The 67,500-nt window shown below is 44.8% G+C and overlaps 1 protein-coding gene across 1 annotated transcript; it reads right to left on the reverse strand.

Annotated features, from left to right (window-relative positions):
- Positions 1 to 8,684: 8,684 nt before the first annotated feature.
- LOC121861768 lies at positions 8,685 to 54,706 on the reverse strand. The gene is made up of 3 exons (XM_042359655.1): positions 53,050 to 54,706; positions 13,583 to 13,806; positions 8,685 to 8,761 (listed from the first exon to the last, which is right to left on the reverse strand). Exons 1-3 carry the CDS (start codon positions 53,732 to 53,734, stop codon positions 8,705 to 8,707), a joined length of 966 nt encoding a protein of 321 aa, XP_042215589.1. The 5' UTR covers positions 53,735 to 54,706; the 3' UTR covers positions 8,685 to 8,704.
- Between the last annotated feature and the right edge of the window lie 12,794 nt (positions 54,707 to 67,500).

The raw sequence follows: 67,500 nt of genomic DNA on the forward strand, positions 1-67,500 counted from the left end.
GGGGTTACGTACAAAGCTTGAACTAACAGAATACACTGGCCCCTCAATCTTGTTGCTGGGTGAAGGATGGAAGAAAGGAGACGACGAGGACGTAGGGTGAGGTAAGGGCTAGGAAGGAGGTAAGGGGCGGGAGTGACTGTTGGAGGAGTGAAAGGTGACAGGTGAGGCTAAAGATGAAAGCAAAAGATGCAGGGCTGGAAATTGTGAGAAAGCCAAGGGAATGATGAAATGAGGGGTGAAATAATGATGAGAATTCAAGGTACGATGAGGACTGAGACGTGAGAGACAGAAAAACTGAGATGGATGAGGGCCAGGTGAGGAACCCAGTGGGGTGAGGTGAGAAGGGCTAGGGATGGATGTGTGTGGTTGGTGAGGTTGAAGGAAGTGAGTGCAAAGTGAAACAAAATAACATTCTGTATTTCTCAAAGATGCTTGAGACTTATTTTTACCTCGGTCACGACCTTCAAGACTCTTCAGGTTTCTGGGTAATACACACACACACACACACACACATATATATATATATATATATATATATATATATATATATATATATATATATATATATATATATATATATATATCTATACCACAGATACATAGGTGTATATGTTTCACACATATAACACACATATGCTGGTATATGTGTATATGTCAAATATATATGACTTCACACATATGCCAACCAAATACATGCCAGACACATAAATGTCACATACACATGGCCTGTATATGACGCACACACATATATGCTGAGACATATATGACACACACATATATATGCCACAGACATAAGGCGACACACACATATATATGCCAAGACATATATGACACACATATATACACAGATATATATGACACACACACATATATACCTGGTATAATACTCACAGGAGAAGGAGTTTAAGGTCAATGATAATATAAATATTTTATTTCGAAATTATTCTAGCGACCTCCGCTGAATAAAGCACACCAACAACAGACATTTTCGGACTCGTAACAACAGTCTGTACGGACAGGTTATGTGTTATGTATTCTACTGCAAACTTCTGATCTCTCGTGGTGTGTTGAGATTCTTCTCTTGGAGCACAGTTTCTTTTTAATGTGTGACACGCTATTTGCATATGTGCAAAAAATTTCAATATGAAACACACGAAGCCTTCAATGTGTACACGGGTGTCTCGTGGTGTACATGAATATTTTATGACAGGGCTAATAAAGACCAAAATCAGTATCTGTGCACATTTTCGCGCGAAACAATGTGACACTACGACGATGATGCAAAAATGCCATAGAGTATATCGCTTGCTAGCGAATTTTTCCTTGCTTATTCATCGTACGTTGTTATTATATACACAGAAAGTCAGAAGAAAATAGGATTAATCTGGCGAACAATGTGTATGCGGTTCGGGGTGCTGGTGGTTACGTTGCGTACAAAGGTGTAGTGATCATTTAGAAAATCAATGTGGGATTCGACTAGTAAAGGTAGGATACTTTTATGCCGTGTGTACAGACAATCAAAAAGTATTCTACACGTTAGACAATATATGACACAACGAACGTAAGATTTGGATGGAACTTACCGACACAACAAAACTCCATCTGTAAAGATACTTGATTGTGTGTAAGGAATATCGAAGCTATGACATACACGAAATGCACATGGACCCCGGGATGCACATATCTTTCGTTAGTACACTTAAATTCTGGGATGGCACAGCTGACGGTGATGGGGCCACTCAAAAATCTAATTGGCGGTATACCCAGTTCTCTTGATGTACCGTACACGGCAATCTGCTACATCACGCAATAATATCACTCCCCATGGTGTACACTTTAATGCATGTACACGGAGGTTCACCAAAACGTCTACACGGCATTATCTAAAATATATATAAATGTCAACACTATGTACACTTAGTAACTCACACTCACACGGGGAGACTTCTTATGTACAAGGCACTTTTGACGTGTACATGAGTTTTATATTTTTTTGTTTATGTACAATTTATTTTTTCATCAGGTGCAATAACACATTGTAGATGAACTGTTCAGGTATGTACAGGTGTCTGCGCTGCACCGTCTCGGGCGGCTTTTTCTCACCTTTATTTCGGACGCATACATTAAGATTCTGGACTTGGCGTTAAGATTGCAGTCTCGCATTCGTACCCGGTTCTAATTTTTGGCAAAAAAAATTCGACGCTTGGCGTTGACTCGCTTCATGACCAAGATCTTAGAGGACAAACATGTAAAAAATGCCACCTTAGAGACGAGAGCTGCTTTACAAAAGAAAAATTGACGTTGCGTTGACTGAAGGTTCGCGGTGACTGAAGGTTCGCGGTGACTGGAAGGTTCTCGTGACTGAAGGTTCTCGCGGTGACCGAAGGCTCGCACTAATGAAGCTTCACAGTGAAACGCAATTCGAAAACTTCAAGCCAAGAATTTGAATTTGCGTTAGACTACGTTTAGTTCCAAAAATGCCAACGCTAAATTAAACGTACACAATAGTTACAAAAGTCAAAGCCAAAAATGCTAGACAACAGTTCTATCGACTATATGTCAAGGTAGACAGCAGATTGAACGTCAATATCCTTAACGTACCAAACACCATTGGCAGTTTAAGGCGCGACATCGTTCAAGAGAAGGGGGAACTCCGTCATTCGCAAAGTCCGTTTTCTCTTTCCTCAGGTTCCACTGCCCCTGCGAGGCTAGCTGTGGCTAAGCCACCCCAACACAGCACACTCCAGGAGCGGCCAAGCTGCTCCAACACAGCACTCTGCCACAACAAGAGCACCAGCAGTGCTCAGGAGTGGCAGAGGATGGACCAACACACCTCCTCTTGACTAGAGATTCGCCACAGCATAAGACTTCTTGCTCAAGTTAGTCTGCAGTATTGCTGCTGAGTCTCACCTAAGAAAATAGAGAGTTTTATATTAGAAATAATATAAAGGATTATATATTAAATGCTGGAAGGAGATTTAAATGAATATTATTCAAGATAAACATTATAGAGTACCTAGCATGAACAGTTTCCATACAAGTATCTAGATGATAAAGCATTATACTCTTCAGGTTCTCTCTACATCATATGCTGGCAGGAGAGTGCTTTTTATATGAATATGTGACAAGATTATACAAAATAGTAGTATTAAAAAAGAAGAGTCTTGTAATAGTTGTGAATAATTGTGATATAAGCAATTATAGCAATGAAAGTTAAAAAATAAAGTGTTAAAATGGCAAATTATGACAGATCTTTGTTTATTTTCTCTAATGCTGTAATAAAAAAATGATGCATATTATACGGAGGGGTAGGGATAGGGGGGAAGACTTGTATATACTGGAGTAGAGTGGCAGGGGGCAGGGGGGAAACTTGTATTATACTGGGTAGAGTGGCAGGGGGCAGGGGCAAAGACTTGGTATTATACTGCAGAGGCAGGGGTAGAAAGGGGAAAAACTGTAATATACGGTAAAAGGGCAGGGGGCAGGGGTAGGGTCAAAGAGAAACTTTTAAAAAGAGGAGTGGCAGGGCAGTAGGGTAGAGGGAAGACTTGCATTATACTGACAGAGAAGCAGAGAGTAGGGGCAGAGAGCAAACTTGTATTATACTGCAAAGTGGCAGGGGGCAGGGGTAGGGGAAGACTTGTACTATACTGACAGAGTGGCAGGGGGTAGGGCAGGGGGTAAAAATTGTATTATACTGCAGAGGAAGGGCAGGGGTAGGGGGAAGACTTGGTAACATACTGGGTAGAGTGGGGGCAGGGTAGGGGAAAGACTTGTAATATACCTGATAGAGTGGCGGGGGGGTAGGGGTAGGGCAAAACATGTATTATACTGCAGAGGCAGGGGGGTAGGGTAGGGGCAGGGTAAACTTGTATTATACTGCAGAGGGCAGGGGGAGGGGTAGGGGGAAGATTTGTATTATACTGGGTAGAGGGCAGGGGCAGGGGTAGGGGAAGACTTGTATTATACTGGGATAGAGTGCAGGGGCAGGGGTAGGGTAGAGGAAGACTTGTTTATACTCGACAGGAGGCAGGGGGAGGGTAGGGGTAAAGACTTGTTTTATACTGATAGAGTGGCAGGGGTAGTAGGGGTAAAACTATATTATACTGGGTAGAGTGGCAGGGGGTAGGGGTAGGGGGGAAGACTTGTACTATACTGACAGAGTGGCAGGGGGTAGGGGTAGGGGTAAAACGTATTTATACTGCAGAGGACAGGGGGCAGGGGTAGGGGGGAAGACTTGCATTATACTGTAGAGTGGCAAGGGGCAGGGGGTAGGGGAAGACTTGATTATACTGATAGAGGACAGGGGTAGGGGTAGGGGAAGACTTGTATTATACTGGGTAGAGTGACAGGGGCAGGGGTAGGGGAGGAAACTTATTATACTGCAGAGGCAGGGGGCAGGGTAGGGAAGACTTGCATTATACCTGGGTGAGAGTGACAGGGGCAGGGGTAGGGCAGGGGTAAAACTTGTATTATACCGAGGAGTGCAGGGGCAGGGCAGGGGTAGATGGAAGACTAGTTTTATACTGACAGAGTGGCAGGGGGTAGGGGAGGAAGACTGTATACTGATAGACTGGCAGGGGTAGGGGTAGGGGCAGAGGAAGACTTGATTATACTGACAGAGTGGCAGGGGTAGGGGTAAAAACTTGCATAGACTGGGTAGAGTAGAAGGGGCAGGGTAGGGGTAGGGGTAGGGTAGGGGTAGAGGAGGGCAGGGTAGGGGTAGGGCAGGGGTAGGGTAGGGTGGGGCAGGGCAGGGCAGTGGGGCAGGGTAGGGGTAGGGTAGAGGAGGGGCAGTAGGGGTAGGGCAGGTAGGGGTAGGTAGGGCAGGTAGGGCAGGGGTAGGGGTAGGGTAGAGGCAGGGTAGGTAGGGGCAGGGCAGGGGTAGGAGGGAGGGGCAGGTAGGGGCAGGGGTAGGGGTAGGGGTAGAGGAGGGCAGGGTAGGGTAGGGTAGAGGAGGGGCAGGTAGGGCAGGGCAGGGGTAGGGGTAGGGGTAGAGGAGGGCAGGCAGGGGTAGGGGCAGGCAGGGGTAGGGGTAGGGCAGGCAGGCAGGCAGGGTAGGGGTAGGAGGAGGGCAGGGGTAGGGTAGGGCAGGGGCAGGGTAGGGGTAGAGGAGGGCAGGGGGGGTAGGTAGGGGTAGGGGTGGGAGGAGGGGTAGGTAGGGCAGGGCAGGGGTAGGGGTAGAGGAGGGCAGGGTAGGGGTAGGCAGGGTAGGGTAGGGGCAGGGTAGGGGCAGGGTAGGGCAGGTAGGTAGGGAGGCAGGGGTAGGGTAGGGCAGGGTAGGTAGGGTAGGCAGGGCAGGGCAGGGCAGGGCAGGGTAGGTAGGGCAGAGGATGGGCAGGGTAGGGTAGGGCAGGGGTAGGCAGAGGAGGGCAGGGGGGTAGGGCAGGCAGGGTAGGGGTAGGGTAGAGGAGGGGTAGGAGGGCAGGGGTAGGGGCAGGGGTAGGGGTAGGGGGTAGAGGGAGGGGCAGGGGTGGGGTAGGGGTAGGGGTAGGGCAGGAGGAGGTAGGGGTAGGGTAGGGCAGGGGGTAGGGGAGGGGCAGGCAGGGTAGAGGAGGCAGGGCAGGGTAGAGGAGGGCAGGCAGGGCAGGGCAGGGGTAGGGGTAGGGGTAGAGGAGGGCAGGGGTAGAGGAGGCAGGGGTAGGGTAGGGCAGGGTAGGGTAGGGTAGGGCAGGCAGGGGTAGGGTAGAGGGAGGGCAGGGGTAGGGTAGAGGAGGCAGGTAGGGCAGGGGTAGGGTAGGGTAGGCAGAGGAGGGCAGGGGTAGGTAGGGTAGGGGCAGGGTAGAGGAGGGTAGGGTAGGGTAGGGCAGGGTAGGGGTGCAGGCAGGGGCAGGGCAGGGCAGGTAGGGTAGGTGGAGAGGAGGGCAGGCAGGGGTAGGGGCAGGGGCAGGGGTAGGGTAGAGGAGGGCAGGGTAGGGGTAGGAGGAGGGCAGGTAGGGGCAGGGTAGGGGTAGGGCAGGGTAGGCAGGGTAGGGCAGGGCAGGGTAGGGGTGAGGAGGCAGGGTGGGGTAGGGTGGGTAGGGTGGGGTAGGGCAGGGGCAGGGGGTAGGGGTAGAGGAGGGCAGGGTAGGGGCAGGGCAGGGGTAGGGTAGAGGAGGGCAGGTAGGGGTAGAGGAGGGGCAGGTGTAGGGGTAGGAGGAGGGCAGGGTGGGGTAGGGCAGTGGGTAGGGCAGGGAGGGCAGGTAGGGCAGGGCAGGGCAGGGCAGGGTAGGGGTAGAGAGGGCAGGGTAGGGTGGGTAGGTGGGGTAGGGCAGGGCAGGGGTAGGGTAGAGGAGGGGCAGGCAGGGGTAGGGCAGGTAGGGTAGGGTAGAGGAGGCAGGGTAGGGCAGGGGTAGGGTAGGGGTGCAGGAGGAGGGTGGGTAGGGTAGGGTAGAGGAGTGGCAGGTGGGTAGGGCAGGGCAGGGTGGGTAGGGAAGAGGAGGGCAGGGTAGGGCAGGGCAGGGTAGGGTAGGCAAGAGGTAGGGGCAGGGCAGGGGTGGGTAGGGGTAGGGCAGAGGAGGGCAGGGTGGGGTAGGGCAGGGGCAGGGGCAGGGGTAGGGCAGGGGCAGGGCAGGCAGGGCAGGGGTAGGCAGGGGAAGGGTAGGGCAGGGGTAGGGAGGAGGGCAGGGGCAGGGGCAGGGTAGGGGTAGGGCAGGGGTAGGCAGGGTAGGGGCAGGGTAGGGTAGGGCAGAGGAGGGCAGGGTAGGGTAGGGCAGGGGCAGGTAGGGCAGAGGAGGGGGGTGGGGGTGAGAGGAGGGCAGGGGTGGGGTAGGGGTAGGGGCAGGGCAGAGGAGGGGCAGGTAGGGCAGGGCAGGTTGGGTAGAGAGGAGCAGGGTGGGGTAGGGGTAGGCAGGGGTAGGGGCAGGCAGTAGGGGCACAGGGCAGGTAGGTAGGGCAGGCAGGGGTAGGGTAGAGGGAGGAGGGGCAGGGTAGGGCAGGGCAGGGCAGGAGTAGAGTAGAGCAGGGTAGGGTAGGGTAGGGTAGGTAGGGGTAGGGGTAGGTTAGGAGGGAGGGCAGGGTAGGGGCAGGGCAGGGCAGGGAGAGGAGGGCAGGGTAGGGTAGGTAGGGCAGGGGTAGGGGTAGATCAGGGGCAGGGCAGGGTAGGGGCAGGGTAGGGTAGGGCAGAGGGAGGGCAGGTAGGGCAGGCAGGGTAGGGTAGAGGAGGGCAGGCCTGGGTAGGGGCAGGTAGGGTAAGGGGTAGAGGAGGGCAGGGAAGGGCAGGGCAGTGGGTAGGGAAGTAGAGGCACACCCTCATTCTTTAAGTCTGCCGCTGACAACAGAGTACACAAACACACACCCAAATAATCATAAAAACGGCAGGTAGCGCAGCAACACTGCTTAACAAGCATCAGCAACAGCGTTAACGGGAAGACCACCACCAGCAGCAACAACGGTTGACAACAGAGAACAACAATGCCAGAAGTGTTAACAAAGAATTATAATCAAGGTTATATAAATGACAGAGCAGCAAAAAGTTACAGTTAGCACAGTGCAAAAGGTTTGTTAACAGGAAGAAACACCTCTGTTGTAAGACACCAGCGACAAAACAGCAGGACCAAAGTGTATATACTGTATGTAAAGTGAGAGCAGCGGCGGTAGTCACGGGAGAAGAGAGTCCGCACAAGAGACAAGAGAATAACTTACTGCTGGGGGAGGTAGAATGAAAAGCCGCATCCCCAAAGTAGAAAAGTAGTGGTAGTAGTAGTGGCACAACAGCCACCAGCAGATGGAGGAGGGCGGCGGGGAGTGAGTGAAGAGCCACAACAACACCACCACACCACCACATGAGAGTCGAACCGGGGGTTCTCACCTCCCGTGTCGACTACGTGTCAACCGCCAGCAGGCATACGTAGTAAGGGGAGGGGGCCGAGGCAGTATTAAAAATAGTAGGTGAATAAATTAGTTGGAGCATAACTGGGTGCTGTTATGATTGTTATTTTAGATGATTAATTAACACAAGCATGTTGCCACTTACTGATAACGTAAGCCACTGTTAATATCATAGAGCTAACCTTAACCTTTTCCACGTAAAGAAATATTATTTGTTAATTTTAGAATTTGTGCCGAGGCAAATACGTCCTGCTAGGTTAATTTGAGTTTAAGCGTCATCTCCTAAAAACAAAAACATACTTAATTAATTTGTTAATTTTGACGTCTCTTCCACTCCTTGCCAGACGAGGCAATGGGTGAATGTTAATGTAACTCCTTGTTGTTGTCTTTGTCTTCAGGGTTGGGGGGCGCTACGTGCCAACCACCACTCAAGTGCACCAGCAACACCGAGCGGTTACGAGGAAGCACAGCAAGACAGTGGGGGATTATAAACAAATCAGAGAAACATAACAAAAAAGCAGCAGGAAAAATATATAATAAAACAAACTAAAAGCAAGCAGACAAACACCTTCACACACACACACACACACACACACACACACACACACACACACACACACACACACACACACCCAGAAAAAATCAAATGACTACACAACCTCGACGTTATTGGTTAACATATCAAAAACAGTAACATGATATATGTTAAAATTAAACCATTGGATTATGCCCGTAAATAAAACAAAAATATATATATATACTTATTAATATGCCAGTAAACACATATAAATATAGAGTTATTATACATATATGTACTGTATATAGTTATTCAACAGTTAATACATATTATTATTATAAAGGTTCAAACTTCGCCAGCACTCAAGAGGGTGCGGGGTCAAGGTGGGTTGGGAGGGAGAGTTGCTTTAGGCCCGGGATCCTTGGTGTACGTCGGCTAGGAAAACAAACAACGAATGAAATTTATAGAATAACGTAGACATAGAAACAAATAACTAGAAATAATTATATAAAAAATAAGATAGAAGTGAAAGAAGAAAGAAAGATCGAAATATATAACAACAAGGAAAGTTAAATATTAAATGGTGATATGGAAATAAATAAAATATCATAGAAAATAAAATACAGATTCAATAAAAAACATATCTAACGAAATGAAAATATAAATACTAATAAATAAAAATAATAATACTAAGGAAAAAATACATAACGACAGAAAATACAAAAATAAAGCGAAACATTGAAAAGAAATCAACACTGACTCACTATCGTCCTGGGATTAATATATACAAGCCATATCAATATTTATATATCTCTGTACTGTATAGGAAAAAACCCCATATATACGAGTAATTTATTTAATTACTGGCTTAATAAAAAAAGTTACACTAAATTAAACTTAATTTTTTCTGTAACTTGAATTCGAATTGAATTGAAACAGTTTATTTAGCCTCAGAAAAACACAGATACAGAGTGGATAATAATAAATACATTTAAACATGGCTGAGCCATGGAGAACCTGAGCTGCACCTGGATATATACTATACATTTATCTCAAGGAAGTATTATGTAACATTTAGTATCATCTGGAATAGGGCATAATAACATGGTGGTAATAAGAAATATGTTACCACTATATCACTTCAATATTTATTTATTTTATTATTTATTATTTAGCATTTTTATTTATTTTTTTATTTTTATTATTATTGTGCTTATTTATTTATACATACACACACACACACACACACACACACACACACACACACACACACATATATATACAGCATATATATACAAAAGCACTTAGCACTTTACAGAAACACGTAACACTACTCAAATGTACTAAACTGTATCAAACTGTATTCTAAGCATACTTAACACTACTACATGAGACTCAATGAACAATCTCATCACACTATACTGTACTTCACTGTTAACACTTATCCAAGACACTGAATCGCTCCCCACAGACTACAAAAAACTGTAACTACACTGAACCTAACTGTATTACATCAGTACACTGGAATTGGACTGACAACACCCAATGAAAGCAAGTTGCTGTCGTTTCTATATGAACAGTTGAGGAGAGAGAGAGAGAGAGAGAGAGAGAGAGAGAGAGAGAGAGAGAGAGAGAGAGAGAGAGAGAGTACACACACACACACTCCTGGGTGAAAGATCTCTGGTGGCTCCCAACCTTCTGTCTCCCACACTTCCTTTCATCTCACATTTACCTAAAGGAGGAGGCAGCGAGATAATTAATAACCATTTTGCTACCGATATGACCCTTACCCAGTCTTGACCTCACTCTCCTCCCGGCTTACTTACCTTCCTCCTCCCAGTGTTCAACCACATGAAATCGCCAACAAACCCTCAAATTTAAATCCAAATCCACGACCCCAATTGACCTCCAATCAAAATATACAAGGAGTTGCAGTCGAACTTGCCACCTCTGTTCTATTATTAATGCATCCTCAGACAAAGCAAATGCCCTAAAGAATGGAAACCGCATTTGTCACCCCCATCCCCAAGGTCCCCACCCCAGTCCCCTAACGACCCAGGCCAGCTGCCATTACCCCCATACCCAGTCTACTTTGTGAGGACTTTGTTTTTGAGGCATTTGCCAGAATCTATCAGTCAATTGATCCACAGACAACTTGGCAATATATGATGTCCTCCTCCATCACACTGCTTGGTGAGCTTCCTGGATTTTCTGCACAAACTTGCAGAAATAAGACATCACTGGCCGTTGCCCTGTTGACTTCAGGAAGGCCTTTGACCTTGTGATCACTGCATTACAACAAGGCCATTGCACTAGGCTGCCCACCAACCTGGTCTCACGGCTCACTGATTTCTTGAGTGGACGTCACAGTGAGGTATCAGGCTCGGTCTCCACATTCCCAGGAACCAAGATGGACCACTGTGCTACCTCATCCTGATCAACGATGCTCTATCTGACATTTCTACAGGTGGAAGTATGTGATGACTGCACTGTGGGGTTTCAGGACAACACCGCACCAGACTACTCTAGCTCACAAGGCACCCTGACAGGCTACAGGCATGGACTACGGAGAACAAGGTCACCATCAACCACACCAAAACCGTAGTCATGCACATCAATACTGCCACCACTCCAGTGTGCGCCCCAGCAGTCACAGTGGGTGCCCATCTCCAGCTGGTGCAGTCTGCCAAATTCCTGGGTGTAACTATAGATAAAAAGTTGACTGGAAGGCCCATGTATACAACACAGTCAAGGCAGCCTCGTACCGTCTCTCTACATACACGACAACTTAGGTCACTTGGGACACCCACGCCAGAGCTGAGGACTATCTACAACGCCTTTATTCTCCCCAAACTAACGTATGCGTCACCAGCCTGGTCACCTTCTCACTCAACTCCAACGTCAGCTAGAGAAGGTACAGGAAAAGGCCTGCAGAATCATGCTCGGTGCAGAATACTCAGCTACACCAACGCTCTCTCCACCCTGGAAATGCCATCCTCAGTGACCTCACCACCAAGCACTGGACTACTCCTCCTAAACCACTCCCAGAACCTTCTACTCTCCCTAAACCACCCCAGAACTTACTCCTCCTAAACCACTCCAAGAACCTCCTACCCTCCCTAAACCACTCCCAGAACCTTCTACTCCCCCTAAACCACTCCAAGAACTTCCCACTCCTCCTAAACCACTCCCAGAACCTTCTTACCTCCTCAAACCACTGCAAGAACCTCCTACTCCTCCCTAAACCACCCCCAAAACTTCCCCACCCTCCCTAAACCACTCCAAGAACTTCCTACTCCTCCCTAAACCAACTCCCCAGAACCTTCTACCTCTCCCTAAACCACTACAAGAACTTCCTACTCCTCCCCAAACCACTGCAAGAACTTCCTACCCTCCTAAACCACCTGCAAGAACTTCCTACTCCTCCCTAAACCACTACAAGAACTTCCTACTCCTCCCTAAACCACTACAAGAACTTCCTACCTCCCTAAACCACTGCAAGAACTTCCCTACTCCCCTAAACCACTACAAGAACTTCCTACTCCTCCCTAAACCACTGCAAGAACTTCCTTCTCCCTAAAACCACTCCCAGAACCTTCTACCTCCCAAACCACTCCAAGAACTTCCTACTCCTCCCTAAACCACTCCCAGAAAACCTTCTACTCCTCCCTAAACCACTGCAAGAACCTTACTCCCTAAACCACTCCCAAAACTTCCTACCCTCCCAAACCACTCCAAGAACTTCCTACTCCCTCCCTAAACCACCCCCAGAACCTCTCACCTCTCCCCCTAAACCACTACAAGAACTTCCTACTCTTCCCTAAACCACTCCCCAGAACCTTCTACCTCCCTAAACCACTACAAGAACTTCCCTACTCCTCCCAACCACTCCCAGGACCTTCACCTCCCCTAAACCACTAAAGAACTTCCCTACTCCTTCCTAAACCACTCCCAAACCTACCTCTCCCCTAAACCACCCCAGAACTCCTACTCCTCCCTAAACCACTCCCAGAACCTTCTACCCCTCCCCAACCACTACAAGAACCTTCTACTCCTCCCTAAACCACTCCCCAGAACCTTCTACCCTCCCTAAACCACTAAGAACCCCTACTCCTCCTAAACCCTCCCCAGAACCTTCTACCCTCCTAAACCACTACAAGAACTTCCTACTCCTCCCTAAACCACTGCAAGAACTTCCTACTCCTCCCTAAACCACCCCAGAACCTTTCTACCTCCCTAACCACTACAAGAACTTCCCTACTCCTCCCTAAACCACTCCAAGAACTTCCTACCTCCCTAACCACCCAGAACCTTCTACCTCTCCTTAAACCACTACAAGAACCTTTCACCTCCTCAAACCACTCCCAGGAACCTTCACCTCTCCCTAAACCACTACAAGAAACCTCTCCTACTCCTTCCTAAACCACTCCCCAGAACCCTACCTCCCTAAACCACTCCCAGAACTTCCACTCCTCCCTAAACCACCCCAGAACCTTCTACCCCTCCCTAAACCACTACAAGAACCTTTACCTCCCCTAAACCACTCCCAGAACCTTCTACCCCTCCCTAAACCACTACAAGAACTTACCTCCCTAAACCACTCCCCAGACCTTCCTACTCCTCCCTAAACCACTCCCAGAACCTTCTACTCCTCCCTAAACCACTACAAGAACTTCCTACTCCTCCCTAAACCACTCCCAGAACCTCCTCTACTCCTCCCTAAACCACTACAAGAACTTCCTACTCCTCCCTAAACCACTCCCAGAACCTTCTACCCCTCCCTAAACCACTACAAGAACTTCCTACTCCTCCTAAACCACTCCCAGAACCTTCTACCCTCCCTAAACCACTACAAGAACTTCCTACCTCCTAAACCACTCCCAGACCTTCCTACTCCTCCCTAAACCACTCCCAGAACCTTCTACCCTCCCTAAACCACTACAAGAACTTCCTACTCCTCCCTAAACCACTCCCAGACCTTCCTACCTCCTTGCCACTCCCAGACCTTCCTCTCCTCCCTAGCCACTCCCAGAACCTTCTACCTCTCCCTTAAGCCACTCCCAGAACCTTCTACCTCTCCCTAGCCACCCCAGAACCTTCTACCTCTCCCTAAGCCACTCTCATCGTTCCCCAATTCCCTAATCCCCATATACCCCCCGTAACGCCCCCCTCCCTCTCCTCACACGCTCCCAACGTCCCTCCCCTCACTCACTTCCCTAAATCAAGCTTTTAAAAAACAAACCAGCCGCCACTTACGCCAAGAGGGGTGAGGGAGGTGATTTTCTTCTCATTAAACTGAAGAAGTCTCTCTATCTCCTCGTCAGGGTGGGTAAGGCAGGAGGTGTCGGTGGACGAGGCGTGGGAAGAGGCGACCGAATCCCTGCCGGAAGTCCTGCCCAAGGTGCCACCAACCAGAGGGGAGGGGGACCCACTCTTCTGCCCCAACACACCTTCTTCCACCCCACATGACGTTGGCTCGTCTGAAACACGAAGACACACGTTAGGAGAACATTGGAACGAGAATAATAATAATAATAATAATAATAATCGATACAAAACAGACACCATTTAATCATAAAAAAATAATATATATATATATATATATATATATATATATATATATATATATATATATATATATATATATATATATATATATATATATATATTCCATACTGCTTAAGAACAACATTAATAATACACAATAAAATAATAAAATAATGATATAAAATAACCACAAAAAATAACTTTGATCCAAATTGTTACAAAATACTGAAGAAAAAATCGTTATTCAGGTACAAAAATATTAATATAATACTCGCAAAATGAATATAAAGAAATGATTTTATTTACCTCAATAGATCAATTAAACCTTAACCTAACCTAACCTTTCGTAACCTAACTGAAGTATATTGACATTGACCTAGAGAGAGAGAGAGAGAGAGAGAGAGAGAGAGAGATAAACTAGAGAAAGAAAGAGAATCATGGGGACAGCTGGGAAATTACTAATAATAATAATAATTAATGGTTTATTGAAAGAGCTTGGCAGCCAGAAGGCTGAAAATATACAGTTACATAATTCGGGAATGGGTTTCGAATTACAAATAATATACAAATAAGCGGCGGGGGGGGGGGGGATCGCTAGGTGAACAGGTGAACTCTCAACATAAGAACATAAGAATGGAGGAAACTGCAGCTGGCCTATTGACCCATACTGGGCAGTCCCGTTTACACCCAATCCCTATTGCTCATATAAGCATCCAACCTATGTTTGAAGCTATCCACCGTATTCGAGTTAATGATGATATTTGGTAACTTGTTCCATTCATCCACTACTCTGTTTCCAAACCAGTGTTTACCTATTTCACGCCGAAATCTAAATTTGTCTAATTTAAAACCATTGTTACGAGTTCGCTCCTGGTTGGATAGTTTGAGTACCTTTGTAATGTCCCCTTTGTTTAACCCAGACTTCCATTTATACACCTCTATCATGTCGCCCCTCGCTCTACGTCTCTCGAGGGAGTGCAAATTAAAATGCTTTACCCTGTCTCTGTATTCAAGGTTCCCAATGCCCGGGATTAGTCTTGTCATTCTCCTCTGGATTCTTTCCAAGGATTCTATATCCATTCTGTAATACGGTGACCAGAACTGAACTGCGTAATCCAGGTGAGGTCTCACAAGCGCTAGATATAATTTTAAGATGACCTCGCTAGTCTTGTAACTAACACTCCTTTGTATGAACCCAAGTACTTTATTAGCCTTGTTACGAGCAAAAACACATTGTTTACTTGACTTAAGATTCCTACTTATCATTACTCCTAAATCTCTCTCGCAGTCGGATTTCTCTATGGCATCGTTGTTCATCTAGTAACTGGTTTCCCTGTTTACATCTCCTATACTGAGTACTTTACATTTGTCCACAGTGAATTTCATCTGCCATTTTTCCGACCATTCGAAAAATTTGTTTAGATCTTCCTGTAGTTTTGCGGAGTCCTCGTCAGATTTAATAACACGTCCTATTTTAGTGTCATCAGCAAATTTACTTATGTTGCTGTCTATGCCGATATCTATGTTGTTTCTGTATATAATAAATAATAACGGTCCAAGTACTGAGCCTTGGAGAACTCCACTAGTGACGATGCTCCAATGCGATTTAGTGCCGTTTATGGTCACTCGCTGTTTCCTGTCCTGTAACCACGCCCTAATCCATTTAAGGATGTCACCTTTGATGCCATGCGCTTCTACCTTTCTAATTAGTCTTTCGTGGGCGACTCTGTCGAAGGCTTTGCTAAAGTCGAGATATACCACATCATAATTGTGCCCCTCGTCCACCGATTCGAAAACTGATGAAAAGAATGTCAATAGATTAATCAGACATGAATGTCCGCTTGTGAAGCCATGCTGGGAATCATTGATCAATCGGTGCTTCTCCAGGTGATTTCGAATAGAGTTTGAAATGATTGCTTCCAGTAATTTGCCTACTATTGATGTTAGACTGATTGGGCGGTAATAAGAGGATAGTGATCTATCCCTCTTCTTGAAAATCGGTATTACATTCGCTATCCTCCAGGATTCTGGTACTAGACCTGTTTTTAAGGACATGTTAAACAACTTTGCTAAGGGCATACTAAGCTCTTCCTTACATTCCTTTAATACTCTGGCAAATATCTCATCGGGACCAGGTGACTTATTAGGCTTTAGTTTGTCTATTTGCTTACTAACATCGTTACTAGTCGGTGCCCCGGGTATCTGTTTAAATTTTCGGTGGTGAAAACTATTGAAAAATATTTATTCAAATTATTGCTCATTTCTCTGTCGTTATCAGTGAGCTCGCCGGAGTCTGACCGTATTGGTCCAATCTTTTCTCGTGTTTTAGTTTGATACATTTGGTAGAATCCTTTGGGGTTTGTCTTTGCCTCCCTTGCTATCCTTACCTCATTATTCCTCTTGGCTTTCCTTATCTCGGTTTTAACCCTCCTCGCCAATACCCTATAATAATCCCGGAGGTAAATTTCGCCACGATTTATCCTTCTACCTATAGCCTTCCTTTGGCCAATGATGTTCTTTAAATAATTATTTATCCACTTAGGGTCATTGTTGTCTGATCTGATTTTTTGTATGGTATGTTCTGCCTTTGTGCATTAAGTAACTCATTATTTAAATTGTCGTGGAACTCGGCAATCTCAGATCTCGTTATCAGGTCGGTGTCATCTGTCAGGTTCACGGCCAAGCGCGACACCCCCTCTGTCAGCTGCCTCTTTAAACTGTCAAAGTTTGCCCTTCTGAAATCTGGTACTTCAGTGGAATTTTCCTTATGTCTGCCCTGAAAATCTAACTGGAATCTAATTTCTTTGTGATCGCTGTTTGCAAGTTCGTTCCCTACCTAGACATTGCTAATAAGGTTTTCTCTGTTCAACAGAACTAAATCGAGTATATTATTACCCCGGGTGGGTTCGGTTATATGTTGACTTAGAAAACAGTCCTGGATCGTCTCGAGAAAATCCTCTGATTCTGAGTTACCTGTAAGGTCAGTCCAATCTACTTGGCCAAGGTTAAAGTCGCCTACTATACAGACTTTGTTGTGTATGGAAGCCCTGTGCATTTCATCCCAGATAAGTCGCTCATTGACGCTATCAAGATTGGGAGGTCTATATATTACTCCTGTGATTAATTTTTCCCTACCGTCGATTAATTCTATCCAAATTGTTTCTGTATTCCGCTCAGTTTTTATTTCCTTATTTATTTCACACTTCAGATTATCCCTGACATAGTTAGTCTCAAGTGAACAAGGTGAGAGGAGGGAAGGCTGGTGGGAGGGTCGGGGTGTTCTCGTCAAGCAGGTACCATAATGAACACCAGTGAGCACCATCTTCTCACCCCCTCCCCCTCCACACACACAGTTTCATCCCAAGGTAAATATGCTCAGTGTGGGTTAGTCAGGGGCTCACGGGGTATATTCCTACGGAGCTTAAGCTGGGATTAAGCCCCTCTCTCTCTCTCTCTCTCTCTCTCTCTCTCTCTCTTGTCTTATTTTATTGCTTCTTTACAGTGAGAAAAGATATGAGAGACAGAGCAGCCGCACTCTAATCACACCCTAATCGTCAGGTAGTTTAGCCAGCCAATCACAAGGAGGAAAGATGCGGCAGATAATATAAACGAATGTGTGGGTCGTCCTCGTTAGCTCTGATTAATAAGGTCACACACACACGGAGGAACCACCAGCGAGACAAGACGTGCCCTGATGGCGCTCCCAGTTTGAGCAGCCAGACCGAGTCTGTTTGGACCTCCCCCCCGCTATATCCCAACGCCCTACCAGCCTTACTACACCGGGATTTATTCAGCAAAACATTCAAGTGATCAGTGAACGATTGACTACCAAACAGTGTACCTATAGTGCACTCCAAGGAAAAGCACAAACACACAGCAGTGTAATATTGAGTGTGGCTGGATCTGACCTAACCTGACCTGAACCTCACGGCTTCACCTGACCTAACCTGAAGGATGGAGCCTACCTGCATTGCCCCAAGCTACTATCCTGGTCACGTGTACACACACCTGCCCAACCGCATCCAGCCCATACGAGCACGAACTGATTGTTATAAGAACGGCCCAGTCTCAACCATTGTAAAAGTTATCAACATCTAATTATTATATATCATATTTGTATCACTTATGTTACCTGTATATCATTTGTAAATCAAGACACCCATTCCCCAATTATGTAATTGCATATTTTCAGCCTTCCGACTGCCATGCTCTTTTAATAAACCGTTAATTATTATTATTATTATTATTATTATTATACACACAGACACACACACACACACACACAGCTCCTGACTTATATACTGTACAGCCCTGTAAATGTATTGAACGTATTTTATTATGTCAAAATCACATGTAAGTTTGTATATTTTCACCCACCGACTGCAACTCTATTAATAAACCGTTTATTATTATTATTATTATTATTATTATTATTATTATTATTATTACACACACACACACACACACCACAATGGCCAGGCCAACAAGTTCGGGCACACAGCCAAAATGGCGACGTAATTAGCCACCACAGCGTAATAAACCACCAAAAAAACAGGGCAGTAAATTAAACCAGTTTTTCCTTTCGAGGGTAGAGAAAAACCTCAAATAGCTTCCCACAGCTCATATTGAACAGATAAATCCACAGGTCATATTGAACAGCAAAGTCAGCTAAGACAGGGGATCCAAACTTCCCCAGCCACACCGGGTCGAACCATCAAGGCAGGTGTTTCGAAAGTCCAGTCAGTAATTCCCACCAGCGAGGAGGTTCAAAGGTCCAAGTCGAAGCTTCAATCGCACTCAGTCAAAAACCCCAACATGGGGATTCGAGGCTCCAATTACGTTGATTTGAACCATTTTGTCGAGTCTTTTAACTCTTTCCAAGCACCGAATCAGTATCGCTTCTTCCTCTTTCAAAGTTTTTCTCTCTCTGTAGTCTTTATCTATCTACTGTATGTCTGTCTGTGTCTGTCTGTTTGTCTGTGTCTGTCTCGCTACATTGTTAATAGAGCATTGTGGGCACTGACAGACAACCCACTTGCGGCGGGAATGCAAGAAGCAATAATAATAAGTTTGTGATGGATTCTCTCTCTCTCTCTCTCTCTCTCTCTCTCTCTCTCTCTCTCGTGTGTGTGTGTGTGTTCAACCTCTACCCTCCCTCACCCCTCTTCCCTCCCCCACCTCCGTCTCTACCTCCTTCGATCTCTCGCCAACCTTCTCTCTTCCTTTCCCCTGTCCCCTCCTTCTCCTCTCTCCTCCCCCTCCTCCTCCCTCCCCCCCTCTGTCTGTATTAGCTTCGATCTCTCTCCAAAATTCTCTCTTCCTCCTCCTCTTCCTCCTCTTCAGTGTTGACTCAAGAGGTGTTCACAGCTAAGGAAGAGAGTCCAATGCAACTCGTGGAAGCTTGTCTGAATGTTTTAGTGAAGGAAGGAAGGAAGGAAGGAAGGAAGGAAGATGCAGAAGGGTAACTTTGATGTTTACAGACAACAACTACCATTAGATACCACTGTAACTACCACCACTCTACCTGATTAGAAACCAATACAAGAGGTTTCTGTTTTTAAAAGTTCGTAAGCTTGGATTACATGAAGATTAGACACCCCAGTTTATTTCACATGATGATTAGACACAACTCAGGTGAAATAAACTAGGGTGTCTAATCTTCAGGTGAACCATAAATATTTTTCCTCCCTAAACAGTATCTTGTGAGCCAATCCAATTTGCCTCACTTAAGCTACGACACCAAGACGAATTTCCAAAGACTTAAAAGAAACATTTCCCAAACCTAACCTAACCAAACGTAACGTAACCTAACCTAACCTAACCAAACCAAACCAAACCTAACTTAACGAAACCAAACCTAACCTAACCTAACCTAACCTAACCTAACCTAACCAAACCTAACCTAACCTAACCAAACCTAACCTAACCTAACCAAACCTAACCTAACCTAACCTATTACAAAAATGTCGGTTAAAATTGCACTGTGACTCTACCGTAAATAACAGTTTGACTCTTGATGTTTAGTGAAAATATTTACGTAAGAAATATTTAGATTTCAACACCTAGATTTGCTCGTTTCCACGTGGTTCTTAAGTACAGTAATTAGGTTAGGTTTAGGTTTATGTTAGGTTTAGGTTAGGTTAAAGATAAATTCTCACACCTACAGTTAAAACAGGTATACGAAATGCAACGTAGGAACCTTTGTGACTCCAGGCGGGAAGCGAATTCCAATTCTTATGTTAAATTGGATTTGAGGTTTACGTAACATTTGCCAATTTACTGTGTGAGCCAACTGTTGGGTGGAAGGAGGGAAGAGGTGGAGGAGGATGCACAGGGAAGAACGAGGGAAGGGTGAAAAAGAGAAGAGAAGAGGAGAGAGAGAGAGACAGAGAGAGATAGAGAGAGTGTGTGTAAATATCAACTCGTGGACAAGACAAATGTAGCGGCCTTGTTGACATCTCCACTAAACCAACACACCCCCGTCTCTCTCTCATTCCCTTGGTTATCCGGACAATGGTTAATCTGGAGTCTACGTTATCCGGACTATGGTTAATCTGGAGTCACAGTTATCCGGACAATGGTTAATCTGGATCTAAGTTATCCGGACTATGGTTAATCTGGAGTCACAGTTATCCGGACTATGGTTAATCTGGAGTCTAAGTTATCCGGACTATGGTTAATCTGGAGTCAAAGTTATCCGGACTATGGTTAATCTGGAGTCACAGTTATCCGGACAATGGCTAATCTGGAGTCTAAATTATCCGGAGTCTATCCAGAGTCCGGTTAATCCAAAGTCTCCAGAGATTGAGATATTAACCAGAACACGAGATATCTAGTGCGTGAAACATTTACCCCGAGACATTAACCACGACATGAGACTAACTGGGCCGTGAGACTTTAACCGGGACAAAACACATTAATCGGGGCGTGACATTAACCAGGCTACCGGATGATAGGCCGTACGGATGATTGGATGAGGGAGTTTAGGGTGTACGAGAGAGAGAGAGAAGAAAAGGAGGCAAGGGGAATATTCTGGGATCTCTCTCTCTGACAATGACAAGACGGGTGCGCCAACCTGGGAACACACACACACACACACACACACACACACACACACACACACACACAGTATATTGTTTATCTGTCTGTTAGTGTGAATGTATGGTTGTCTGTCCGTATGCAACACAGCATCATGTATAACAACCTCAGTGACCGTTCTACCTGTGTGTGTGTGTGTGTGTGTGTGTGTGCATAACCCAATTGTTTACAGACAGGATAACTCGTGTCTTTTACCTCTAATAGTGAACTTTGTCAGATCAAACTAGCGCCAGTAGAAAAACATACACCTATGAGATTAGTGTTGTAAATGTAAGATTGTATTATCGCCTCAGGGACTATATGTGTCATCAGTTCTCTGTGATGGAAGCTTTGGTCTTGGCGGGAGGTGTAATGATTGAATATCAGACCATAGCTTACAGCCCAGAGAAGTTCAACACATATTACAGTGAGTGTGTAGACCTCTGGTACCACCACATACTAGGTTGACACACCCCTGGTCAAGGCCCAAGGGACATGATCTCGTTCGCTAATTACTTGAATTAGCAGGGGACCTGACCTACAACCACACCTCCAAGACAAACCTGGGCATGACCACACCTGAACACAGCTGTCCAGATCCAACCAGTTTAGTGTTAATTGGCAGAGGTCAAACGCCCTGAAGCCCCATATAAAGGGCCTGCAGTCCTGCCCACGGGCATTCCTCATTCGAAATTCGGCTGATTGTCATTCTGTCACTCTGGTCATTCTCTTTCCCGTCCAGGTCGTCATTCTGTTCACTCCCACAGAATCACGCTCCTCCCCTCCCCAGGTCGGGAGGGGGACTCTCCGACCAGACCCCTGGCGTCACCAGCTAAGCAGAGTTTCCCATAGGAGGCAGCCCAGCCAGACACCCATTGGGCCTCCGTCAGGTCAAATGTGAGTCTTGTCAGAACTATCCCAAGGGTGAGTTGCCTACTGTGGGAGGTGTATTCCTTTCATGTTTATGTCCGAGTCAGTGTCAAGTAACGTAAAAATAATGTGCTAAGAACTCCGATATAATATTGATGTGTCCGTGTCATTGAGTGAATTAATAAATAGTTGTATCGAAGTGGTGTTTAACAAGTTGTCCCTTAAGAACGTACTACATGATACATAATAGATGTGTATTGACATATGAGGTAAGATAAGTGTATTGACTGTGTAAAAAACTAACCGGCCAGCTACCAGTTTTCCTCTCTTTACATTCCTTCTACTATAAATATTCTACCTATATGTAATATCCTCTTTTGGTGAGTTTTGTCTCATTCCACTCTTCTTCCTCCTCCTCTTCCTCTTATACTACCCACACCTTCCTCCTCGTCAGTAATGGCAAGTGCTACTTGTGAACAAGGCTGTGCCCTTCTGAGGGTTGAGTTGGAGAGGGCCAAGGAAGATATCTTGAAATTAAAAGAAGAGATAGCAAGGATGAAGGAAGAAACGAGGCAAGGAAAGCCGGTGAATGACGAAAATTCAGGCGAATGGAAGGTTGTGAGAGGGACAACCAAACTAGTAGTGAAAAACACACCAAGGATACGACAACGACAACAGCAGCTAAGTGTACCAACTCTTTCAGTCCCTTGGTAGATGAATTGGAGGTTAGTATAGTCAGGGACAAGGCTGACAAGGAAGGTAAGAAAATCTTGATTGTTGGCGACTCACAGGTACGGTACATGGACAGAGCTTTTTGCGGTAAAGATAAAAATAGGATGAGGGTGTGTTTGCCAGGAGCTGGGGTGAGGGATATAGTTGACAAGATGGACAATATCTTGTCTGGTAATGGGAACAAACCCATCATCTGCCTTAGTGCAGGAGGCAATGATATTGGCCGGTGTAGGAGTGAGGAGCTTCTTGATAAGTTCAAGACAGCTATAGAACGTGTTAGGTCTAAGGGAGGGATCCCTATCATATGTGGTGTCCTGCCTAAAAGGAGAGTTGGAAATGAATGGTTGTCAAGGGCAGTTGGTGTCAACGGCCGTATTGACAGATATTGCAAGTCAATATCAGTCCCATTCATTGACAACTGGGACAACTTCAACGGCAGAAGGGACCTTTATTCTAGGGATGGGGTGCATCTGTCTAGGGAAGGAGTGGCTACCCAGGCTGGGATTCTCGAAAGGGCAGTCCAAAAGATGTCGAAGTCTTTAAACTGCTAGGGGAACATGTGAGCACGGGGGTGGAGGAGACTGCAGTGGGAGCGGGTAAACAAAGCGAAAGGTTACAGGGAAATAGTGTTAGGAATGATGACAAAACTAAATTAGACATTGAGTTAAAACCTAAATGCGGCAAAGGGAGGACTCAGAACACGACTAACTTAAATGTCTACTTCGCGAACAGTAGAAGTATGAGAAACAAAATGGATGATATTAGGGCCTTGGTATGTACCGAGAAAATCTATATAATAGCCTTCACTGAAACATGGATCAACCTAGACTCACGTGAGTTACCTGTCGAATACCAAATTGCAGGTTACAAATTATTCCATACCGATAGGCAGATTAGGAAAGGAAGCAGAGTAGCAATCTATGTCAGGGATAATCTGAAGTGTGAAATAAATAAGGAAACAAAAACTGAGCGGAATACAGAAACAATTTGGATAGAATTAATCGACGGTAGGATAAATTAATCACAGGAGTAATATATAGACCTCTCAATCTTGATAGAGTCAAAGAGCGACTTATCTGGGATGAAATGCGCAGGGCTTCCATACACAACAAAGTCTGTATAGTAGGCGACTTTAACCTTGGCCAAGTAGATTGGACTGACCTTACAGGTAACTCAGAATCAGAGGATTTTCTCGAGACGATCCAGGACTGTTTCCTAAATCAACATATAACCGAACCCACCCGGGGTAATAATATACTCGATTTAGTTATGTCAAACAGAGAAAACCTCATTAGCAATGTCGAGGTAGGGAACGAACTTGCAAACAGCAATCACAAAGAAATTAGATTCCAGTTAGATTTTCAGGGCAGACGTAAGGAAAATTCCACAAAAGTCCCAGATTTCAGAAGGGCAAACTTTGATAGTTTAAAGAGGCAGTTGAGAGAAGGGGCATCACGCTTGAGAGTGAACTACATGGACCTGACGATTGAAACCGACCTCATAACGAGATCTGAGGTTGCCGAGTTCCACGACAATTTAACTAATGAGTTACTTAATGCACAAAGGCAGAAAATACCATACATAAAACTCAGATCAAGCAACAATGACCCTAAATGGATAAATAATTATTTAAAGAACATTATTGGTCAAAGGAAGGCTATAGATAGGAGGATATCTCGAGGCGAAATTTACCTCCGGGATTATTATAAGGTATTGGCCGGTAGGGTTAAGACCGAGATAAGGAAAGCAAAGAGAAATAATGAGCTGAGGATAGCAAGGGAGGCGAAGACAAACCCCAAGGGATTCTATCAAATGTATCAAACTAAAACACGAGAAAAGATTGGGCCAATACAGTCAGATACCGGCGAGCTAACTGATAACGATGGAGAAATGAGCAATAATCTGAATAAATATTTTTCAACAGTTTTCACCACCGAAAATTTAAACATGATACCCGAGGCCCCGGCTCTATTCAGAGATAGTGAAGCAAACAAATTAAGCGAGATAGTAGTGACTAGTAACGATGTTAGTAAGCAAATAGACAAACTAAAGCCTAATAAGTCACCTGGTCCCGATGAGATACTTACCAGAGTATTAAGGGAATGTAATGAAGAGCTTAGTATGCCCTTAGCAAAGTTGTTTAATATGTCCTTAAAAACAGGTGTAGTACCAGAATCCTGGAGGATAGCAAATGTAATACTGATTTTCAAGAAGGGGGATAGATCACTATCCTCTAACTACAATCCAATCAGTCTAACATCAGATGTAGGCAAATTACTGGAAGCAATCATTTCAAACTCTATTCGAAATCACCTGGAGAAGCACCGATTGATCAATGATTCCCAGCATGGCTTCACAAGCGGACATTCATGTCTGATTAATCTATTAACATTCTTTTCATCAGTTTTCGAATCGGTGGACGAGGGGCACAATTATGATGTGGTATATCTCGACTTTAGCAAAGCCTTCGACAGAGTCGCCCACGAAAGACTAATAAGAAAGGTAGAAGCACATGGCATTAAAGGTAATATTCTAAAATAGATTAGGGCATGGTTACAGGACAGGGAACAGCGAGTGAGCATTAACGGCACTAAATCCCATTGGAGCAACGTCACTAGTGGAGTTCCCCAAGGCTCAGACTTGGACCATTACTATTTATTATATACATAAACGACATAGATATCGGCAAAGACAGCAACATAAGTAAATTTGCTGATGACACTAAAATAGGACATGTAATTAAATCTGACGAGGACTCCGCAAAACTACAGGAAGATCTAAAAAAAAATTTTGAATGGTCGGAAAAATGGCAAATGAAATTCAATGTGGACAAATGTAGAGTACTCAGTATAGGAGATGTAAACAGGGAAACCAGTTCCCAGATGAACAACGATGCCATAGAGAAATCCGACTGCGAGAGAGATTTAGGAGTAATGATAAGTAGGAATCTTAAGCCAAGTAAACAATGTGTTTTTGCTCATAACAAGGCTAATAAAGTACTTGGGTTCATACAAAGGAGTGTTAGTTACAAGACTAGCGAGGTCATCCTAAAACTGTATCTTTGGGCTTGTGAGACCTCACCTGGATGACGCAGTTCAGTTCTGGTCACCGTATTACAGAATGGATATAGAATCCTTGGAAAGAATCCAGAGGAGAATGACAAGACTAATCCCGGGCATTAGGAACCTTGAGTACAGAGACAGGGTAAAGCATCTTAATCTGCACTCCCTCGAGAGACGTAGAGTGAGGGGCGACATGATAGAGGTGTATAAATGGAAGTCAGGGCTAAACAAAGGGGACATTACAAAGGTACTCAAACTATCCAACCAGGAGCGAACTCGTAACAATGGTTTTAAATTAGACAAATTTAGATTTAGGCGCGAAATAGGTAAACACTGGTTTGGAAACAGAGTAGTGGATGAATGGAACAAGTTACCAAATATCATCATTAACTCGAATACGCTGGATAGCTTCAAACATAGGTTGGATGCTCATTTGAGCAATAGGGGTTGAGTGTAAACGGGACTGCCCAGTATGGGCCAATAGGCCCGCTGCAGTTTCCTCCATTCTTATGTTCTTATGTTCTCCCTCCTTCCTCCTCCTCTTCCACTTCCTGCTCCCTCCTCCTCTTACACTACCCCCTCCCTCTTCTTCCACTACACTTTCCTTCCTCCTCCCCCTCCTTACTCTTACCCCTGTATATATATATATATATATACTGTCAATGAATATGATGCATCTCATGGTGGACGAACCTCTGTCCTGCGTGGCAGTGAGAAGTGATACCACCCTCAGTGTCAAGACCTGACGGAATTACTCAGAATAGGCAAACTGTACTACAAGCTCTGCCAATAAATTTATTAAACTAAAAAAAATCCTTCCTCCTCCTCCCCCTCTTCTTCCCCCTCCTCGTCCCAGAATCTACACCACAATATTCAGGACCGGCCTCAGTGCCAGGGATTTTAGGCAGAGTCGGACGCGGGAGAGGGAACAGCATTACACACGAGGACAGGCGGCGTGGGCGAGTTTAAACCCTTGAGGACGATGACTTGACCCCTTGAGTACGATGACTTGACCCAGTGAGTACGATGACTCGACCCCTTGAGTACGATGACTTGACCCTTGAATACGATAACTTGACCCCTTGAGTACGATGATTTAATCCCTTGAATACGATGACTTAACCCCGTGAGTACGATGACTCGACCCCTCGAGTACGATGACTTTACCCTTGAATACGATGACTTGGCCCCTTGAGTACGATGACAACCCCTTGAGTACGATGACTTGACCCCTTGAGTATGATGATTAAATTCCTTGAGTACGATGACTTAACCCCGTGAGTACGATGACTTAAAGACTTCTGGTGGCTAGTATTTATCCTAACCTAACTTAAACTAACCTAACCTAACGTTCTGCATCCTAACCTGATCTAATGCTAAACCCAACCTAACCTAATTTAATGATAACCTAACCAAACTTTACTTAATCCAGGTAAAGTTAGAGTGTTTAATAATTAGGTAAAATAAGCTGAAGTGTCTAACCTCCTCTCTCTCGTATCACAAGGACGTGGCACCAACACGAGACATTAATCTCTCATACACTTGACAGGAGGAGACCGTACGATACTTCTTCCGTCACAGCACGTCACTAAACGGAAGGTAAGCCCTGACTACCGACGATTCACCCTGGTATCACGTCCGTATCAGCTGGTTGACGGCCGAGAGAGAGAGAGAGAGAGAGAGAGAGAGATTTATTTCACCTGATAATTCAATAAACGCCCCTACTAACCTAACCTAACCTAACCTAATCCAACCTAACCTAACCTAACCAACCTAACCCCCTAAGGTAACATTATGGTGTTTAATCATCAGGTGAAATAACTGAGGTGCTCAAACTCACACACACACACACACACACACACACACACACACACAAACAGGAAATACACATATCTCACGGGGCAAAAAAAAACGTAACAATAGAACGATACAGACAGACACACAAACAGAGGCAATACACACAGTTAAAAACACTCGGTAAAATAAGGATTAATTAGAAGAACAAACAGAGAAAAGAGAGCAAAACAAAAGCGAAAGGAAGAAAAACAAGAGACGTTAAAACAGACAAAAAATAATTATATCAACATAATCACCTCCACCCCCCACACCCCCACCCCCACATACCTTGATCCCACACCGCCACAAGGAGGAGAGCAATTTGCATATATTACCACATTATTACCTTACGATCTAGTTAACACTGTACCGATCTAGTTAGTTACCTGTACCGATCATACACACAAAACTTAAGCCGATCTATTTATAATACCTGTACCATTCTGAGTTAAGTTACCTGTACCGATCTGTTTAAAGTTACCTGTACCGATCTAGTTTAAGTTACCTGTACCGATCTGGTTAAGTTACCTGTACCGATCTATTTAAGTTATCTGTACCGGAAATCTGTTATATTTTATAACACCGATCTAGTTAAGTTACCTGTACCGATCTATTTATGTTACCTGTACCGATCTGGTTAAGTTACCTGTGCCGATCTATTTATATTACCTGTACCGATCTGGTTAAGTTACCTGTACCGATCTATTTATGTTATCTGTACCGATCTATTTATTACCTGTACCGATCTGGATTAAGTTACCTGTACCGATCTATTTTATGTTACCTGCCGATCTAGTTAAGTTACCTGTACCGTCTATTTATATTACCTGCCGATCTATTTATGTTACCTGTACCGATCTATTTATGTTACCTGTACCGATCTATTTATGTTACCTGTACCGATCTATTTATGTTACCTGTACCGATCTATTTATGTTACCTGTACCGATCTATTTATGTTACCTGTACCGATCTATTTATGTTACCTGTACCGATCTATTTATGTTACCTGTACCGATCTATTTATGTTACCTGTACCGATCTATTTATATTACCTGTACCGATCTATTTATGTTACCTGTACCGATCTATTTAAGTTACCTGTACCGATCTATTTATGTTATCTGTACCGATCTATTTAAGTTACCTGTACCGATCTATTTTATGTTACCTGTACCGATCTATTTATGTTACCTGTGCCGATCTATTTATGTTATCTGTGCAAATCTGTTTATGTGTTATCTGTACCGATCTACTCTATTTAAGTTACCTGTACCGATCTATTTATGTTATCTGTACCGATCTGTTTAAGTTACCTGTACCGATCTATTTATGTTACCTGTACCGATCTATTTAAGTTACCTGTACCGATCTATTTATGTTACCTGTACCACGATCTATTTATGTTACCTGTACCGATCTATTTAAGTTACCTGTACCGATCTGTTTATGTTATCTTACCGATCTATTTAAGTTACCTGTACCGATCTATTTATGTTACCTGTACCGATCTATTTATGTTATCTGTACCGATCTATTTATGTTATCTGTACCGATCTGTTTGTCTCCTTACGATCTGTTTAAGTTACCTGTATAGATCTATTTACATGTTATCTTATTGCCGATCTATTTAGAAGTTACCTGTACTTGATCTATTTATTTACCTGTACCGATCTGTTTATGTTACCTGTACCGATCTATTTATGTTATCTGTACCAGTCTATTTATGTTACCTGTGCCGATCTATTTAAGTTACCTGTACCGATCTATTTATGTTATCTGTGCCGATCTGTTTAAGTTACCTGTGCCGATCTGTTTATGTTACCTGTACCGATCTGTTATGTTACCTGTACCGATCTATTTATATTACCTGTACCGATCTATTTATGTACCTGTACCGATCTGTTTATGTTATCTGTACCGATCTATTTATGTTACCTGTACCGATCTATTTATGTTATCTGTACCGATCTATTTATGTTACCTGTACCGATCTGTTATGTTACCTGTACCGATCTATTTATATTACCTGTACCGATCTATTTATGTTACCTGTACCGATCTATTTATTTGTCTGCGATCTATTTATATTACCTGTACCGATCTGTTATGTTATCTGTACCGATCTATTTATGTTACCTGTGCCGATCTATTTATGTTACCTGTGCCGATCTATTTGTGTTATCTGTACCGTCTATTTATGTTACCTGTACCGATATTTGTATTTACCTGTACCGATCTGTTTATATTACCTGTACCGATCTATTTATATTACTGTACCGATCTGTTTATATTACCTGTACCGATCTATTTATGTTACCTTAACCCCCTTACGTCTATTTATGTTACTGTACCGATATTTATGTTATCTGTACCGATCTATTTATCAGTATCTGTGCCGATCTATTTTATGTTACCTGTACCGATCTATTTATATTACCTGTACCGATCTATTTATATTACCTGTACCGATCTATTTATGTTATCTGTACCGATCTATTTATATTTACCTGTACCGATCTGTTTATTACCTGTACCGATCTATTTATGTTACCTGTACCGTTCCTTCATTTATCTGCCGATCTGTTATCATTATCTGTGCCGATCTATTTGTATTACCTGTGCCGATCTATTTATATTACCTGTACCGATCTATTTATATTACCTGTACCGATCTATTTATGTTACTGTACCGATCTGGTTAAGTAACCTGTGCCGATCTATTTGTATTTACCTGTACCGATCTATTTATATTACCTGTACCGATCTAGTTAAGTAACCTGTACCGATCTATTTATATTTACCTGTACCGATCTGTTTATGTTATCTCTTACCGATCTATTTATGTTACCTGTACCGATCTATTTGTGTTATCTGTGCCGATCTATTTATGTTACTGTACCGATCTATTTAAGTTACCTGTACCGATCTATTTTATGTTACCTGTACCGATCTATTTTATATTACCTGTGCCGATCTATTTATATTACCTGTACCGATCTATTTATGTTACCTGTACCGATCTATTTATATTACCTGTACCGATCTAGTTAGTTACCTGTACCGATCTATTTTATGTTACCTGTACCGATCTATTAATTTATGTTACCTGTACCGATCTATTTATGTTACCTGTGCCGATCTGTTTATGTTATCTGTACCGATCTATTTATGTTACCTGTACCGATCTATTTAAGTTACCTGTACTGCCGATCTATTTATGTTACCTGTACCGATCTATTTATGTTACCTGTACCGATCTATTTATATTTACCTGTACCGATCTATTTATGTTACCTGTACCGATCTATTTATGTTACCTGCACCGATCTATTTATATTACTGTGCGATCTGTTGTATTTGCGCAGTCTGTTTATGTTGCCTGTACCGATCTATTTATGTTATCTGTACCGATCTATTTATGTTATCTGTACCGATCTATTTATGTTACCTGTACCGATCTATTTATGTTACTGTACCGATCTGTTTATGTTACCTGTACCGATCTATTTATATTACCTGTACTGCCGATCTATTTATATTTACCTGTACCGATCTATTTATATTACCTGTACCGATCTGTTTATGTTACCTGTACCGATCTATTTATATTACCTGTGCCGATCTGTTGTGTTACTATGCCGATCTATTTGTATTTACGCACCGATCTATTTATGTTACCTGTACCGATCTATTTTATATTTACCTGTACCGATCTATTTAAGTTACCTGTACCGATCTATTTTATGTTACACCTGTACCGATCTATTTATGTTACTGTACCGATCTATTTAAGTTACCTGTACCGATCTATTTTATATTACCTGTACCGATCTATTTGTATTTACCTGTGCCGATCTATTTATGTTACCTGTACCGATCTATTTTAAGTTACCTGTACCGATCTATTTAAGTTACCTGTACCGATCTATTTATATTACCTGTACCGATCTATTTATGTTACCTGTATAGAATCTGTATTTATGTTGCACCAATACCATTATATTTAAGTTACCTGTACCGATCTATTGTTACCTGTACCGATCTATTTATGTTACCTGTACCGATCTATTTATGTTACCTGTACCGATCTATTTATATTTTTTTTTTTACCTGTACCGTCTATTTATATTACCTGTACCAAATCTATTTATGTTACACTGTACCGATCTATTTAAGTTACCTGTACCGATCTATTTATATTACCTGTACCGATCTATTTATATTACCTGTACCGATCTATTTATGTTACCTGTACCGATCCTATTTATATTACCTGTGCCGATCTATTTATGTTACCTGTGCCGATCTATTTATGTTACCTGTGCCGATCTGTTTAAGTTACCTGTGCCGATCTATTAATTACCCCATATTTTCAGCCTGGGATTGTGTTGAGGATAATTAAAGAGGAGGAGGAGGAAGAGGAGGCGGTATGAGGAAGAGAGGGAGGGAAGGAAGAGAGGAGTGGAATGAGGAAGAGGGAGGAGGAGGGGATGAGGAAGAGGGGAGGGGATGAGAAGAGGGAGGCAGGGAATGAGGAAGAGGAGGAGGAAGGATGAGGAAGAGGAGAGGAGGTGGAGAGGAAGAGAGAGGAGGCGGATGAGAAGAGGAGAGGGTGAATGAGGAAGAGGAGAGGTGGGATGAGGAAGAGAGGAGGAGGGATGAGGAAGAGGAGGAGGAGGCGGATGAGGAAGGGAGGAGGGGCGGAATGAGGAAGAGGGGAGGAGGAAGAGGAGGCAGTATGGAGGAAGAGGAGGGGAGGCGGGATGAGAAGAGGAGGAGGTGGGGAATGAGGAAGAGGAGGAGGAGGCGGGATGAGGAAGAGGAGGAGGAGGTGGGATGAGAAGAGAGGAGGAGGCAGGATGAGAAAAAAAAAAAAAAAAGGAAGAGGAGGAGGCGGGGATGAGGAAGAGGAGGAGGAGGCGGGATGAGGAAGAGGAGGAGGAGGCGGGATGAGGAGGAGGAGGCGGGATGAGGAAGAGGAGGAGGAGGGGATGAGGAAGAGGAGGAGGATAAATATGAAGGGAGATAAAGATGAGAGAGGAGAAGGAAGCTTAGATTAGATTAAGTTAGGGAAGGAGCGGAAGAGGAGGAGGAAGAGGAGGAAGGAGGAAGAGGAAGAGGAAAGGTGGAAGGAGGAAGGAGGAAGAGTCGGAGGAAGAGGAAGAGGAAGAGGAGGAGGAAGAGGAAGTGGAGGAAGGAGGAAGAGGAGGAGGAAGAGGAGGAAGGAGGAAGGAGGAAGAGGAGGAAGAGGAAGAGGTGGAAGGAGGAAGAGGAAGAGGAGGCGAAAAGAGGTGGAAGGAGGAAGGGTAGGAAGAGGAGGAAGGAGGAAGAGGAGGGAAGAGGAGGAGGGTGAAGGAGTGAGAGAAAGGAGTGAGAGAGAGGAATGAGGAAGAGGAAAATAAAGATAATAGGTGAATGATGGTAAATAAAGGGGATGGGGGTAATGAACCGGAGCAGCAGGAGGCTGGTGCATGCTAAGCTGCCATGGGAGGGGGAGGTGGGGGAGGGAGGGGTGAGGTTCCAAGAGGGGATCTGTGTTTCATGAGAGAGAGAGAGAGAGAGAAGGATCATAAAACAAGAAAATCAACATCACTAATATGTAGTTGCTCTCCCCCCTCTCTCTCTCTCTCTCTCTCACTAAACTCTCTAGGGTAATCAAACATCAATAGAGGAAGACAGTGTGACGCCCACAAAAACATAATGACCGATGCTACAAAATATTATTGGACAAATAACGAGAACTTACTTAACCTAACTTAACCACATTCGATCGAGTTGACATTTGTTGCTAGGTTGGGTTGGGACAATGGTTAGAACGGGCTGAATTGGGGTGCATTCCATATTAAATTAGGCTATGTTATGTTAGGTTAGGGTTAGGTTAGGGGTTAGTTAGGTTAGGTTAGGTTAGGTTAGGTTAGGTTAATATCCGGTCTCTTCTTAAAAAAATAGAGGAAACTTTGCCTCTAAATCTTTATAACAAACAAACAAAATTCTCAAGACACAAACACCGTCCCCAGGCCAACTGAGAAACTACACCATCATGAAAGGCTGCTTGAATCCCTGGTACAAAAACATGAGGAGACGGCCACCTTAATCTCTTTGAACACGAAGCAGCATAACATTAGCTTAGGAGTCCTCTGGCCACGGGAGAAAGTAAGGGAAAATGTTGATAGCCTAACCAGTGTGTTGTGTTTTTGTAGGTAAAGAGAATAGATTATTAATTTTAGGCTTTGAACGAACACACACACACACACACACACACACACACACACACACACACACACACACACACACACACACAAAATATTACTACACGGAACACCTGCAAAGGCCAGCCGGCAATGAACTCCACCACACTGATTTATTAAGACAGTGACTCAAGTTTCTTAAATTTCTTGAAGTTTTCGCTCGTATTTTCTTCCTATCCACTTTCTTCTTATCCTTTTACGACATTCTTTTATGACTAAATTTGCTCATTTCCTCCTTCCGTCTCCCCGTACCCCTTCCACTACCCTATCTTCTGACGTCATAGGTGTTCCTGAGCGATGACGTCAGTGTAATCAATTAAGTTCAATGGGTAACTAAAGAAAATTGAAATCCCACAGTAACTGTCGCATCCAACAGGTTCCTGACTTGAAAGGATTGATGAAGTTGAAAGAAGTAAAATGGTGATAAAGTAGCGAGAAAAGGTAACAAGATGTAATAACCACAAACCATCACCACCCATGATAACTACCACACCACCAACAACAACGACAACAATTAACACACCACTACTATACCACCAACGACAACCCATCACACCATCGTACCAACCACACACACACACACACCACCACCCACACCACCACACCACCACACTACCCACACCACCACACCACCCACACCACCACACCACCCACACCAGCACACACCACCCACCACACCCAAATGAGCCAACAGGTAGGCCATAAAGTAGCGGCCTTCTCGCACGACCTCCCACAGCTGCTCCACACATATTCTCAAGACAACAATTGATTTCTTTCTCATTGTGGGAAAGTTGGTAGACCGCCTCAACCCCTTCCACCATCCCTAGCCCCTCCCAGCCCCTTCCATCCACTCCTCAGCTTTCTGCCTCCCTCCCTAGTTCCTTCTCCCTTCCATTCACCTTTCCTTCATGCACTCTCCCTTTAAATATACACACACACACAACACTTTCTCTCCTTCACACGCACACACATACTCTTTCACACACTCAAACACACACTCCTTCACACCTCCAGACACTCCACACAGCCAATTCTAGCTCAACTCTTACACGCTCCTCAGTAGGCTTTAGTCAGCTATTGTTCGGGGAAAATTCAGAAGACCCAGCAGACTATATGACTTCTGCCTCACATGTCTTAGTGATAGTAGACTGATCGGTCGACCTTAGCGAGTCTCTCTCTCTCTCTGTGTGTGTGTGTGTGTGGTCTTTGGATCATATAAATAAAAACATAATCATCCTCAAGAAGCCTGCAAACCCTGCCCGCTAATCTTTACCATGGCAGAGTAAAGACTGAACTAGTGACTCTGTTTGTCGATATACAGTAGTTCCTGCTACACACTGTCTCATATCACCGTTTTTAACGAAAATCCTGTGTGTTACCATGGCAACACTCAGGTAATTTTTATGTTATCGAGCTTTTGAGGACAAAACAGACAGACAGACAGAAGACAAAATTAATAACAACAACAACAACTAAAATAATAAAAAATAATAATAAACAATAATAATAAATAAATAATACAGAAATTGTCAGGACTTTTTATGAGCCACAGAAGGACATACAAGGACCAGGTGAATACATAATTAAGCCAGAGTCAAATAAAATATATGGCGGTCGTTAAAGGTGTAATTACGGCTAAATGACCTTATGATAAACTACTGTCTTCCTTTGATGAGAGAGTGGTGGTGGTGGTTATGGTGGTGGTGATTATGGTGGTGGTGGTTGGTGGTGGTGGTTATGGTGGTGGTGATTATGTGGTGGTGGTTATGGTGGTGATATTATGTATGGTGGTGGTGTTGGTAAAAATGGTAATAATAATAATAATGATGATGATGATGTGATGATGATGATGATGATAATAATGATGATAATAATAATAATAATAATAATAATCATAATAATAATAATAATAATAATAATAATAATAATAATAATAATAATAATAATAATAATAATAATAATAATAATAATAATAATAATAATAATAATAATAATAACCAAAACGACAGACAAACACGAAACAATGAGACTAACAACACTCTCCCCTCACCTCCTCCCCTACACCTCACCTCCCCCTACCCTCACCTCCCCTACCCTCCCTCCCTACCCCTAACCTCCCCTACCCCTCCCTCCCTACCCCTAACCTCCCCTTACCCTCACCTCCCTCCCCTACCCTTTCCCCTCCCCTACCCCTCCCTCCCCACCCCTCACCTCCCCTACACCTCACCTCCCTACCCCTCACCTCCCCTACCCCCACCCCCCTACCCCCTCACCTCCCCTACCCCTCCCTCCCCCTACCCCCTCCCCTCACTCCCCACACCCTCACCTCCCCTACCCCCACCCCCTCACCAAGCACTAAGAGGTCCTTCACCCACGACATAATTATAACAAAAATGTGTAGCAAGGCTTTCCATCACCTCCCATGTCGCCTCACTGCCTCCCTCCCTCTCCCTCCTCCTTCCCTCCTCGTTACTACCTCCCATCATTTCCCTCCTTTACCTCCATACCTTCCCCTCCCTCCTTTCACCTTCCTTAATTTCTCTCTCTCCACACACATTTTCTCCTCTCCATCTCCTCTCGTTACCTCTTTCCCTCACTCTCCCTCTTATTCTCCTGGTTGTCTTCACTCCTTTTCCTACCTCCTCCCCTTTCTCCTCTACCTTATCTTCAGGAGAGGAGAATGAAGACATGACAATTCAAGAAGAGGAAGAGCAGGAGAATGAAAAAGAAGAAGAAGAAGAAAAAAAAAAGTGGAAGAAAAGAGAAGAAGGACGAGGAAGAGAAGCAGAAGAAAGGAGAGAAAAGAAGAAGTGGAAGAAAGAGGGAGAGAAAGAAAGAGGATTGTGATACCGATTTTCAAGAGGAGATAGATCTGTCCAATCCTAACATCAATTGTAAGCAAATTACCGACAATAATTTCAACACAGTATAATCCTCTATTTCAATTTCTTTCTGTTCTTATTCCCAGGCCTCGTTGTGGGCTAATTCCCGTAAAACAGAAAAAAAGTTGATCAATGATTCAACATGGCTTCACAAATGGGCGTTCATGACTGACAAAACTATTATCATTCTTTTCAGCTGTTTTTCGAAATCAGTGGATGGCAAGCCTTCGACAGAGTCCCCAACGAAAGACTAATACGATAAGTAAGGCTCATGGCATTGGAGAATTTTTAAAATGGATTAGGGCGTGGTTACGGAACAGAAACAGCGAGTAAGCATTAACGTCACTAAAATCCGATTGGGGTAACGTCACTAGTGGAGTACCCAAGGCTCAATACTGGACCATTACTTAGTCTGGAGATGTAAACAGAGAAACCAGACACCAGATGACAACGATGTTATACGGAAATCCAAAAGAGAAGATTTGGAGTAATGATAAGTAGGAATCTTAAACCAAGACAGCAAGGAGTGTTAGTTACAAGACTAGCGAGGTCATCCTAAAACTATATCTTGCGCTAGTTAGACCACACTTGGATTACGCCGTTCAGTTCTGGTCACCGTACTAGAATGGATATGGAATCATGAAAGAATTCAGAGGAGAATGACAAGACTAATCCAGGCATTAAGACTGGGTCAGAGAGACAGGTTAAAAGCATCTTAATTTGCACTCCTCGAGAGACGTAGAGTGAGGGCGACCTGATAGAGTGTATAAGTGGAAGTCAAGGGCTAAACAAAGGGACATTACAAAAGTAATAAACTATCCACCAGGAGCGAACTCTGTAATGGTTTTAAATTAGACAAATTTAGATTTAGAGCGCGAAATAGGTAAACATTGGTTTGGAAACAGAGTAGTGGACAGGTGGAACAAGTTCCAAACATCATCATTAACTCTAATACGCTGGATAGCTTCAAACATAGACTAGGTTGGATGGATATATGAGCGATAGGGGTTGGGTGTAAACAGGAATGCCCAGTATGGCCCGCTGTAGTTTCCTTCATTTATGTTAAGACAAACAAGAACAGTAGAAGTAGTTAGAAAGCAGAGGAGAAACAAGGAGGAATATGAAAGAGGAAGTGGTCTCCAAGGTATCGAAGTAGTAAAAACAATATCAGAGAGGAGGTGGGGAAGAAGTGGTGAGGAAAGGGTGGAAGAGGGATAAGAGGAGAGGGGAAGGAAAGGAGGGTGAGAAAGAAAGGAAAAGAAAGAGGTAAAAGGAGGAAGGAATGAGGAGGAAGGGGTAGGGGAGGAAGGGGTGAGGGAGGAAGGGGTGAGGGAGAGATGAATGAAGGGAGGGAGGGGAGCAGGGAGATAGTGGTATACACAGTGACACTAAATTAGACAGATGGTGGGGTGGTGGCGCCTTCCCTCATACTCTCTCGGGTAAACACAACTCCGCCGCCACACCAACACCCTCCCACCTCACAGCTTCCCGCCTTACTATTTTTTTTCTCCTCTGTAATTTGAGTGATGTATGAACGTCTCTCTAATTCAACTCTCTTTAAAGCTAAGACACGAAAAAGAAAAACCCTCCTATCTTCCTCACTAAATCTACAATATAAGGATGGATTTTTCAAGTTTGTAAATCAGTAATTCCTCTAAATACAGACTCAAGTTACGACGACGATATTACACTTAGACAGTAGTTTGGAAATAGAGTAGTGGATGAGTTAATGACCAAACATCATCATTAACTTGAACTGTCTGGGAAGCTTCATATACTACAGGTTAGACAGATATACGAGTGATAAACAGAGCTGCCGAGTATAGATCAATAGACCTGCTGTTGTCTCATTGTTATTTCCTTTTGTTCGTCCCTCAACCAGTTTCCTTTTCCTCTTACGAAATTTTGTGACTCCATAACAGACCAGCGTCAGTATTAACTTTTAAGAAGATTACTTCAGCTTTACGTTATTAACACAGGGACCATTAGTTCCAGCTCATGGGAAACTGATGACTAATGATGGTGAAAATAGGAAGTCTCGATCTAACACGAAAATACTGAAACTGTGTTGTATAAGAAGACAAGTTTGACGTTATTGAGGTATACGTGTAACTGAGTATAAACAACACACACACACACACACACACACACACTATATATATACACGAATGTCAAACTCCCACAAAATAGAGTAACTGTGCTCAATGGGATGTCAGTGAGAATATTAAAGCAATAGACTCAACACATCTACCACAGTTACCCTTCATGTTCAGATATACGGAACATATATACACCAAATACAGTACACATAGGACTTATATACCTGACTGTTTACTGAGCCACATATATATGATATAATAAACACGTGAGGAGAACTATTAAATAAAGAATAAGATAAAATAGAATATAAAGATGACACTTTTTATTAATCGTTCACTGACTAACTGACTGTTTTACTGACGGAGAAATATTATCCCTGCTGACATCATGACGGAGAAATATTATCACGACTGACTCTGACGGAAAATACATACTGACTGACTCATGACGGAGAAATATTATCACTGACTGACTCATGACGGAGAAATATTATCACTGACTGACTCATGACGGAGAAATATTATCACTGACTGACTCATGACGGAAATATTATCACCGATTGACTCATCACTGACGGAGAAATATTATCACTGACTGACTCATGACGGTGAAATATCACTGATGACTCATCCACGGCGGAAAATATATCACTGACTGACTCACGACGGAGAAATATTATCACTGACTGACTCATCCACTGACGGAGAAATATTATCACTCGGCAGCTCACGACGGAGAAATATGATCACTGACTGACTCATCCACTGACGGAGAAATATGATCACTGACTGACTCATGACGGAGAAATATTATCACTGACTGACTCATGACGGAAATATTATCACTGACTGACTCATGACGGAAATATTATCACTGACTGACTCATGACGGAGAAATATTATCACTGACTGACTCATCACTAACGGAGAAATATTATCACTGACTAACTCATGACGGAAATATGATCACTGACTGACTCATCCACTGACGGAGAAATATTAACGCAGCTTTACGATCAACTACTACCACTTTTCCATCACGTATTTTCTGTTTCTTACATTATTATTTATTTTAGCTGAAAACTCATCTAGATGTTGCAGAAACGGTAAACAACAGTAAACAAGAGACGGCAGTAAACATGAGACGGCAGGAAACAAGAGACGGCAGTAAACAAGACGACAGTAAACAAGAGACGGCAGTAAACAAGAGACGGCAGTAAACAAGAGACGGCAGGAAACAACAAACGGCAGTAAACAAGAGACGGCATAAACAAGAGACGGCAGTAAACAAGAGACGACAGTAAACAAAAGAGACAGCAGTAAACAAGACGGCAGTAAACAAGAGACGGCAGGAAACAACAAACGGCAGTAAACAAGAGACGGCATAAACAAGAGACGGCAGTAAACAAAGAGACGGCAGGAAACAAGAGACGGCATAAAACAACAGACGGCAGGAACAAGAGACGACGGTAAACAAGAGACGGCAGTAAACAAGAGACGGCAGTGAAAAAGAGACGGCAGTAAACAAGAGACGGCAGTAAACAAAAGAAGACGACGATGTAAACAACAGACGGCAGGAAACAACAACAACAATACGTAACAATAAGTAAAACAACAATATCAAACAGCATTAACAACAAACAAACAAACAAACAGTATAAAAAGTAAAAAAAAAACAAAGCAAAACAAAAATCAATACAAACAGAAAACAAAAACAATCCAAAAAGTAAAAAAAAAATAAAAAAAAAAAGTGAATAAAAATAAAGCATAAAACAGACAACTGGACTTTTGGGAAAATGAGGAAGGAAAACAAAAACAAGTCTGAGAATTAATGTTTGGAGGTTATGTCGTTGTTTCCAGTAAACTTTGGGAGGATTTTCCTCAGGGAACGGGAGTTTGTGTACCTTCATGCTGCTGAGGGGGGGGAGGGAGGAGACAGGTGGGGAGGAGGAGGAAGACAGGTGGGGAGGAGGAGGAGCAGGTGGGGAGGAGGAGGAGAAGACAGGTGGGGAGGAGGAGGAAGAACAGGTGGGGGTGGGGAGGAGGAGGAAGACAGGTGGGGAGGAGGGAGGAAGACAGGTGGGGAGGAGGGGAGAGACAGGTGGGGAGGAGGAGGAAGACAGGTGGGGAGGAGGAAGACAGGTGGAGGAGGAGATAGGTAGAGGAGGATGTGGAAAGGATGAGGGGAAGGAAAAAAAGAAGGAGCAGCATGAGGAGGAGGGAGGAGGAGGAGGAGGCTGTTCTCAGTATACCATTTCACTAAAACTCATACCACCTCAGGCGGGTCATTATAAATCTTCATGGCCGGGACAAAGGGTGAAGGTCAGGTCACGGTCATATGTGTCAACACAGCAGGTAGAGAATGATGACAAAAAACTAAATAAACATAAAAAGAACTAAATAAAAATAACAAAATCTATAAATATAAACAAATATGATAATATTATCAACAACAACAACAACAATAATAATAATAAAATATGAAATACAATAAAGTCAATATCATTCGCCTGAAATTCAACCTTCAATTTTAGTACCAACACACACACACACACACACAACACACACACACACACACACACACACACTAACACACACACACACACACACACACACACACTTAACACACACACACACACACATATAACACACACACACACACACACACACACACACACACACACACAACACACACACACACACACACACACACAACACACACACACACACACACACACACACACACACACACACACACACACACACACATAAATAAACACATTTGAACTCAGCTTTAGCTCATAAAATTCACATTCTGTTTTATTCCAGGACTTGAAAAGAGATGAAAGGGAGGTGGGGGGAGGGAGTGGGGGAGGTGTGGTGGGGAGGTGTGGGGGGAGTGGGGGAGGAGGTGTGGGGAGGAGGTGGGGGAGGAGGGGGAGGAGGTGGGGGAGGAGGTGGGGACAAGTGGGAGGTGGGGAGGGGGAGGTGTGGGGGAGGAGGGGGAGTGTGTGGGGGAGGTGGGGGAGAGGTGGGGGAGGAGGTGTGTGGGGGAGGAGGGGGGGGAGGAGGTGGAGGGGAGGGGGAGGTGGGGTGAGGTGGGGGAGGTGGGAAGAGGGAGTGGGGGAGAGGGGAAGTGTGGGAGGGGAAGTGGGGGTGTGGGAGGGTGAGTGTGTGGGGGGAGGTGGGAGGGAGGTGTGTGGGGGTGGGGGAGGTGGGGGGGAGTTGTGGGTGGGAGGTGGGGGGGTGGGAGGTGGGGGGAGGGGGGAGGGGGGGGAGGGGGGGAGGGAGGGGAGGTGGGGGGAGTGTGGGGAAGTGTGTGGGGGAGGGGAGGGGAGGTGGGGGGAGGTGGGAAGAGGAGGTGGGGGAGGAGGGTGAGGGAAGTGTGGAGGGGGGTGTGTGGAGGAGGTGTGTGTGAGGTGAGGGAGTGTGGGGGAGGGGAGTGTGGGGAGGTGTGGGGGGAGGTGGGGGAGGTGTGGGGTGGGGTGTGGGGGAGGTGGGGAGGTGTGTGGGGAGGTGTGTGGGGGAGTGGTGTGGGGGAGTGTGTGTGGGGAGGTGGAGGGGAGTGTGTGGGAGTGTGGAGGGGGGAGGTGGGGGAGTGTGTGGGCGGGAGGTGTGGAGGGGGAGGTGGAGGGGGAGGGTGTGGGGGAGTGTGTGGGGGAGTGTGGGCGGAGTGTGTGGAGGGGGAGGTGTGGAGGGGGAGGTGAGAGAGAGAGAGAGAGAGAGAGAGAGAGAGAGAGAGAGAGAGAGAGAGAGAGAGAGAGAGAGGCAGTATAGAGACCACAAGTCTATGCCCCCACAGTGTTACCAACGCCCAGTGACGAGCTAGGTGGAGAAAAGAGAGACGCTTGCACGCTACCAACGCTCACATTGACCTCAAACAAGTGCTGTCATCCCCACTACAAAAAAAAAATTGTCCCGTGACCTTTGAATGACCTTTGACCTTACCTGAGTCACTTTCCCTCAAGCACAGATGATAAGTTCGAATCTCCTCTTAAGTGGTGATGTAAGAACGTATATATCTGGCTCACTTAAGTTACGATACGATTATGGATTCTCAAGAGGTGAATAGGTTAAATTATCTTTCGTTAAAGTTAAAACACAAAAATGGATTCTAAATAGTTCCTCAGTTAAAAAACTAAACCTCGGATAGAGTGAAAACGTATCTAATAACGTCATTAAACTTAAACCACAAACCATCGTACCCAAATCACCGTCATAGCAGCTGGTTTATATACGTTTTCTTATTGTTTCGTCGTCAGTATATATAACAACATCCATCACTCATCTTGAACGAAAACATAAGATAATGAGCACTAATGCCTGTAATTTAACCTTGGCCATAGAGTCAACAGAATCAAGAGTGTACAGAATCATTGAACTTGGCCCTTAGGGTTATCAGAGCGTGTGTGTGTGTGTGTGTGTGTGTGTGTGTAATATTGTGATCGTGTGATGAGCATTAGGTAACTGTTGTTGTTGTTATTATTATTGTTGTTGATGTTATATTTTTGTTATTATTGTAGTTATTGTTATTAATGTTGTTATTATTGTAGTTGTTGATGTTATTGTTGTTGTTGTTGTTGTTATTATTGTTGTTGATGTTATATTGTTGTTATTATTGTAGTTGTTGATGTTATTGTTGTTGTTATTGTTGTTGATGTTATATTGTTGTTATTATTGTAGTTGTTGATGTTATTATTGTTGTTGATGTTATTATTGTTGTTGTTATATCGTTGTTATTATTGTAGTTGTTATTGTTATTACTACTGTTATAATTGTTCTTCCTGTTAATACTACTGATGTTCCTCCATAATGACAACACAACACATAACACTAATAAACTTCTTGTCATCAATAAAGACATACATCAATTTGTGCCCCCCAGGTGAGAACTGATTACAACTCATAGCTAAGTTGTTATCTGGGATCACCTGTAGATCACACACACTGGCATATTCCACCTGAAGTTTCAACCCAACCGCTACCTGTAGGGGTTGGGTTGGGTTGGGTTGGGTTGGGTTGGGTTGGGTTGGGTTGGGTTGGGTTGCTGTCATTGCTGGTTGGGCTAGGTTGGGTTGGGTTGGCTGGGTTGCTGTTAGGTTGGGTTGGCTGGTTGCTGTTGGGTTGGGTTGTTGACAACATTGGGTTGCTGTTGGGTTGTCATGGGTTGCTGTTGCTGGGTTGTCATTGGTTGTCATGGGTTGTGTTGGGTTGCTGTGTTGCTGTGTTGGGTTGTTGTGTTGTGTTGGGTTGTGCTGGGTTGTGCTGGTTGTGTTGGTTGGGTTGGGTTGTCATTGTGTTGGGTTGTCATTAAGTTAGATTAGGTTAGGTTGGGTTGGGTTGCTGGGTTGTTGGGTTGGTTGGGTTGCTGGGTTGCTGGTTAGGTTAGGTTGGGTTGGGTTGTAGGTTGGGTTGATTGTGCTGTTGTGATTAAGATGGGTTGAGTTAGGTTAGGTTGTGTTGGGTTGGGTTGGGTTGGGTTGCTGGGCTGTTGCTGGGTTGGGTTGGGTTGGGTTGGGTTGGGTTGCTAGATGCTTAATCTTTAGGGAAGTAATCTGGAGTGTCTCTTCACACACACACAACACCAGTTCCATGGACTTGTGTAACAAATAATCAGATATTTTTTTCGAAAGTCATAATAACTTCTGTTTCTAGAATCCCCTCGTTACGTCAAAGGACAGTAGCCAATAACACTTCATATATCTAAGCGACTTACCAGTGACGTCAAGAGGTCAGCCAATGGCGTTTCAGAGATCCACATGACGTTACACTGATTAGCGAATGGCGTTTCAGATTCATATGACGTCACAGAGGTTAGCCAATAGCATTTCATTGATCCTAGCGAGTTACTGGTGACGTCAGAGGCCCCTCCTTGAAGAACACGCACCTACTTGATACACTCCTAAGAGTTCAACTCCCCTTACGACAAATTCCACAACTCTCCCTTTAATTTACATCAAGTAATAGGTTGTTAAGAGCCTGTGATGCCGCCAACAACAACGAGAATTAAAAGAACAAAGACAACAAAAGCAGAAACAACGAAAGCAACAACAGCAACACAAATAACAAGCATAACAACAACAATAACAACAGCAACAATAATTACAACATTAATAAAATACATCTGAAACTTTATTGTTGGAATATGAAACAGGTAACGTACAGTATTTACTTATAATTACAATAAATTATGTAATTTCTAAGTAGACTAATTAATGACATCATAAATTACTCCCTCTGACCAATAGATAGCGCCCCTCACTTCCTACGACCAATAGAAAGTGTCCCTCACTTCCTACGACCACATGAAATGTCCTCACTCCCTACGACTATATAGAAAGTGTCCCTCACTTCCTACGACCAATAGATAGCGCCTCTCACTTCCTACGACCAATAGAAAGTGTCCCTCACTTCCTACGACCAATAGAAAGTGTCCCTCACTTCCTACGACTAATAGAAAGTGTCCCTCACCTCCTACGACTAATAGAAAGTGTCCCTCACTTCCTACGACCAATAGAAAGTGTCCCTCACTTCCTACGACCAATAGAAGACGTCCCTCACTTCCTACGACCAGTAGAAGACGTCCCTCATTTCATACGACCATTGGAAGACGTCCCTCACTTTTACGACCAATAGAAGACGTCCTTCATTTCCTACGACCAATAGATGACGTTCCATAATTTCCCACGACCAATAGAGGGCGTTAATAGCCCCTTTGGTACTGGTTAATAGCACCTCCCCCACACCTTCGTCAGTAGTGCCCCAGATAGCTCCAAGAATACCACCTTCAACACGCCTTCATTGTGGTGGCCCTCGGTAGCTCCTCCTTCAAGTGGGCTAACATTTCCGACAGACGTCTCCTCCAGGGCCCCAATAGCTCAGTCTGCCTGCCTGCCACTCACGACTGTCGATAAGAACTCCGGGGTCTGGGGGAACTCGGGGGTCTTGGGGGGAGGTAGGTGGGTCTTGGGGAAGGTCAGGGGTCTAGGGGGCTTTCAGGGGTCTACTGGGGAACTCGGGGGGTCTGGGAGGGGAACTCGGGGTCTGGGGAAACTCAGGGGTCTTGGGGAACTCAGGGGTCTTGGGGGAAACTCGGGGGTCATGGGAAATAGGGGGTCTGGGAACTCGGGGGTCTGGGAGGGAACTCGAGGGTCTGGGGGAACTTGGGGTCCGGGGGAACTCAGGGTCTGGAGGGAACTCGGGGTCTAGGGGAACTCGGGGGTCTGGGAGGGAACTCTCGGGTCTGGGGGAACTTGGGGTCCCGGGGGGAACTCAGGGTCTGGAGGGAACTCGGGGGTCTGAAAACAGTTCGTTTGGGTAATTTCCTCCTTCACCGCCCTAGTAGGGAAGCATAGCTTGTGGCTCCTCCTTAATGGCTATCTCCCTTAGTGGCTCCCTCCATGTGACTATCTCCTGAGTGGCTCCCTTGTGGCTATCTCCTTGGTGGCTCCCTCCCTTGTGACTATCTCCCTTGGTGGCTCCCTCCCTTAATGGCTCTCTCCCTTGGTGGCTCCCTCCTTAATGGCTCTCTCCCTTGGTGGCTCTCTCCCTTAGTGGCTCTCTCCTTGGTGGCTCCACTCCCTTGTGGCTATCTCCTTAGTGGCTCTCTCCCTTAGTGGCTCTCTCCCTAAGTGGCTCCCTCTCTTAATGGCTATCTCCCTTAGTGGCTCTCTCCCTTAGTGGCTCCTCTCCTTAGTGGCTCTCTCCCTAGTGGCTCTCTCCCTTAGTGGCTCTCTGTAAGATATGATCTAAAGGTTCAGGAGGAGTACAGGGAGAGTGTTTTCATTGAATTACGTAACGACACACGAAATATCCTAGTAGGAGTAATCTACAGAAGACCCCACACTAATGTAAGGAATTTTCTTGATAAATTTTCGGAGCTTATCACTATAATAAGTTCAGAGAGGAAACATTGCTACTTTACAGGAGATTTCAACCTTGATCTATTAAAATCAGAAACCGACACCTCAGTATTAGACCTTCTTGTTACCTGTCATTCTAAACTCTTCTTCAACACTATAACCAAACCCACTAGAGTAACTGCCACCTCTGCCACTGTGATAGATCATATCTGGACTAATAACACTCCTAACAACCTAGCAAGTGGAATTATTTATAACAATATCTCAGATCACTTCCCAGTTTTTGCCATGTATAAAACAGCCACGAGACCTGAAAGGCCTAGTAGAGTCTCAATCCAATACAGAGACTACTGCACCGACAACATGCTCCTTTTAAAAAACAACCTAATGAATGCTAACTGGGATCTTGTCTATGCCTCCGACAACCCTAACGTGAACAGCTGCAACATCTCTTGCATCTTCAATGCTTGCTTTGATAAATGCTTCCCGCTCAAGACTAAGTCAGTGAAAACTGTATCCATTTCCAAACCCTAAATCACAAGCGAAATTAAGATAATGATAAAAGAAAAAAACAAACTCCAAAGGAAATTTGCAAAAAGACCCATAACTTTCGGTGATGTTTACCGAAGTATCAGAAATAGAGTAACTCAAGCAGTTAGAAATGCCAGACGTAACTATTATACAAATAAGCTCCAGTCAGCATCAGGCGACAGTAAGAAAACCTGGAATGTCATAAATTCTATTCAGAACAGGAACACTCAGCCTTCGGCCCCCCACTCAGCTTTTATGATAAACGATTCAGTTGTAACGGAACCCTCCCTCATTGCCAACCACTTCAATGAATATTTTATTAATGTTAGCAAAAATCTTGCAGAGAGCATCCCAGATCACCATGAGGAATTTAGAGCCTACCTGCAAAACAGACAGCAAAATGAACTATTCTTATCCCCTGTCACAGCAGATGAATTACTGGCCATCATAAAAATGTCCAAAGATGCAGCAGCAGGCGAAGACAATATACCAACGAGCATTATTAAAAAAGTGGCCCACTTATTACTACCTGTTCTCCTCCACATTTGTAACTCCTCCTTCACTAGTGGTGTCTTTCCTGATAAACTGAAAATTGCTAAAGTCCACCCGGCATATAAAAAATCTGGGGACAAAGGTCTCTTCAAGAACTACCGCCCCATATCAGTCCTCCCAGCCTTGAGTAAGATACTGGAAAAGCTAGCATGTAGTAGACTAAATTCCTTCTGCAATGCCAATAACATCTTTACAGACTCCCAGTTTGGATTAGAGCCAGAAGGTCGACTGAGAGTGCTCTGCTATCCTTTACTAATGACATCTTAAATTCCTTTGATAACAGTCAGTTCACAGTCGGTATATTCTTGGACCTCTCTAAAGCCTTCGATACTGTCGACCATACCATCCTCCTTTCAAAGCTTGAACATTACGGCATTAGGGGCCTGTCCCACAATTGGTTTACCTCATATCTGTCCAACAGGAAGCAGTATGTCTGCTATAATAACCACCAATCTAACTCCTCGCCAATCTTGTATGGAGTCCCCCAAGGTTCAATTCTCGGTCCAGTACTGTTTTTGTTGTACATAAACGACATAGTCCACGCCAACTCACTCATAAAATACAACTTATTTGCAGACGATAGTAATCTCTATGCCAGCAACTCTGACCTCCATTCCTTGATGAGAACTATGAACACTGAATTAACTCAAGTCGGGACCTGGGTAATACGTAATAAACTGACCTTAAACCTTGAGAAAACCCACTACACTATCTTTCACAGAAGGAAAACTTACCTCCAGACTTAAACCCCCTGTACCTTGGTAATATAGTTCTCAAACGCGAACAAAATACTAAATTCCTCGGAGTTATTGTTGATGAGAAACTTAACTGGAGAAACCACATACAAGCCATTCACAGTAAAATCAATAAACAGTGCGGTATCATGTATCACACTCGACAGTCACTCACTCTCACAGCAATGAAAGAAATCTATCATGATCTTATTTACCAACACCTGATACTGTCACACTATGGGGGGGCCACTGGCTCTTCAAAAACACAATCTCTGGTTACTGCACAAAAGAGAGTTGTACGGACAATGACCTACTTGAAAAAAAACAGATCACACAAACGAAAAATCTGCTATATTGAAATTTTTAAAATTCGAGGATATTAACACCTACTGCTGTGCCCTCTTTGTTTACAAATCTATCAGTCACTTGCTTGACACTAATTACTTCCAGTTCCGGAATAATCAGAGATACAACTTAAGGCACCCAGAGCTACTAAGACCACCCCCCATGCGCTCCTCTCAGTCCCAGACCTCCATAAAATATCACAGTGTGAAGGTGTGGAACAACTTACCCCCACCCATCCGAGCAAAGACTACGCTCCCTTCCTTTAAATCATCTCTAAAAAATATCTATTGTCGAAGTATTAATACTTCTTGTAACACTTAATATACTTACAGTACCTGCTTTTATTGTACCATCAAATCCGTTTTATCGGAAATTATCATGTAAATAAATAAGTAATTACCATTGCAATAAACATAATTGCCAACTAGACATAATCCTGAAAGCTCTGTCCTCTTGTTCAACCTTATTACTGCACAACCCAGGTTGTACTGCTCCCCCATTATACTTATGTTTTTAAATTCCACTCTAATTTATAATTTATGTGTATATATATATATATATATATATATATATATATATATATATATATATATATATATATATATATATATATATACATATATATATATATATATATATATATATATATATATCAGTATACAGTATATGTATATATATACCCTGTATATGTGTATATATGTATATGTATGTATATATGAATGAATAAATAAATAAATACAATATTAAATAAATAAAAAATAAAAATAAATATTGAAGTGATAACCGTGGTAACATGTTCTTATTACCACCATGCTATTGTACTGTTCCAGATGATACTAAATGTTACATAATACTTCCTTGAGATAAATGTATAGTATATATCAGGTGCAGCTCAGGTTCTCAACTGGCTCAGCCATGTTAATAATGTTATTATTACCCACTCTGTATCTGTGCTTTTCTGGCTAAATAAAATGTTTCAATCAATCAATCAATCATTCAATCAATCCCTTAGTGGCTCTCTCCCTTAGTCGGTCCCTCCCTTAATGGTTGTCGCTAGCAAACACTAACACCGTCACCACCTGCAGAATTAATTACACTACCTGTATACTTATTACCTGTCCTCTACCTGTCAACACCTGTACCTCTACCTGTCAACACCTGAACCTCTACCTGTCAACACCTGAACCTCTACCAGTCAACACCTGAACCTCTACCTATCAACACCTATACATCTACCTGTCAACACCTGAACCTCTACCTGTCAACACCTGAACCTCTACCAGTCAACACCTGAACCTCTACCTATCAACACCTATACATCTACCTGTCAACACCTGAACCTCTACCTGTCAACCCTGTAGCTCTATCTGTCAACACCTGTACCTCTACCTGTCAACACCTGTACCTCTACCTGTCAACACCTGTACCTCTACCTGTCAACACCTGTACCTCTACCTATCAACACCTGTACCTCTACCAGTCAACACCTGAACCTCTACCTATCAACACCTGTACCTCTACCAGTCAACACCTGAACCTCTACCTATCAACACCTATACATCTACCTATCAACACCTGAACCTCTACCTATCAACACCTGTACATCTACCTGTCAACACCTGTATATTGTCACGCCCTCACCTCACGACCCCAGCGTGTGTACCTGAGAGCCAAGATAGCCACAGTCAGCTTGGTCAGGTGTGTCTCAGGGCAGGGACACCTAGTTAAGTTATTTCTTGAGGATCGCTACCCTTAGTCCTCGCCTCCTACCCCATCTACCCATGGTTCCTGTGCTGTCAGTACTAGGGAGTGAGTGAGTGAGTGAGTGAGTTTCTCTTTTGCTTCGTAATCTCTCTCTCTCTTTCTTTCATTCTCTTTTAATCTCTCGCTGTCTTTCCTTCTATGCCTTCCCTCTCCATCACACACACCCGAGAGAGAGAGAGAGAGAGAGAGAGAGAGAGAGAGAGAGAGTGACTCACTTTCCTGGCGGTATTCCCGATCCCCAGGGCGATGTTTCAGTTGCCGAGTCATATTATATTTTTCCTCCTCATTTACCTCACCTACCCCACACACACAAACATCTACGGTAATAATCACATATACTATATCATACCTTCATTAAGCTTGTAATTACGTCAACTTCTTAAATGGGGGTAATTAGAGGTGACTAATTGGGGTGGGGGAAGGTGTAATTATGCATTGGCACCTGCTTCCACCTTGAGGCTCATTGGTTAACGCCATAGTTCTGAAGGTTTAAAAGAGAGAGAGAGCCTTTGTGAGTATACTGTAAATGTGTATGTTTGTATGTATACAAGGGGTGTTTGTAAGGGTCGGTGGGCGGAAAGGAAGTGAGGGAGGAGGAGGAGGGAGGGAGGAGGAGGAGGAGGAGGGGAGGAGGAGGAGGAGGAGGAGGAGGGAGGAGGGGAGGGAGGGAGGGGAGGGAGGGAGGGAGGAGGAGGGAGGAGGAAGGGGAGGAAAAGGGGGGAATTAAACGTAGGGAGAGAAATGGGGTAGAAATGGATGTTTAAATAGGAAGAATCTTAACGAGAAGGAGGAGGAGGAGGAGGAGGAGGAGGAAGGAAGGGAGAGGAGGAAAGAGGAAGGGAAGGGAGGGAAGAAGAGGAGGATAAGGAGGAGAGGAGGGAAGTAAGGAAGGAGGAGGGAAGGAGGAGGAGGAAGTAAGGAAGGAGGAGGGAAGGAGGAGGAGAAGGAGGAAGGGGTTACAATGGACTAATGGACCGGGAAAGGGAGGGAGGTTATACTGGACCATAGTAGCGTGAGATAAGGAAGGAGGGGGGCGTACATTGACCAAGGGAAAAAAGTGGGATGGTTAGAGAAGAGGAGGGAGGGAGGGAGGGAGGGAGGGAGACAATGGAACAGGGGGTGGGAGAGGGTATAGGTATAATAGGTATTCTGAGGGAAGGAGGGGAGGGGAGGGGGGGGAGGGAGGGTAACACCAGACAGGAAATGCCCCAACCTGACACAGCTTCACTAGGGGATTGTCCCACGAACCTCCCCTCCCCACCTCCTATTACTCATTCCTCCTCCCACCTCCTATTCCTCATTCTTCCTCCTCCCCACCTCCTATTCCTCATTCTTCCTCCTCCTCACCTCCTATTCCTCATCCTTCCTCCTCCTCCTTCTCGCCTCCTATTCCTCCTCCTCCTCACCTCCCATTCTCCTTCTCTCCTCCACCCCACCTCCTATTCCTCATCCTTCCTCCTCCTCCTCACCTATTCTCCTCCTCCCCACCTCCTATTCCTCATCCTTCCTCCTCCTCCTCACCCATTCCCTCCTCCTCCCCACCTCCTATTCCTCATCCTTCCTCCTCCTCCTCACCTCCTATTCCTCCTCCTCCTCCTCACCCCTCCTATTCCTCCTCCCTCCTCACCTCCTATTCCTCCTTCTCTCCTCCACCCCACCTCCTATTCCTCATCCTTCCTCCTCCTCACCTATTCCTCCTCCCTACCCACCTCCTATTCCTCATTCTTCCTCCTCCTCCTTCTCACCTCCTATTCCTCCTTCCTCCTCACCTCCTATTCCTCCTTCTCTCTCTCCTCCTCTCTCTCCTCTTCTGTGATCACTGAACACTAATGTCTGCCAGACATCTGAATGAGACATTACACGAGCAGTCTAACTGCCTAACCTGTCTGACTCTCTCTCTCTCAGTACGATCATAAAACATAGATTCAGTTTCTCGAAGTCAATGAAAAATCTAATATCTATCTATCTATCTATCTATATCCATCTATCTATCCATCCATTCATCCATCTATCTATCCATCCATTCATCCATGTGTGTAGTGGACAAGTGTTACCCTCCTTCCACTCGCTCCTTACCGTATTATTGGGTCAATACTTCACGTGTTTGTGATAATGATGATGATAATAAGATGGTTATGATAATAATAATAATAATAATAATAATAATAATAATAATAATAATAATAATAATAGTAACAATAATAATAATAATAAATAAATAAATAACAAAGAAGAAGAATTTTTATCGTTCAGAAAGTCGTTAATATTTAGTTTCCTCCTTAAAACGTAATAAAAAATATAACAGGTGAAACAAGAATCAATATCCAGTACAATAAAAATAATCGTGAAATAAATAAAACCAAATCATACGGCAGTGGGCGGATCATCAATACAATCGATGACGTGAACAGGTGACGAGAAATAATGACGTAAGCAGATGATGACGTGGGGCATTGGTTACTGGTGGAAGAGGATAATTACGTAAGCAGGTTATGACGTAAAACGAAACTATTGGTAAAGGAATGTAATGACGTAAGCAATTGATGACGTAGGACTAGGTTAATTGGAGAAAATCTTACCTCCAGGGTCGGCCACTTGGTGATGGTGGTGGTGGTGCTTGTTGGGGGAGTCGTAAACCTTGTCCTTTTGTGCTGGTGTTTCCGGGGGACACGACTCAACCTTCTCCTCCTCATCCATCCCTCCCACTCTTTCCTCCTCCCTCACTCCCCCCTGCTCCTCCTCTTCTTCATTTCCTTTGTTCTTCTCTGTTTTCCCTTTCATTCCAAACTTTTTAGGGGACATGAACACCACTTCGTCTTCCTCGATCTTTTCAGGAGGTGTCGGAGGCGTCGAATTTCCTTCTCCATTTGTCTCCAGATCGACAGTTTGGAGGTTTTTCACCGCCACGCCGTTCATCTCCTCTATATTATCCTTCTCTGTGTGTGACGAGGGATCTATCTTCACCGTTCCCACTGTTTTCGTTTCCCACTTGGCCGTCGACTTGTACCTGTGTACTTGGGTCCCTCCGTCAGGCTCTGTGTCGTCCCTCATCACAATGATCCCCTTCCTGCTGGAGCCTCGACCGTCCAGGGTGGTTGACCTGTTGCTCCTCAGCGCCACACCCTCATTGGTCGCCCTGGTCCCCCTCATCTCAACACACTCACTAGTCGACCTACTTCCCCTCAGCTCCACCTCTTGACCTACCACCTCGCTGGTGGCTGACCTCTGGGTCTCGAACCCTCGTCCTCGACCGTCAAGAGTCATGGACTTGCGTTTGTCTCCGTACGCGCGGGGGAGAAGTTCCTACTGGCCTTCTTGTTGCCCCTGTTGTCTGCGACTCCTACTGAAAGGAAGATTTGGTCGAGGCGTTTGTCTCCTCCTCGACTACTGGAGGAGGTCGAGGACGCCGTGGAGGCGTTACGTTTGAAGTGCTTGAAGATCTTCTTTACAGAGGAGCGGGTCTTGCTCTTGGTACCTTCCGTGTCATTCACGGACTCGCGACTACTGAAGGACTCCTTGCTGACCTTCCCCAACCTCTTACTGTTTGCCCTTGACCGAGGTCTTACTCTTGACCGAGTCAGCGGTTGAGGACTTACTCTTGATTGATTTCTTGCTCCCGACAGAATCTTTGCTACGCACAGAATCTTTACTCAATATGGAGTCGGTGTCAAAGTCTCTTGGGTCGTTGATTTCTTCATCGATGACATCGAGTTCGCTGCCGTCCTGGCTGAGGACATCCCCGCTCTCATTCGCCCTGTGGGACCTCACAGTAGACTCCACGACCCCGACACCCCCACTACTGCCCCCACTCTCCACGCTGCCTTTCCGCTGCTCCTTGGGTTCATCTTCACTGTCCGGGTCTGAGTCGGGACTTCGAGGTCTGGTGATGCGGATGACAGGGACGCTGCTGGACTTACGAGAGCGTGAGCGAGGTTTCTCCAGGCAGAATGGGCAGCACCACTTGAGGAAGCTCCAGCGATCTGCCAGGCCTGTCGAGTGGACCACCTTCTGCGGGAACGTCCGATACGTCTTATGAGACGAGTCGAAATCGTACCGAAGCTTCATGGCGGCGGTGTTGTTGGCTTCACTCACCTCAGTAATGTATTGGTAGCCCCGGCTGGCTTCACAACTTACGGTGGCCCCATTGGCAATTTCGAAGTAGCAGTAAAGCTTGGTGACACTGGAGCCACCACGAGCTGTTCCAGGAGCTCATTCACAGAGAACCAAGTTCCAGAATCCAGCACACAGCGAGGTCAAACCCTGCAACACTTTGAGATTACGTATTCTGACAGGAGCACCTCACCTCACCTCCCTCCACCTCTCTCCGTCACATACTGATGGTCGACAAGTTAAGTGACGCAACAACCTCCACAGTGGCTGCTACAACACTATTTTAATCAACACCAGAGTGTCTCCAGCCCCCCACACCACAATATAACTCGACTAACTTCACAAGCAAGAGAGTCATACACTAAAGATGATAAGAGCGACGACACCACCACCAACACTGGGAAATCGACCATACAGGTGAGGGTAGACAAGTGGGTAGATAAGTTATGAGGTAGACAAATTGGGTTATAGAGGTAGTGAACAAGTGGTAGATAAGTTATGAGGTAGACAGAGTGGGTAGACACATTATGAGGTGAACAAGTGGGTAGATAAGTTTATGAGGTAGACAAATTGGGTAGATAAGTTATGGGAGTGAACAAGTGGGTAGATAAGTTATAGGGTAGACAAGTGGGTAGATAAGTTATGAGGTGAACAAGTGGGTAGATAAGGTATGAGGGTAGACAAGTGGGTAGACACATTATGAGGTAGACAATTAATGACGAATACAAGTTACGAATGTTGATGTTTTCTTTTCCTATATTTAACCAATTGCTCCATATTATATCTCACCGTCGAGTCTCGGTGTAATTTTGCCGCCATTATTGGTATTGGAGTTTAGCCGCCCACTTTATATCAAGTACAGATTAATCACTAACTTAACCTAACCTACCCTTGGCCAAAACTAACTAACTAACCTAACCTACCCACCAAACCTAACTTAACTAACCTAACCTAACCTAACCTTGACCAAAACTAACTAAACTAACCTAACCTAACCTTAACAACACCTGTCTTATGTAAACAATGCCGAGCCATTTAACTTTTACTTCTCAACACCCCCCCTCCCCCTCTCCCCCACCTACGTTGCAGTCAGGCATTATTGAAGAGCAAACTCGTCATACATAATTCATTGCTTCACTCGTGCATATATTCAACATCGAGCAATCAACTTTAGTTAAAATTCAAGGCCCAACGAAATAGCGATGGTAGTTGCCTTGTTGACGATAACTGAACAACACCACAAATAAATGTCGCTTAAATGAAGTGATGTGTGTTATGAGTGGTGTAGGTTATAGCAGGGGTGGTGTAAGAGTTATAACGGGGTGGTGTAAGTTATAATAAGGGTGATGTTATAACGGGGTTCGGCTGATTAAGATAATTTCTTAACGGGTTACTCTCTCTCTCTCTCTCTCTCTCTCTCTCTCTCTCTCTCCTCTCACTGGTAGAGTACAGGGAAGGTTTCTCACTGAAAGGTTCAATATTCCAGGTGAGGCACAAATTGGTCTGGGAAGGTGAGAAGGGGGAGAGAGGAAGAAGGGGATGGAGGGAGAAGAGAGGGATGGAGGAAGAGAGGGATGGAAGGGAGGAAGAGGGGATGGAAGGAGGAAGAGCAAGAAGGAGTGATGTATGGGAGGGAGAGCATAGGAGGAGGAGGAGCAGATACACGAGAAAAACCACAACGTTACTACTACCATCACTACTATCACTATCACTATCACCATCGCTATCACCATCATTATCACTATCACCATCACTATCACCATCATTATCCCTATCACCATCACCATCACTATCACCATCACCATCACCATCATTATCACCATCACTATCACCATCATTATCACTATCACCATCACCATCACTATCACCATCCCTATCACCATCATTATCACTATCACCATCACCATCCCTATCACCATCATTATCCCTATCACCATCACTATCACCATCACCATCCCTATCACTCATCACAATCACCATCCCTATCACCATCACTATCACCATCATTATCACTATCACCATCACAATCACCATCACTATCACCATCACTATCACCATCATTATCACTATCACCATCACCATCACTAATACCATCACTATCACCATCCCTATCACCATCACTATCACCATCATTATCACTATCACCATCACCATCCCTATCACCATCACTATCACCATCATTATCACTATCACCATCACTATCACCATCATTATCCCTATCACCATCACTATCACCATCCCTATCACCATCACTATCACCATTATCACTATCACCATCACCATCACTATCACCACTATATCACTACCATCATTATCACCATCCCTATCACCATCACTATCACCATCCCTATCACCATCAACATCACTATCACCATCCCTATCACCATCACTATCACCATCCCTATCACCATCAATATCACTATCACCATCCCTATCACCATCACTATCACCATCATTATCACTATCACCATCACCATCCCTATCACCATCACTATCACCATCATTATCACCATCATTATCACCATCACTATCACCATCATTATCACCATCATTATCACCATCATTATCACCATCACTATCACCATCATTATCACCATCATTATCACCATCATTATCACCATCACTATCACCATCATTATCACCATCACTATCACCATCATTATCACCATCACTATCACCATCATTATCACTCACCAACACCATCCCTATCACCATCATTATCACCATCACTATCACCATCCCTATCACCATCACTATCACCATCATTATCACTATCACCATCCCTACACCATCACTCATTATCACCATCACTATCACCATCATTATCACCATCACTAATGCTCATCATTATCACCATCACTATCACCATCACCATCACTATCATCATCACCATCACTATCACCATCACTATCACCCACTCCATCACCATCACTATCACCACAATCACTATCACCATCACCATCACTATCACCACTCTATCCCTATCACCATCCCTATCACCATCCCTATCACCATCACTATCACCATCATTATCACTATCACCATCACCATCACTATCACCATCATTATCACCATCACCATCACTATCACCATCACCATCCCCATTATCACCATCACTATCACCATCACTATCACCATCACTATATCACCATCATTATCACCAATCACTATCACCATCATTATCACCATCACTATCACCATCACTATCACCATCATTATCACCATCACTATCACCATCACTATCACCATCACTATCACCATCACTATCACCATCACTATCACCAACAGTCCGCCAGAAGCTACAGTCGACAGGTTAATTTTGGTCAACTACCTGTTATGTACCACACACACACCACGCACGCACACACACACACACGCACACACGCACACACACACGCACACACACAGGTTCATTAAAACACTTCAGAATGACATGAAAATGATATCGGGCGGAACTGTACACACACTGTATTGAATATTAATCCTTTGAGCTTTCCGCCCCACCCACCCACCTGCTAACCACCCACCCACCCGTTAACCCACCCATTCACCCACTGACCTACACCCACCCATTTACTCACTTACCGACCCACCTAAACGCAACCACTCACCGACCCACAAACCCACCCGCCTACCCACCCACAACCCCACCCCGCCTACCCACCCACCCACCCTCAAGCCCACCCGCCTACCCACCCACCCACCCTCAAGCCCACCCAACTACCAACCATCCTTCAAAATTCAATCACCTCTCTCTCTCTCTCATCCACCGAATGCCAACTGCTCCCCCACCTTTTAATCCTCCACACTCCCTCTCATCCCCTCCCACACTCCTCATCCCCCCCCGCCCTCTCATCCCCCCGCCCTCTCATCCCTCTCATACGTCAAATGAAATAAGCTGAACCACGGCTGAGCCTCACAGTGTTCAGTGTCTATAGGCTGAAAAAATGTACCCTAAGACTCTCTCTCTCTCTCTCTCTCTCTCTACCAACACCACCATCACCATCACTACCACCATCATCACTATCACTTTCACCATTGCCATCACCCCGCCCATCACACCTCATCACTATCACCATCATTACCATCACTACCACCACCCAAACCATCACTAAGTTATAAGAACATATGAAGGGAGAAGCCGCAGCGAGCCATACTGGGCAGTCTCGTTTACACCCAACCCCTATCGCTCATATATCCATCCAACCTACAGTATGTTTGAAGCTATCCAGTGTATTAGAGTTAATGATGATGTTTGGTAACTTGTTCCACTCGTCCACTACTCTATTTTCAAACCAATGTTTACCTATTTCACGCCTAAATCTAAATTTGTCTAATTTAAAACCATTGTCACGAGTTCGCTTGTGGTTGGATAGTTTGAGTACCTTTGTTATATCACCTTTGTTTAGCTCTGACTTACTTCCATTTATACACCTCTATCATATCGCCCCTCACTCTACGTCTCTCAAGGGAATGCAAATTAAGATGCTTTAACCTGTCTCTGTACTCAAGGTTCCTAATGCCCGGGATTAGTCTTGGTATTCTCCTCTGAATGGTAAAGGTAACATTTAATCTAGAGGTCAAGTCCAAAAGTTCAAGTCCCGTTCTGTAGGTCAAATCCACAAGATCACGTCTCGCTCTGTAGGTCAAATCCCGTTCTGTAGGTCAAGTCCAAAGGTCAAATCCAGCACTCGGGGTCAACACAGCTCAGTCTGGATTAGGAGTGTATCAGACCATCCCCTCCTCCTCTCCTTCTCCTCTTATTATCCTTCTCCTGTTCTTCTCCCTCTCTTTCCTTCCCCCTCCTCCTCCTTCACTTAATCCACGACACACAAACACCCAACCGGTCATATGTTAAATTCTTTTCCTTGACTGTAGATGTGAAAAAAAATATGATACAAATGACGTCATAGGAGGGTTTGTTATGGCCGACAAAATAGCCCAGAGACTCGACCTACGTATATATGTTACAGTCAAACAGTGTTACCAGACATTTCACGACATATCTGGTTATTATTTTTAGTCGAATAGTTAAATGGGTGTTTCTATCGGGTTAGGTTAGGTTAGCATTTGGGTGAAATATCATTAAATTAAATTAAGCTGTGGGTGCCTAATCTTCACGTGATTCCAAATAAGGCTGGGTGTTCGTTTGCCCGCGCCCACCATAATTGCGTCGCTGGGAAGTATCATAAACACCACTCCTTTACATAATGCTAGCACAGGGCTCACTCCATTATTATGCAGTGAACACTATAATGCTTCGTTGTACAGCATGATAACGGTATAATGATCGCTCGTGTGTACAATGTATCATGAGGGTGAGTGTGTGTTATAATACATACATACATACATACATACATACATACATACATACGCCAAATCCAAATGACCTTAACAGTCTCCCAATCCCTAACCCTCGCTGCACCTTCCTACCTAATCGTCGGAAACTTTCACTCAAAATCTTTAAAAAGTGAAAGTAGAGAAAATAAATGCAGCTTTCTTTATCAACACCGCCTCAAAGGTTCTCTTTCAATCTCCGGCGAAAATTGAAGGAAAGAGGAAGGTGGACTCACAAAGCTGCCGTCCGTGTGGGGCTTCCAATAGTTCATCACGCTACATACATACATACATACATACATACATACATACATACACACACACATATACAATATATATATCATCATCATCACATGGGAAAAAAAAAAATGTAAAATCTCTCCCCTTAAAATTTCCCTTGGACAAAACCCCACCAGACAATTTATTACCAGACCAATATTTTGCGAGACACTAAAATAACTGTCTGCCTTTAAGAACCAAAACACACACACACACATTCACAAAACAGACACAGACTGACAGACACACAGACAGACAGACACAGACACACATTCACAAAACACACAGACTGACAGACACACAGACAGACAGGCAGACAGACACAGGCGTGATATATATACTAACTTGATATCACTTAAATATCTCAGTTCAATAAGTCAATAATTCGGATTCCAATGATAAAATTTATAATTACCTCTATAACTCGTATAATTCTGGTCTTGTTGTTATATTATCAGGCGGATAATAACTTGGGCTGGCAGATGTCAACAAGCTTAGCCTTCACACACACACACACACACACACACACACACAGGACTGACGAAATAGACTAAATATTTGAGAAATTTCTGCCTCTCTCTCTCTCTCTCTCTCTCTCCTCCACTAAACAAGAGTAACTACGTAAGAAACTAACAATAAACACCTGAGAGATAATTTACCATGGAACATAATTACATTTACCTGGGTAATTAATGGACAATTACCTGGCCAGTATAAAATGACCTCGTGAAGAACAAATTATGAACGAGTATACCAGAACAACCTTAATATTGATAATAATGTATGTGTGCATTATATTATATACACACATCATTATACACCATCTACCATGTTATAACAACCGCTCCCACCATACTACCATGAGACCTCTATTATGTATGGTAATGGATGGCATGGCGGAGGACTTGAAACTGTTCAGGAGATCCAATACTCTATTGATTATTCTGTTTAGGGGGTAAGGAGGGAAAGGAGTAGGAGGGGTGAGGGGAAGGAGGGAGGGAGGGGGATAGATTCTTCAAACCGATCGTGTTTTGATATGTTGATTCCTGGCGCCAGACGGTTTTATGCCCTTATAACAAATCCAGCGTTTGTATATATATATATAAATGATAAAATCACACGGAAAATGGAAACAACGACCTTAGCTACCGTCTATATTCAAGACATCAGTTGCCTCAATGATGTCTTGAATAAGGACAACAAGGTGCTCCATTTTCCGTGTGATTTTATCAAGATCTATCTTAACTACGCTTTTCATTGTGGATATACATGAAATATATATATATATATATATATATATATATATATATATATATATATATATATATATATATATATATATATGTATGTATGTATCTATATATGTATGTATGTATATGATGTATGTATGTATGTATGTAAAAAAAACACCACACACCTAAATGACCAAAGAAAATATATATCATACACATTCATCAACAAATGTCCAATAGTTCTGCATAATTTACGACACGATCGGGGAGGAGGAGGGCGACACGGCAAGAGTCCAAGAAGGGAGAGTTGGCGGGCAGGCGTGACGTCATCTCACGTCATAAACAAGTTTATTTACGAAATTATTATTATTGTTGTTGTTGTGTATTTCAGTTTGTGTTTTCAGAAGGAGGGAAGGAGGGTAATGAAGCTGGGGAGAAAAAGGAAGAGGGAGACAAGGAAGTAGGAGGGAAGAAGAAGGCAGGCAAGGAGAAAGGTAGGGGGAGGAAGGAGAAAGGAGGCAGGAGGAAGAGAAGAGAGGGAAGGAAGGGGGCAAAAAGGGAGGGAGGAGGCAAAAAGAGGGGAGGGGGAGGCAAGGAAGGAAGGGAGGAAGGAGGGAAGGATGTAGGAATGGAGGGAGGAGGCAATGAAGGAAAGGAGGGAAGTAAGGAAGGGAGAAAGAAGGGGGCAAGGAAAGAAGGAAGGAAGGAAGGAAGGAAGGAGGCAAGGAAAGCTTAATATTCCTACCTCCCGTTTGATATTATTTTGAGGCGAAATTTACGAGAAAGAGAGAGAGAGAGAGAGAGAGAGAGAGAGAGAGAGAGAGAGAGAGAGAGAGAGGGAGGCAATAATGGTTTTAAGTGAATTGATTGGCTCTCTATCAGTTATCTAAAGGGTCTCTGTCCGTCTGTCTGTCTGTCTGTCTGTCTGCCTGTCTGTCTGTCTGTCTATTTATATATATATCTATCTGAAACATACAAACACATAAATATGACACACACACACACACACACACACACACACACACACACACACACACACACACACACATATATAGGCTTGACCGAGCATTAACCCGGGAGGTCAATGTTCCGTTACTAGTTTACCGAATAGTCGTTAAACGTGTGGCAGTTGCGTCGTTAACCAGCGTCATCAAGTGGTGGTTAGTTTCGTTAAGCCTCAGTTTTGTGTCGTCGGTAGCCATGGTCTCGTGTCGTCGTTAATCATGGTCTCGTGTCGTCGTTAATCATGGTTAGGTCGTAGAAAATTAGCCTCGTTAACCACGGCCCTGTAGTTAAGACATGCTGCCATCGTTAACCATTATTTCGTTGACCAATACACAAAATTATAAAATCGATGAATCCGTCATGGTATCGTTAAACGTGCTGATAATAATACTCGTTAAACACGGTGCAGCATTAACCGTGTCATTAAACCTACAACCAATACCTATTTCGTTAAACATGGTAGTTCAGTCGCGCCATTAAACACACAAACAACACCTCTTTAGTTAAACATGATGTAGTGACGATAAAGATTAAACGTAGTAACAGAGGCATCGTTGACCTCATAACGACACCATTAAACTCGTTCAACAGAGTGAGCCACATGTCGTTAATCTCTTCAATGCATCTAACTCAACGCAAAGCAGGATGATAAATGATACAGTATCATTTTAAATTATAATTATGTGTGTGTGTGTGTGTGTGTGTGTGTGTGTGTGTGTGTATGTGTGTGTGTGTGTGTGAGGAAAGAGAGGAAAGAGAAGGGAGGAGGGGGGAAGGGGTAGGGGAGGAAATGGGAGGAGAGAGAGAGAGAGAGAGAGAGAAAGAGGAATACAGACAGACAGACAGAAAGACAGACAGACAGACAGACAGACAAAAACACACAGACAGACAGACACAGAAAGACAGACAGACAGACAGGAAAGACCATAATTATCTCAAGTGTGTGTGTGTGTGTGTGTGTGTGTGTGTGTGTGTGTGTAACCCTAAAACATTATTAACACGTCTTTATAAACCCTCATCCACAAATCATAAAAAAACACACAAATAAAACAAGTTGAAAAACATTAAAAACACAAAAATAAAACTACTCAGGCTGGAGTTTATCTTGCACTGGAGACAGACAGACAGACAGACAGATCAATACACTCTTTAGCATGGGGAGAGGATACAAAACACACACACACACACACACACACACACACACACACACACACACACACACACACGCACACAATTTAATGATGGTCAGGTTATTCCACCTCGACAACCAGAGTCATGTAACACACTGTAAACACTACTGTAGTTGGTCAATGTTCTTTTAGGTGGTGGTGGTGGTAGGTGGTGGGTGGTGGTGGTGGTGGTAGGTGGTGGTGGTGGTGATGGTGGTGGTGGGTGAGTGAGGAGTGGCGGTAGGTGGTGGTGGTGGTGGTGGTGGTGGTGGTGGTAGGTGGTGGTGGTGAGGTGGTGGTGGTAGTTGGTGGTGGTGGTGGTGGTAGTGGTGATAGTTGGTGATATGGTAGGTGGTGGTGGTGGTAGGGGTGGTGGTGGTGGTGGTAGGTGGTGGTAGGTGGTGGTGGTGGGTGGAGGTGGTAGGTGGTGGTGGTGGTGGTAGTGGTGGTGATAGTGGTGGGTGGTGGTGGTGGTGGTAGGTGGTGGTGGGATAGGTGGTGGTGGTGGGTGGTGGTAGGTGGTGGTGGTAGGTGGTGGTGGTGGTGTTGGTGGTGTTGGTTAGTGGTAGGTGGTGGTAGGTTGTTGGTAGTGGTGGAGGTGGTGGTGGTGGTGGTGGTAGTGGTGTAGGTGGTGGTGTGGTGGTAGTGGTGGTGATGGTGGTAGGTGTTAGAGGTGGTGAAGTGGTGGTGGTGGGTGTGGTGGTGGTAGGTGGTAGGTGGTGATGGTGGTAGGTGGTGGTGGTGGTGTTGGTGGTGGTGGTTAGGTAGGTGGTGGTAGGTTGTTGGTGGTGGTGGTGGGTGGTGGTGGTGGTGGTGGTGGTGGTGGAGTGGTGGTGGTGGTGGTGGTGGTGTTGGTGGTGGTGGTGGTGGCTGGTAGGTGGTGGTGGTGGTGTGGTGGTGGTGGTGGTGGTGGTGGTGGTTAGTGGTGGTGGTGGTGGTGGTAGGGTAGGTGGAGGTGGTGGTGGTGGTGGTGGTGGTGGTGGTGGTGGTGGGGTTAGTGGTAGGTGGTGGTGGTGGTAGGTGTGGTGGTAGTGGTGGTGGTGGGTAGGTGGTGGTGGTTAGTGGTAGGTGGTGGTGGGTGTTGGTGGTGGCAGTGGTAGGTGATGGTGGTGGTGGTGGTGGTGGCGGTGATGGTAGGTGGTGGTGGTGGTAGGTGTTGGTGGTGGTGGTGGTGGTGGTGGTGGGTGGTGGTGGCAGTGTAGGTGGGTGGTGTATGAGGGTGGTGGTGAGTGGTGGTAGTGGTGGTGGTGTGGTGGTGGTGGTTGGTGGTGAGGTGGTGGTGAATGGTGGTTGGGTGGGGGTGGTGGAGTGGTAGGTGGTGGTGGGTGGTGGTAGGTGGTGGTGGGTAGTGGTGGTGGTGATAGTGGTAGGTGGTGGTGGTGGTGGGTGGTGAGATGATGGTGTTGGTAGCTGGTGGTAGGTGGTGATAGTGGTAGGTGGTGTTGGTGGCAGGTGGTGGTGGTGGTAGGTGGTGGTAGGTGGTGGTGGTGGTGGTGGAGTGGTGGTGGTGGTGGTGGCAGGAGGTGGTGGTGTAGGTGGTGGTAGGTGGTGGTGGTGGTGATAGGTGGTGGTGATAGGTGGTGGTGGTGGTGGTAGTGGTGGTGGTAGGTGGTGGTGGTAGTGGTGGGTGGTGATAGTGGTAGGTGATGGTGATGGTGGTGGTGGTGGTGGTGGTAGTGGTAGGTGGTGGTGGTGGTGGAGGTGGTGTGTGGTGGTAGGAGTGGAGGTGGTGGTGGTGGTGGTAGGTGGTAGTGGTGGTGGTGAGTGGCATGGGTGGTAGGTGAGTGGTAGAGAGGTGGGTGGTAGGTGGTGGTGGTAGGTGAGTGGAGTGGTAGGTGGTGGTGGTGGTGGTGATGGTGGTACGTGGTGGAGTGGTAGTGGTGGTGGTGGTGGTGGCAGGTGGTGGTGGTGATTGTGGCAGGTAGGGTGGTGGAGGTGATGTTGTGGTCTGATGGTGATAGTGGTAGGTGGTGGTACGTGGTGGTGATGGTGGTGGTGGTGAGTGGAGGTGGTGGTGGTAGGTCATGATGGTGATAGTGGTAGGTGGTGGTGGGGTGGGTGAGTGGTAGGTGGTGGTGGTGGTAGTGGTGATTGTGGTAGGTGGTGGTGGTGGATGTGGTAGGTCAGTGATGGTGATGGTGGTAGGTGGTGGTGGTCATGACGGTGATAGTGGTAGGTGGTAGAAGTGGTAGGTGGTGGTGGTGGTGGTAGGTGGTGGTGGTTGGTGGAGGGTGGTGGTGGTGGTGATTGTGGCAGGTGGTGGTGGTGGTGGATGCTGAGTGGTGGTGGAGGTGTAGGTGGTGGTAGGTGGGGTTGTGGTAGTGGTGGTGGTGGTGGTGGTGGGTGATGGTGGTACGTGGTGGTGGGTGGTGGTGGTGGTGGTACGTGGTGGTGGTGGTGATTGTGGCAGGTGGTGGTGGTGGAGGTGATGTTGGTAGGTCATGATGGTGATAGTGTGTAGGTGACGCTGGTGGTGATGGTGGTGGTGGTGATGGTGGTGGTGGTGGTGGTGAGGGGTGGTGGTGGTAGGTCATGATGGTGATAGTGGTAGGTGGTGGTGGTAGGTGGTGATTGTGGTAGGTGGTGGTGGGTGGTGGTGGTATGGTGATGTGGTAGGTGGTGAGTGATGTGGTGGTCATGATGGTGATAGTGGTAGGTGGTGGTAGGTCATGACGGTGATAGTGGTAGGTAGGTGATAGTGGTAGGTGGTGGTAGGTAGGTGGTGGTGGTGGTGGTGGCAGTTGTGGTGGGGTGGTAGTGATGTGGTCATGATGGTGATGGTGGTAGGTGGTAGGTCATGACGGTGATAGTGGTAGGTAGGTGATAGTGGTGTGGTGGTGGTGGTAGGTGGTGGTGGTAGGAGTGGTAGGTGGTGGTGGAGGTGGTGGTGGTGGGTGGTGGGTGGTAGTTAGATGGTGGTAGGTGGTGGTGGTAGGTGGTGGTGGTGGTGGTGGAGTGGTAGGTGGTGTGGTGGTGGTGAGTGGTAGGTGGTGGTGGTGGTGGTAGGTCATGGTGGGGTGGTGGTGGTGGTGGTAGTGGAGGTGGTAGTGTGGTGGTGGTGAGTGGTAGGTGTGGTGGTGGTGGTGGTGGTGGTGGAGGTGGTGGTGGTGTGGTGGTGTGGGTGGTAGTGGTAGGTGGGGTGGTAGTGGTAGGTGTGGTAGTGGTAGGTGGTGGTGATAGTGGTAGGTGGTGGTTGTTATAGTGATTGTACTAGTAGGTGGTGGTGATTGTAGTAGGTGGTGGTAGGTCATGGTGGTGATAGTGGCAGGTGGTAGTGGTTGGTGGTGGTGATAGTGGTAGGTGGTAGTGGTTGGTGATAGTATTAGGTGGTAGTGGTGGTGGTAACGGTAGGTAGTGGTGGTAGTAATTAAAGTGGATGGTGGTGGTAGTGATAGTTGGTGATGGTGGTGGTGGTGGTAGTGTCTGGTAGTAACGGTAGCAGTATTTAATGACGATGGTAGTAATGTTGGTTAATAATAATAATAATAATAATAACAATAATAATAATAATAATAATAATAATAATAATAATAACAATAACGAATATTTTTTTCCCTGTTCTCGCCCATTTTAAATTCTTCCTTTTCTTTCTATCCTATTCGTCACTTCCCTTCTCCACCCCTTTCTTCCTCTACATCCAACCTATCCCCCTTTCTATCCCCACCCCCTTTCCTCCCCCCTCTTCTTTCTATCAAGCGCCTCTTCTGTCCACTTCTAAAACCTTTATTTTTCTTTCAGTTCTCACACGTGCCTTCTCTTTATTCATCTCTCCCTCTTCCCCTTTCTTCTCTTCCTGTTCAAATGTGCCTATTCTATCTGTCTATCTGTCTGGATCTGTCTATGTCTCTGGCTTTGTTTGTTTCTACCTGTCTGTCTCTGTCTGTCTGTCTGTCTGTCT

Source organism: Homarus americanus, unplaced genomic scaffold (genome assembly GCF_018991925.1).
Source record: "Homarus americanus isolate GMGI-L3 unplaced genomic scaffold, GMGI_Hamer_2.0 scaffold44960, whole genome shotgun sequence".
Classification (NCBI taxonomy): domain Eukaryota; kingdom Metazoa; phylum Arthropoda; class Malacostraca; order Decapoda; family Nephropidae; genus Homarus; species Homarus americanus.

Excerpts from the sequence above, each read along its gene's own strand:
- LOC121861768 (XM_042359655.1), bottom strand. The coding sequence starts at position 53,734 with ATGACTCTTGACGGTCGAGGACGAGGGTTCGAGACCCAGAGGTCAGCC. Across the intron at positions 13,807-53,049 it reads CCAAGTGGCCGACCCTGGAG|ACGAGCCAACGTCATGTGGG; the intron begins GTAAGATTTTCT and ends TTCGTGTTTCAG. Across the intron at positions 8,762-13,582 it reads CCTCCCTCACCCCTCTTGGC|CCGACGTACACCAAGGATCC; the intron begins GTAAGTGGCGGC and ends TTGTTTTCCTAG.